Source organism: Aquarana catesbeiana, linkage group LG11 (assembly GCF_042186555.1).
Source record: "Aquarana catesbeiana isolate 2022-GZ linkage group LG11, ASM4218655v1, whole genome shotgun sequence".
NCBI classification, from domain to species: domain Eukaryota; kingdom Metazoa; phylum Chordata; class Amphibia; order Anura; family Ranidae; genus Aquarana; species Aquarana catesbeiana.
In genome coordinates, this window is record NC_133334.1 from 155,238,059 (window position 1) to 155,310,147 (window position 72,089).

Sequence of the window (72,089 nt, forward strand, 5' to 3'; positions counted from 1 at the left end):
ATGGAGAGGCCTGTTCTGAGTGGAACCTGTCCTGTTAAACCGCTGTACGGTCTTGGCCACCATGCTGCAGCTCAGTTTCAGGGTCTTCTTATAGATTGCCACGGACGTAACGCGTACGGGGGCCAGGAGCGCATGACGTCACCCGCGGTCATCAGCCTGTGTTACGATCACACGCCGTTTAGCCGGCACTCGGATCTGAGTGCTGGTCTTTGTAAGTGCATCTTTTTACCCTTTTATTGAATAAATGTATATACAGAGAGCACTATATATGCTATTTTTATTTACATATACAACATCCCCTTGACCCGATGAGTGCTGAATGCTGATTAACAAGGCTACTACCACTTGGATCGGTTTACCCATTGTATGGTGTATATGCTGTGTGACCTGTTTCAGGTCGAATTTTTCAGGTGAGGGGCCATCCATGTGCGGTGAAGGGATCACTATCACTATAGATATATCCCCTGTCGTCTTGAGTGTCCACTGTTGGTCTCATTTCCTCACTTCATCTGTTACATCTGTTATTTCAAGGACATTTATATTTGCGCAGCACTGTTTGCTCTCTTTTTATGTATTTGAGGTGTTGTTGAATTTACCTTAGTGTTTGCTTGCATTTATCCTTTTTGATTTGTCCATTAGTTAGTCAGCGCTGAATATATCCCTATTAGCTTTTTAATCTTCTTATAGCCTAGGCCATCTTTATGTAGAGCAACAATTGTTTTTTTAAGATCCTCAGAGAGTTCTTCGCCATGAGGTGCCATGTTGAACTTCCAGTGACCAGTATGAGAGAGTGAGAGCGATAACACCAAATTTAACACACCTGCTCCCCATTCACATTCCTTGTAACACTAATGATTCACATGACTCAGGGGAGGGAAAATGGCTAATTGGGCCCAATTTAGACATTCTCACTTAGGGGTATACTCACTTTTGTTGCCAGCGGTTTAGACATTAATTTATGTGTGTTGAGTTATTTTGAGGGGACAGCACATTTACACTGTTATACAAGCTGTACACTCACTACTTTACATTGTAGCAAAGTGTAATTTCTTCAGTGTTGTCACATGAAAAGATATCATAAAATATTTACAAACATGTGGGGGGTGTACTCACTTTTGTGAGATACTGTGGATGGCGAATAAAGCACAATATAACACTTTAAATTGGATTGGTTACCTTTACTCAGGTTGGCTCTTTGAATCCAGACAGGAGGAGAGCAGAGGAATGATTCCCTTTGTGTCAGATGTCTCTCTCCTGTCCCCTGACACCACAGGCCCAACTTTAAACACTGTACACAAGTCAACAGGTAATAGCTTAACTTCTTAGATAAACTATCCCACACACCCAATGATGCATATACAGAGCCCTGAATATGTGTGTGCGGAGCCATATGACACTAGTAGCTGCAGTCCTTTTTGAAGCAAAGATAAGATTTGGTGTCTTCGGCTAGCCACTTTCGTTGGTGCACTTAGCTCCTGAACAGCAGGTCTAAACAACACAACTGGCCAGATTATAAAGTGAAACAGGCTGGGCCTTCATCATCAAGGTGAGAGGACAATGATGTCTATATACAGTGTCCCAGAAATAGACAGCCTTATCCTTTATTCCTGTAGTATTACAAGTGTCAACAAGATGTCTACCAGCAATGATGTATGTATACATTGTTCATGTAACTGCTTCTGTGTTGCAGTGTCCCTGTTTCCTGCAGATGGGCACAAATGCCCCCTCACCCAATCCTGAGATCAAGGCCCAAACGATCATCCTGGAACAGGCAGGCTTTCCCGGTGACCCGGCCGTTCACCACACACTGGAAAGTGTCAGAAACCATGAATCAGACTGAGACAGAATTACAGTTAAATTACATTTGTTTAATAATAATAATAATAATAATAATAATAATGGTAAACAGAGTAAACATAGTCAAAACATAGCCAGGCAGAGATCATCTGGGCTGGATGGCTTAAGTAGGCAGGACTGACGAGCAAGATATCATCAACAGGAGAATCACTGTGGAGATAAAGGAGCTGGCAATTAGCCGACAGCTGAGCGGCCAGCTTTGAGAAGGAAGGGCTGAGCCCAGCCCTGACAGTACCCCCTCTTCAATGATCCCTCCCCCTCAGAGGACCACCATCCTTGACAGGAAAACGTCTATGGAAATCACGGAGGAGGATGTACGTCCGAGGATGAGACCCAAGAGCCTTCGTCCGGACTGTACCCTTTCCAATGCCAATTCCATGGAACCTAAAGGAGTCAACAATGGACTGTACTTCATACTCCTCATGGTTCTCAACCTGTACAATGTGAGGATAAGGCACTGAGGTGGTAAACCAGCTGCAGACCAAAGGTTTTAATAAGGAGACTTGAAATACATTTGAGATACGCATATTAGAAGGAAGGTCTAATGAGTAAGCCACTGGTTTAATCCTGTGAAGTATACGGAAAGACACAATAAACTGAGGTGCAAACTTCAGAGAGGGAACACAAAGTCGGGGGTTGCAAGATGACAGCCAGACCCTGTCCCAAACCTGGTAGGAAGGCGCAGGCAGGCGTCTGCAGTCAGCATGGAGTCTGTACCTATCATTAGCATGTCGCAAAGCCTCCTGGATTTTTGCCCAAGTGGAACAAAGACCACAGAGATGTTCCTTAAAGCAGGAATACTCTGCAGAAAAAACAAGTCAGGCAACATGGAAGGTTGGAAACCATAGTTCGCCATAAACGGGGACAATCGGGAAGCAGAATTCAAGGCACTATTGTGAGCAAACTCCACCCATGGTAAGAGGTCTGACCAGTTGTTAAGATGGTCAGAAATATAGCAATGTAGGAATTGCTCCAAGGACTGATTGGCACGTTCTGCGGCCCCATTAGACTGCGGGTGATTCGCAGAGGAGAAAGCAAGCTGAATTCCCAACTGTGCACAAAAGGCTCGACAGAACCGGGACACAAACTGACTACCCCTGTCCGAGACAATCACCTTGGGTTGCCCATTTAAGCAAAAGATCTCCCAAGCAAAAATGGAAGCCAGGTTTTTAGACATGGGTAACTACTTAAGTGGAATACAATGGGACATTTTCGAGAACCGGTCAACCATATAGGGATAACTGTGTTGCCCTGGGAGTTGGGTAACTCCACAATGAAATCCATAGACAGGTGGGTCCAGGGCATCTCTCCCTTGGGTGTGGGTTGTAGGAGGCCCACTGGAAGGTGTCATGGAGTCTTACTGTGCACACACGGAAAAGGCAGCTACGAAGACAGTTACATCAGCACGTAGACTAGGCCACCAGAATTGTTGGGAAATGGCCCAAAAGAGTTGATTCTTCCCAGGGTGGACAGCAGCCTTGGGAGAATGGTAAGTCTGGAGCACGGCAGTACGGAGACTCTCTGGGACAAAGCAGAGGTCACAAGGTTTCTCAGGAGGACCATGGACCTGAGCAGCAAGAATTTTGTCACCCAAAGGAGAAGCGAGACTGGTGCGAATCGTAGCGAGAATACGATCAGGAGGAATCACAGGAACTGGAACCAACTCCATCTTGGAAGTGGAGGAAAATTGTTGTGACAAAGCGTCAGCCCTTGCATTCTTAAGAATGAGACAATGTAATTAAAACTAGACAAGAAAAGAGCCCATCGCACCCCTCTGGGAGAGAGGTGGGTAGCCTCAGACAAGAATGTGAGATTATTATAGTCAGTAAGAATGAGAACCGGCACAGTGGTATCTTCGAGGAGATGACTCCATTCTTTCAGGGCTAAAATGTTTGCTAACAGCTCTCTGTCACCAATCTCGTAATTGCAGTCCGCAGTTGACAATTTCTTGGAAAAGTAGCCACAAGGATGCATAGCGCTCTCAGAGGTAGGACGTTGAGACAGAAGGGCGCCCACTCCAGTCTCGGAAGCATCAACCTCAAGGATAAAAGGTAACGTAGGATCAGGATGTGCCAACACAGGAGCAGAAACAAAGGCAGCCCTGTGAGACTCTCAAAGGCGTTAATGGACTCCGGAGACCAACTCTGTGGGTTATCATCCTTTCTCGTCATATCAGTCAGGGGCTTGACAAGAGACAAGAAGTTATGAATAAACTTCTGATAATAGTTGGCAAAGCCAAGAAAACGATGCAGAGGATGTAAACCCATGGGTCGGGGCCACTGTAGGACTGCTGAATGTTTCTCTGGGTCTATTGAAAAACCAGCAATGGAAATGACATAACCCAGGAACTTAACCTGTTCACGATGGAATTCACACTTCTCCAATTTACAATAGAGATTGTTTTTTCTTAGTTTCTGAAGCACACAACAGAGATCTGTGTGGTGGCTCTCCAGGAACTTGGAAAATATGAGGATATCGTCGAGATAAACCACCACACATAACTGCAACTAATCTCAGAGGACATCGTTAATAAATATCTGGGAAACTGCCGGGGCATTTCAAAGGCCAAAAGGCATTATGAGGTACTCATAATGGTCTGTTCTGGTTACTTTGAGGTGGTCAAATAACTCCGTAATCAATGGAATGGGATAAGCATTCTTAATCGTGAAATTATTGAGACCCCTATAATCAATATAAGGTCTCAGTTCACCACTCTTCTTCTTCACAAAGAAGAAACCAGCACCAGCAGGAGATGAGGTTTTGCAGATGAAACCTCGAGAAAGTGCGTCTGCAACATACTCTTCCATGGCCCTATCCTCCAAGACGGACAAAGGGTAAACCCGGCCACGAGAGGGTATGGCACCAGGTTGAAGGTCAATTGCGCAATCATACGTCGGGTTTTGAGGCAACCTACAAGCTTGACCTTTGTCATCGCTAAAATCGCAGTGCTCCTCCGGCAGGGAGGAGAGTGAAGAGGTGCACAGGACCTTGGCTACCTTCTGGAAGCATGTCTTATTGCATTATGGTGACCAGGAGAGAACCTCAGCATGGAACCAATCAAAAGAGGGGTTGTGCCTCTGTAACCAAGGATAACCAATAACCAGCGGAGACTTAGGTGAGGAAATAACTTGGAATTGGATTATCTCATGGTGAAGAGCCCCTACAGCCATGGACAACAGAACAGTCTCAAGAGTCACATGGGCAGGCTGTAGAGGTCTCCCATCAAGAGCCTCAATGGCAAGTGGAGTGTCAGGCAGCTGCAGCGGAATTGAGTGCTTTAAAACAAAGGCAGCACCAATGAACAGGCCTGCAGCCCAAGAGTCAATTAGAGCCTGTATCTCAATGGACGACTCAGCCCAAGAAATTGTAACCAAAACCAGGGGCTTATCCTTCTGGATAACTGGGGAAGAAACAATGCCCCCCAAGGTCTGTCCGTGACAGGACCTCAAGGTTCGGGCATTCCCTGGATGGGTAGGACAAGACTACAGAAAGTGACCTGCCTGGCCACAATAAAGGAACAATCTCTCCCTTCTCCTAAGGGTTCTCTTATCCGCAGAGAGAGGCGTGAAGCCTGAGTGCATGGGTTCATCTTCACAGACAGAATCGGTACCAGGAGGCATGGGATTTGAGGGAGGCAAGGGTGGGACTGCAAAGTTCAGAGACAAATGTACAGGAGGCTTCCACAAGCGCTCCTTAAAAGGAAGTCTTTCTCTGAGACTGGAGTCAATGAGGATGGCAAACGTGATCAACTTTTCCAGCTCAGTGGGTATATCTCGGGCTGCTATCTCATCCTTGGTGGTATCTGAGAGACCATGAGAAAAACCAGCCATAAGGGCCTCATTGTTTCAAGCAACCTCTGCTGCCAGAGGACAGAATTCAATGAAGTAATTGGCAACAGTTCTCCTACTCTGATGGACATGAGGCACTTGGCAGCAGAAGTGGAGTGTGCAGGAACGTCAAATACCCTTTTAAAGAAGCCACAAACTCTGGGTAACTCAAGATGACAGGTTTTTGTGTCTCCCATAGAGGGTTTGCCCAGGCCAAGGCTCTCTCAGAAAGCAAAGATATCACAAAACCTACTTTGCTTCTGTCCGTAAGAAACGCTTGGGGCACAATCTCAAAGTATATCTCAACCTGGTTGAGAAACCCTCTACATTGGACTTGATCACCCACATAATTCTTGGGGAAGCAGAGCGGACTTAACTCTTATATTGGTAATACTTGAGGTCAGCAGCCACAGAGGGAGAGTCCAGGTGAGCTGTGCGACTCAGGAGCGTTTGTAACACCATGGTAAACTGATCCATGTGGTGATCCTGCTCATCCAATCTGGAAAAAATATTACCAACAAGTGGATTGACTGCATCTTCTGAATTCATGGCCTTCGCCTACTGTCAGAAACCATGAATCAGACTGAGACAGAAGTACAGTTAAATCATACTTGTTTAATAATAATAATAAAAAGGTAAACAGAGTAAACTTTGTCAAAACATAGCCAGAGTTCAGGAACCGGAATGGATAGTCAGACAAGCCAAAATGTCAGGGAGCCAGAGAACAACGTAGTAGAACAGCAAGCTGGATTTGGAGCCAGAAGTAATGTCAGCCAAGCAAGTCTTTAACAGGAACACAGGAGAGCATCTCTAGAGATGTGACCAAGGCGAAGGCAGAGATCATTTGGGCTGAACAGCTTAAGTAGGCAGGACTGACGAACAGGATATCATCAACAGGTGAGTCACTGTGGAAATAAAGGAGCTGGCATTTAGCCGACAGCTGAGTGGCCAGCTTTGAGAGGGAAGGGCTGAGCCCAGCCCTGACAAAATGCTTCACCATCGGTGCTCCTCGATTATCACCTTGGATCCCCCCTCTCAGACTGGACGTCCTGACTCGTGGTTGATGCCTGAATCGTGCAGCAAGATCATCTGAAAGTCAGCATCTCTCCTTCAGATCTGATCTCTTTCACTGCCTCCTCGTGACTGACCTTCCCTCGGGACACAAAATGGAGTTCTCAGCTCCTTTTTCTGCAGCGCATCCAGGGCTTTGTAGTTTCTCTCTGTATACAAGTCTATGGGGCCATTTTGTGAGGGAACTGCATGTCCCAGAATCCATTGCAGCTGCTTCCTGCAGTTCAGTACAGTCTCTCCGAATGGCTGATGTAACTGTGCCTTTAATTGTCTTTTTTCTTCCTGCCAATAGGGGCACAAGGGAGGCTACAGAATTAACAGCTTTGTGTGTGTCAGCTCATATTACATTAGACTCAATCAGTGAAAGAGAGGGAAAGAGGGGGGTGAAAAAACCCATGCAGACACTGTCAAGTGCTGCAATCCGCTACACTATTAAGAAGAAAACTGAAAGATCTGAACAAATTAATGGGGTGGGCAACTACATGGCAAATGAGATTCAATGTAGAAAAATGTAAAATAATGCATTTGGGTGGTAAAAATATGAATGCAATCTATACACTGGGGGGGGGACCTCTGGGGGAATCTAGGATGAAAAAGGACCTGGGAGTCCTAGTAGATGATAGGCTCAGCAATGGCATGCAATGTCAAGCTGCTGCTAACAAAGCAAACAGAATATTGGCATGCATTAAAAAGGGGATCAACTCCAGAGATAAAATGATAATTCTCCCGATCTACAAGACTCTGGACCGGCCGCAACTAGAGTATGCTGTCCAGTTCTGGGCACCGGTTCTCAGGAAGGATGTACTGGAAATGGAGAGAGTACAAAGAAGGGCAACAAAGCTAATAAAGGGTCTGGAGGATATTAGTTATGAGGAAAGGTTGTGAGCACTGAACTTATTCTCTCTGGAGAAAAGACGCTTGAGAGGGGATATGATTTCAATATACAAATACCATACTGGTGACCCCACAATAGGGATAAAACTTTTTCGCAGAAGGGAGTTTAACAAGACTCGCGGCCACTCATTAAAATTAGAAGAAAAGAGGTTTAACCTTAAATTACGTAGAGGGTTCTTTACTGTAAGAGCAGCAAGGATGTGGAATTCCCTTCCACAGGCGGTGGTCTCAGCGGGAAGCATCGATAGTTTCAAGAAACTACTGGATAAGCACCTGAACGACCGCAACATACAGGGATATACAATGTAATACTGACATATAATCACACACATGGGTTGGACTTGATGGACTTGTGTCTTTTTTCAACCTCACCTACTATGTAAATGGACTCTAATTGGACTAACTATATGATCACACCTCAATTACAGCCTAGAACACACCTAAATCTTATGCATATTCATGATTATAAATTGTTTAACTTGATGCTTGTAAGACAGAGATACTTCCTCTTTCACTTGGCTCACATGAGCTGGGTTTCTGTGTGTTGTATCTTTCCACTGCAGTGTATGAAATAAATGCACTTTTCTTTCATCAATTTGGACCCACTACCTGTCGTAACACTGGAAACGTTGGAAATACTTACCATTATGCTCTCCCAGTTTGAAATATTCTGCAAGCCTTGGAACCTGCTTGTCCCAATGTGTATGCTCTGAACCTGTTGAGCTGCTTTTGAAGTTGATATGGATATTTAATATGTGTTTCTAGCATACTTACATCATTGTATCTAGCTTTACTCATACCTTAATTTGTATAATGCAACTGTTGGTTAAATAAAGGAATTACAAAAAAAAATGTGCTGCTAGAAAATATGGGTCATTAAACCTTTAAGAATTAGAGGGACCAAATCTATGTCCAGTGAAAATAAAGCCATTACCACAGAAATTAGGATTTTTAATCCTACCACTTGTGTTATTAAATGAAAGATCGTTGGCCAAAAGAAAGATAGATGAGGACATGACCACGATATATGATATTATGTGCCTAAGGCTCCACAATTTCTCCAACAGGTAGAGGATGTATGTGGTAAAAATTTGGTAATACGATATGACAATGTAGTAGGAATGTTTGGGTTAGTTGCCATAGTTTACACATCTAGTTGCTGCATATGTGTGGTGCAATGCCTTTTGCCACCTCTCAGACGTGTTCTCATGCTATAATATAGGAGGATTTGGTAAATTCCGTTTTTATTGTTAAGTTTATTATAAAATAGTGAGATTAACTTTATGTTGGTTTTGGACAATTTTTAAAGCTGGGCTTTGCGCCAAGGTAGGGATATGGTAGGGGAAGGATTACTATGTAGGAAACATGAGATTTGCAAATATTTATAATGATCAAGGGTAGAGATACCATATTCTACTTGTAGAGTCCTGAAGATATTTTTTTGTAATACCAACGTTTTTTATTGTTTTTTTATGAGGACAAGAAATACATACATAACAATGTTGCATAGATCATCTAACAGTCTCTCATACATATTTCCAAAGTGTTGAAAACAAATACAACAATTTTGGCCATCATCCTATATGGGAGTTAGTGAGCGACTAAATCCTTCTTTTATTAACAAATTGGCCATCATAGCGAACCTCACACAATGTAATAGTGCAACATAGAACCAAATTAAAATACCTACAACTAAAGTAATAACACCAGGTTATCTGGTGCTAACATACAGTAGTGCCGGAATGTTGTTGTCCAGATGTTTAAGCACCCACTAAACCATAACTGGGCCAAGACTCCCACTTCCTATTGAATACAGGCAAAGTATCCATAATGGTATGGTGCACCCTTTCCATGAGATGAATGGCCTCCATTAATCTTAAGACCTGTTCCCATGGAACCTTAGGGGTGCACCTGTGCAACGCAATTGCCCAATGCATTGCGCTGAATAGGGTGTGGGACAATTTTTGGTTGGGAGGGGGGACCTCTGGCAGTTCCGCAAATAATAAGCACATCTGATATGTCAGGGTCAGTTGCATGCTCGTAATTAGGGAAATTTTAGCAGATACTCTTTGCCATACAGACTTAATTGCCCTACAGCGCCAGAAAATATGTAGGTGTGTACCCCTATCTGGACAACCTCTGAAACACATCTCTGGGACCAAGGGGAAAAAAATATGTAATTTAGATGGTGTATAAGGCTGAGCTGAACACCCCCCAGTTCAGGTCGCACCAGAACATGCAAATAGGCAAAAAATTTGGACAAACATGTGAACACCGTTAAAGTCTATGGGACACAAACACGAAAAATCAAAAGTGCTCATTTTAAAGGCTTATATGCAAGTTATTGTCATAAAAAGTGTTTAGGGACCTGAGTTCTGCCCCAGGGGACATGTATCAATGCAAAAAAAAACGTTTTAAAAATTGAAGTTTTTTTGGGAGCACTGATTTTAATAATGCTTAAAGTGAAACAATAAAAAAGAAATATTCCTTTAAATATTGTGCCTGGGGAGAGTCTATAGTATGACTGTAAAGTGGTGCAGTTTTCCCGTGTTTACAACAGTACCACAGCAAAATGACATTTCTAAAGGAAAAAAGTGATTGCGGCTGTAATGAATTGTTGGGTCTTGGCAATATAGATAAATCTCATTAAAAAAACCAGCATAGGTTCCACCTCCAGTTCATTACCAGGCCCTTTGGGTCTGGTATGAATATTAAGGGGAACCCCAAACCAAAAATTTAAAATAAATTGCGTGGGGGTCCCCTAAAAATCCATACCAGGCCCTTCAGGTCTCGTATTGAAATTAAGGGGAACAGTTCACCAAAATAAAAAAAATGGTGTAGGGTCCCCCCCAAAATCAATACCAGATGCTTATCCAAGCATGCAACCTGGCAGGCTGCAGGAAAAGAGGGGGGCCAAAAAAGCGACCTATGTGAATTGGTAACGGGTACATTGTACACCTACCATTTCATTAAAAAAGTGTCAAAAATAGTAAAAAAGACAAGAGACACTTTGGGACAAGTCCTTTATTAAAAGATTAAAAAATAAAAATGTCCCATGATGTAAATCCATCTCATGCCACCCGATGAGCCAAAAAAAAAAAAGCGGCAACAGCTCCACCTCCATGGGCGGCTCCCACTGAGTGATGCTTCTTCTCAGTGTCACCTGTTATATGACTGAGGGCGGGGCCACTCGGTGATGTAAACGGGCGACCCTGCCTTCCTCTGACATCACATGGTGTCAGGGTCTGGTATGCATTTTGGGGGGACCCCTACGCCATTTTTAAAAAAAAAATTGGCGCAGGTTTCACCTTAAAATCCATTCCAGATCTGAAGGGCCAGGTATGGATTTTGGGGGAACCCCCATGCAATTTTTTTTAATTTTTAGTTTGGGGTTCCACTTAATATTCATACCAGACCCAAAAGGCCTGGTAATGGGCTGAGGGGGGGAACCCATGGCATTTTTTTCAATGAGTTTTATTTATATTGCCGAGACCCGACAAATCATTTTAGCCGCGATCAGTTTTAAATTACCTTTTTTGCTTTAGAAATGTCATTTTGCTGTGGTATTGTTTTAAACACGGGAAAACTGCACCACTTTACAGGCATACTACAGACACCACTCAGGCATGATATTTAAAGGAATATTTAATTTGTATTGTTTCACTTTAATCATTATTAACCACTTGACAACTGTGCACTTAAACCCCCCTCGTGACCAGACCAATTTTCAGCTTTCAGCGCTCTCACACTTTGAATGACAATTACTCAGTCATGTAATACTGTACCCAAATTAATTTTTTGTCCTTTTTTTCATACAAATAGAGCTTTCTTTTGGTGGTATTTGATCACCTCTGGGTTTTTCATTTTTTGCGCTATAAATGAAAAAAGACCGAAAATTTGGAAAAAAAAACGCATTTTTCTTTATTTCTGTGATAAAATTTTGCAAATTAGTAATTTTTCTTCATAAATTTTGGCCACAATTTATAATGCTACATATCTTTGGTAAAAATAACCCAAATTAGTGGATATTATTTGGTCCGTGTGAAAGTTAGAGAGTCTACAAGTTATGGTGCAAATCATAAAAAATTGATCACATCTGATGCACTGACGGCCTATCTCATTTCTTGCGACCCGAACAAGTCAGGAAAGTACAAATACCCCCCCAAATGACCCCTTTTTTGAAAGTAGACATTCCAAGGTATTTAGTAAGATGCATGGTGAGCTTTTTGATGTTGTCATTTTTTCACACAATTCTTTGCAAAATGAAGATTTTTTTTTTCCTCCCCACAAAATTGTCATTGTAATAGGTTATTTCTCTCACATGGCATGTGTATACCACAAATAACACCCCAAAATACATTCTGCTACTCCTCCTGAGTATTACGATACCACATGTGTGGGACTTTTTCACAGCCTGGCCACATAGAGAGGCCCAACAGGCAGGGAGCGCCATCACGTGTTCTAGCAGCATAAATTACACATCTAATTTGTTGAGTACCTATTACACTTTTGAAGGCCCTGGAGAACCAGGACAATGACATGTGACACTGACGTGGCACTGATGACAAATGGCACTGATATGTGGCACTGATGTGGCACTGATGACAGATGGCACTGATACGTGGCACTGACACTGATGTGGCACTGATGACAGATGGCACTAATACATGGCACTGATGACAGATGGCACTAATATGTGGCACTGATGACAGATGGCACTAATACGTGGCACTGACAGATGGCACTAATACGTGGCACTGATGACACATGACACTGATGACAGATGGCACTAATATGTGGCACTGATGACACGTGGCGCTGATGACAGATGGCACTGATGACAGATGGCACTAATATGTGGCACTGATGACACGTGGCACTGATGAAAGATGGCACTAATACGTGGCACTGATGACAGATGGCACTAATACGTGGCACTGATGACAGATGGCACTAATACGTGGCACTGATGACACTAATGACAGATGGCACTGATACGTGGCACTGATGACACTGATGACAGATGGCACTGATACGTGGCACTGATGACACGTGACACTGATGACAGATGGCACGTGACACTGACAGGTGGCACTGATGACAGATGGCACTATGTGGCACTAATGACAGATGGCACTTATACGTGGCACTGGGGACAGATGGCACTGGGGACAGATGGCAGGGACATGACAGCAGGGACAGATGGCAGGGACATGACAGCAGGGACAGATGGCAGGGGCAGATGACAGGACAGATGGCAGGGACAGATGGCAGGGACAGATGGCAGGACAGATGGCAGGGACAGATAGCAGGACAGATGGCAGGGACAGATGGCAGGACAGATGGCAGTGGGGACACTTTTTTTCGTTTTTTTTTATTTCTTTTCACTTACCGCCGCAGTGGTTCGCTCTCCCTCCTCACACGCTGTCTCTGTGTGAGAAGGAAGAGCCGGTGATGAGAGATGATCTCATATGTTTACATATGAGATCGTCTCCCATTGGCACCGCCGATCGCGCTGAAAACGGCCGCTATGATTGGTCGTTTTCAGCGATCTGTGACTGGCTGTGTCCAAGGGACACGGCCAGCACAAAACTTCCCCGATGCGCGCCCATGGGAGCGCGCAACATGGAAGTAAACAGGAGGACATCAGGGACGCCCTCCTGGCAATTGGAGTCCGCGCTGTAGCCGTCTTTCGGCTATAGCGTGGACGCCTAGTGGTTAAAATCACTGCTCCTGAAAAAAAACACCATTTTAAAACCTTTTTTTGCATTGATACATGTCCCCTGGGGCAGGATCCGGGTCCCCAAACACTTTTTTATGGCAATAAATTGCATACAAGCCTTTAGAATGAGCACTTTTTGTTTTTCATGTTAATGTCCCATAGACTTTAACGGTGTTCCGCGGCTTTCAAATTTGCCGCGAACACCCCATAATGTTCGCTGTTCGGAGAACAGGTGGACACCCGATGTTCGACTTGAACTTACGTTCGAGTCGAACATCGGGCTCATCCCTAATGGTTTTTAGTACCATCTGGTAGGAAGCTTAACTACCGTCTCCTTAATTGCAATAGACTTAGTGCATCTATGTTGTGATCATATCACTCCAATCCTCAGGGAAAATTTCTTGGCCTGTCTCCTCCTCCCAACCCAACATTGCTGATGATTTAGCAGGAAGATCCCTCTCATTAAGGTATAAATAGATTATAGAGATTGTACCCTTATCTCTGGAAGAGGACATGCACATACTCTCAAATGTGGAACCCATGCCAGCTGTCTTCATGGAGAAGTGAGTGAAGAAGAAGTGTCTAATCTGTAGATATTTATAGAATTCTTTTCTGGGGAGGGCATAATTTTGTTGAAGGGAGGAGAAAGAGCAAAATGGAGGTTCTCCAGTTAGAGAGTCCAAGGTGACTATGTCATTCTCAGCCCAGTCTCAGGGGGGAAGTAAAAGCTGGAGGGAAAATAGGGTCCCCTAAAAAGGATGCCAGTCTGGGTTTAGGTGGTATCAGTGAAAATTTTGTTTTATACAAGACCATATATGGAGCGATTTACCTACCACTACCTATGGCTTGATAGAGGTTCTTTCAAAGGGAAGCCATGGGATATTGGATGGCGAGGCATGCCACTGCGCCAGTTGAACCAATCTGGCTGAAGGATGATATACCCATAAGTTTGATAACCCTAGTCCGCCCAGGGCCTGTGGTCTAAACACCAACTGTCTATGCAGGCGAGAGGACCCTAGAATAAAAAAAAAGTTGTTTTGGGAGTACCAACATCGTCACTGCCTGGATCTTGCCCAAAAAGGAGATGTGGTACGGAGTCCATGTATGCAGTAGCTGCCTGATGCAGGAGAACACTTGTGGGTAATTAAAGTGGTACATCTTGCGGAGGGATGGGGCTAGTTTTATACCCAAGTATGAAAGTGTTTCACCACTCCAGACAAATTTTTTTAGTTTGAATGCCTGAAATCGAGCTTGGGGAGAAATTAATCGGGAGTGCAGAACATTTAGAGGGATTGACCCCTAGATCCGACAAGTCTTGAAATGTATGTAGTGTAGAAACCAAGTTAGGTAAAGAGACCAAAGGGATCTGATAAAATAATAGAACGTCATCTGCGTACATGCTCAGCTTGAACTCCTGGTCACCCCTCACATAGCCTCTAGTGTTTGGGTCTAGGCAGATAGAACGAGCCAGGGGTTCAATGGCCAATGCAAATAGGAGAGGGGACATTCCTGCCTCATTCTACGCCCAAGAGTAAAGTAGTCCGAATTGCAGCCCGGAAACTTTATACGCATGCGTGGGCTGTTGTACAAAGCTCTGAAGCCATGCACAAAAGCTCCCTGAAATCCAAATTTCTTAAGGATAATTTCCACATAAGACTATAATACACTGTCAAAAGCCTTATGGATGTCAAGACTCAATAATAATACTTTCTGGGAAAAGAGGTCTGCATCCTGTATGATGTTAGAGGCCAAACAGATATTATCAATAGTCTGTCTGGTAGTGATGAATCCCGTTTGATCTGGGAAAATCAATAAAGTAATGATGGAGGAAAGCCTATCAGCCAAAAGGCATCCCAAATATTTAAGTCATTGTTGATTACCGAGATAGGGCGATAATTTTGTGGGAGAGAGAGAAGTTCATGTTAGGTTCTTGGAGGGCATATCCAAAAAATTATGCCACGCCAATAAAGTAGCCACTATGGTAGGAGAAACAGGAGTAGGCTTAGATAAAATAAAGCAGCTGGCTATTAAGTAGTTATATAGGTTATTTCCCAGTACTTGGTAGCTTTCTAGTTCTATTCAAAGAGTATGGGGAGCTAAGGGAAACCATGCTGTCTAATGCAAGATAAGCAGAATTGAATTTAGAAGCTAAATTCAGCAAAATAATAGTCTTTGATTAAGACACGCCCAACACCTCCAGTTTTCCTTTATTTAACCAATTTGCTAAACGCACACCTAGTCCTTTTACCTTGCCATAGGTAGAGGTCCAGTAATGATTGTGCAGACAAGAAAAAATAGTTGGGTACAGGAATGGGCAGTGTTCTAAATAAATAAACTAACTGGGGTAACAGTATTGTTTTAAAGGTTGGTAATGCAGTTGTAAAGTAGTTGATCCCATTTTGTTTCCACACATAGGGAAATTTAGACATCAGTTTCCTTTTTAAAGATAAAAGAACCCCTAGGTGTCATTGACTTTATAATATGAAACTTGATTAAACAACTTCAGGGCCAAATGTACCAAAGCCAGGGAATTCTTCACATCAATCAACATCAAAATATTGTCGTCAGCAAACAGACTAATGGTATATGTTCTATCCTGTACTAGAAATCCAGAAATTAGGGGTTGGGTACGAATCTTGCCATTGCTTTCATTGATAATATGAATGGTTCATTAGATATAAAAAAAGATATAAATCCGTACCTGCTTAAGGTACTATTTCATTGAAAATGACACCCCAGACACATCCCCCCAGACACAATGGGAGGCTCACAAATGCGTCATACGAGGTAAAATGATATCCCTAGCAGCATCAATCAAGAAGGCGAAGAAAGCTACATTATCCAATTTATTTGCAAAACTGAAGAAACTTGAAACACTACATAAACATACTCTAGCTCAACAAACTCACTCCGAACTAATGGAGATACGTACACTTATTAAGGAAGAGCTGCACCATAATCTCAAAGAAAAGATTCATCTTCTCTCACAAACTCTTTTACGAGTTTGGGAACAAGAGTGGCCACCTACTCGCACAGGCCTTACGCAAGGAAAAAGCCAATAACACAATCCATCAGTTACACTCTGCTAAGGGAAAACCCCTCACACATAATGAGGATATAGCAAAGGAATTCGAAACATATTATGCTTCCCTCTACGACCTACGTACTTCTGCGCCAGACTCGACCCCAGCACCCCAAAGAACTCTAAACATTGACTCATTCCTAGAACAATATTCCCCAGGGAAAATACCCCAAGAATCAGTAGCATCCCTTGACTTACCAATCTCTCCCATGGAATGGGAACAGGCAGTTAAACAGCTTAAACCCGGAAAGAGCCCGGGTCCAGACGGTCTTCCCGCGGTATACTACAAGACATTCTCAAGCACTCTCCAAACCCCCTTTCTTAAGACTCACTCTCCCCATCAAACCCACTCACAAAGGGGATGTTGGAGGCCCACATTGCGGTCATCCCCAAAGAGGGCAAAGACCCTTCTCAAACAGGAAATTACAGACCAATTTCACTATTAAATGTGGACATAAAAATATTCTCCAAGATACTAGCCAACAGATTGCTACTACCTCCTACCTTCCATAGTGTCCCAAGATCAAGTAGGCTTTGTCCCTGGACGTGAAGCCAGGGACAACACCATCAAAGCTATTAACCTACACCATCTGATATCCCAAACAAAACAAGGTGGCTTCTACCTGTCATTAGACGCGAAGAAGGCATTTGACGGAGTGTCCTGGGACTACATGTCGGCAGTTCTACAATCCATAGGATTGGGACAGAATATGATTGGGCTGATCCTATCGTTATACGGCAATCCCTCAGCTAAAGTGAGGGTCAACGACACTCTGTCAGACGCCTTCCCTATCCACAACGGAACAAGACAGGGTTGCCCCCTGTCACCTATTCTCTTTGTACTTACCCTTGAACCCTTCCTCCGCAAACTTACACTTAACCCAGACATAAAGGGAATCAGGTCTCCAGAGAAGGAATACAAATACACTGCCTATGCAGATGATATATTGTTGTTCCTCACACAAAAACTAACCACTTTACCAATACTATTATCCAAATTCAAGCACTTCCAGACCCTATCCAACTTAAAGATCAACTTCACTAAATCTTTCGCCCTAAATATATCATTACCCCAAAGTCAAGTAGACCAATGCAAGGAAAATTTCCCTTTTCACTGGAAACATGATTCGATCACATACCTAGGAACTCAAATCGCCTCCAAAATCTCAGATTTATACACCAAAAATGTCCTCCCCCTCCTAAATAAACTAACTTCGGATCTCAAATTCTGGAACAAACCGACTTTCTCATGGTTTGGTAGAGCGGCCATACTTAAGATGAACGCTCTGCCAAGGATTCTATATCTCTTACAGACACTCCCGATACAGATCCCTCCTTCCTTCTTCAAAACCTACAGACAGATATGTTCCAGCTTCCCATGGGGAAAACACAGACATAGGATCGGTCACAACCAACTCACCCGCTTGAAAAATCTAGGAGGCATAGGCCTTCCAAACATTCTTCATTACCACACAGCCACTCATCTGGCAAGGATAGTGGACTGGAATGTCCATACCCAACAGAAAGACTGGGTCTCGTTAGAAGCCTCCTTCACGAAATTAACCCTGAGTTCACTCCCTTGGATTCCCCAAACCGTCTCCCCCCAGAAATTCGCTCACACCCAACGATAGGACCCACCATACAATGCTTTCATCAAGCATGTAAGAAATTGTCCATATCCTCCACCCCCAGTCCATTGACTCCAATAAAGCTAAACCCCGACTTCCCTCCAGGAATGCACCACCAATACCTGTCGGACAATTGGCCGCAGGAACAAATCAGAATCCACCAATTTTATCACCAAGGCAACTTACTCAGGGCAGCTCAAATTGCCGCCCGCTTAGAAAAGACACCTATCCCTCCGTGGGAATACATAATGATAGCCCATTACCTCAAAATCCTAGACAAAAGCGGTCAATGCTCCAGACCGCTCAATCCTTTTGAATCACTATGTACCAGGACAACACCTCAATCACATCTTATCTCCTACATACACAACCTTCTCTTCGCTGATCTTAAAGCAAATGAAAGTCGGTCCTGCAGAAAATGGGAGGCAGACTTATCTATCCAAATCACGGAAGACAGATGGGAACAAATATTTCTGAACATACATAAGGGTTCATTCAATGTCACCACCCAGGAAAATGGGTTCAAAATTCAGGCTAGATGGTACCATACCCCAGTATTGTTACATAAATTTAAAGCTGCCATCCCTGAAACGTGCTGGAGATGTCATCAAGAAAGAGGTACCCTTCTTCACATTTGGAGGTCTTGCACCCCACTGTAAACCTTTTGGTCAGAGGTCCACCGCATAATCATGCAAGTTACCACTTACAGACTAGACTTCACACCTGCCCAATTTCTTCTTCACCTCTCATTTTTGTCACACACTACCTATCACAAATCGCTAATGATGCACATGATTAATGCAGCAAAACAATGTATCCCCATACATTGGAATTCAAAACAAATACCCACCCTCAAAGAATGGTTCGCCAGAATAAACAGAGTAGCAGAAATGGAACAGCTCATACATATTTCACGGGACACGCCGACAAAATTTAGTCATAAGTGGGCCTGTTGGATACATTACCAAACTTTACCTGAATATAAGGACACGCTAAACCCGCCCACCTAAAGTAGATCTAAATCTGATGACCCAACTGACATAAAACCCAAATTTCTCACCATTGGTTCCTCCTTCCTGCATTTGGGTTTTATCCCCATGAGTAACACAAAATCCCTTTGAAACATTACAGCCAAATACCATCTACCAAGGGAAGTCAGAGACCCCCCATTCTCCCCCCCTTTCCCCCCCATCCTTTCTCCCTTCCTTTCCCCCCCAAGCTCCCCCACCTCCCCACTGTCCCTCCCCTCCTCTCCTCCTCCATTCCCTACGCCCTTCATATAGATACCCACGTAGGCAAACAGTGTTCCCACTTCACATACTTATTAAATACCCAACTAGCAGAACGAATGCTAGGCAAACACGAAGGTACTCAAAGCGCTCACTAACCAGAACCACAGAGAGACCCAGTGAGAAATATAAATCTCCTCCGATAGAGGTATTACTTGATTCTCACTCTTCAAGACTCGTATATCGACACTTTCCTTGCAAACAGACTACATTTCCTTTAGAGAGTCAGTTATCGGAAGATTAAAGCCCGATTAATGAAATAAGTTGGGTAGATAACCCTTGTACAATTAACCTAATATGGAAGTGATTATCAATACTAGGATATTCTGTTATTGTTGATCTTATGACTTTGTCATTTACAATGTTTAATGCTTAATGAATGATTGCTGTTCAGACTTCATACTCATCAATAACATACTTTGGAAAAAAAAAAAAGATATAAAAAAGGGAGTGGGGAGCACACTAGATGTTTACACTTGTGCAGGGAGTTTGGTGTATAAAGCCATAATGGCTGAGTAAATCAGACCAGCAAACCCAAAGGCGGAAAAAACTTGGGCCAAATGATTTCAATGGATTCTGTCAAATGCCTTCTCTGCATCTAAAGTCAGAGAAAGATAATGTGTTTCCTTTACATCATCTACTGTCTGACGACCCTTCGTAAACCTAGATTGAGCTGGATGAATATAGAAAGGTAAGATACCCACCAGTCGGAGAATTTATTTAGCATAGAGTTTTAAATCATTATTAAGAAGTGATGAGCCAAAAATGTTGGAGTGTAACTGGATCCTTCTGTCGCTTGGGCAAAATTATAATTAACACTTTAAACATCTCAGGGGGGAAGAGGAAGCCTCTGCATTGTAAATGTGTTCTAAATGTGGGGTTAGGAGGTGTTTAAATGCTTTAAAGTATTCTCCAGTAAATCCATCTGGGCCTGGAGATTTGTTATTAGGTAAGGAGTCTATAACATATCTATTTATTTCTAAATAACTGTTATTTTCAGGAGCTGTAAATGGTGAATTTAAAAATTGTAAATTGTCTTGCATTAATTGGGGGAGCTTTCGTTTTTGTAAAAAATCGCTAATCAATTCAAGTGTAGATTGGAAAGTATTGGGATCTGTATTAAGGTTGTATAGTTTACTGTAATAGTGGCTAAATAAGTCCGCTATATCTTGTGGGTGATATTTATATCCTTAGTAGCCAGAGAGATTATAAAGGGGATCTTAGCTTTATGATTTCGTCCCCTCAGACACTGAGCTAGAACTTTACCAGCTCTATTACCACTCATATAATAGGTAATTTTTAGCCTTTTAGATGCTTTCTTAACATTTATGAGCAAAGGTGTATGGAAATTATATTGTAAGCATATTAACATCTGAGAAAGCATATGGGTGGAGTCCCTTGTTTGTGTGCTGATGCTCAACTGTTAGCATCCTGATACAATAGGGGAGAGCTTCCGCACATTTACTGGGTCTTCTGGAGAAGCTGCATGCTATTAAGCTCAAGCTCAGCTGTACACATTCAGGTTCTGACAATGGAGAATGGGGAATTTATGTTCCCTGGGTGTGTCCAGAACCCAGGGAATTGTGGAAAATTGAGTTAAAGGGGCCTGCATCTGAGTATGATGAGTAAATGAGCACTCCTTTACAGTTGTATAGTAAGGTCTGTACACAGAATTGACCAACACCAGCTAGTATGATACAAAACCATAGGAAAAATAAAATAACGTAGATAATGATATAAGCATAGATAATGATATAAAAAATTATGTCATGACACATACAGAATATTCAGCATATTATTGCCTAGTCACAGCAGTAACATGTCAATACATATGAATATGAGTATAAATAATAGACAGTGAATGCAAGTATATGTTTTCTCTATTTGGATTTAAACCTGTTTGCTTGCAATGTCATTTTGAATAAAACATAATCAGTTCTTGATAAGTCATGAAAGAAATGTAAACGAAAAATATTAAATTTCTGCACCCAGTCTCTTTCTGATGCTTTGTTTTTTTTACTGTATTTATATCTTTATTTTTTTTTTTTAACAAATATATTTGTAACTCTTCAGCAGTCCCAAATTGAATCTGCTGCCAGGATTTAGTGTTTATTTTCTGGGAATTTCAGTGACCTATTCAAGCATATATATCTCCAGGAAATAATCCAGAATGTGTTTTTCAAGCATAATATGCATTAGCAATGTCATCCACTTACTTTCAACAGTAATGATTTTTGCAATTAGTCTGCAGACTGTTTTCATTTGTTGATATTTTAAGCTTTTTTGTTCCTGTGCCCGGGTTGTATAATCGCTATTCATAATTACCCAAACACATCTTTCTAAAGACATTAAGGCCCAAGTTAAATAAATTATAGTCCTCTAGTTGTATATTATTACTAGTTGAAAATGCTGAACTTAGTTTATAAAGTATAACTCAAAGTTGACTTTTTGTCTATGTATTTTTCTGTTTTATATATATATATATATATATATATATATATATATATATATATAGTGATTATTTTTTTTCTTGTATAAATTATCAGTTAAAAAGGTCATTTGGGAAGAGAGATTGTTCTTAGATACACAGGAGCTCTATCTGATTTAGTAATAGCTGGTATAACCTTTAAAACTTTATTTAATTCCAGCCAAATGTACTGTAATGCCCCGTACACACGATCGGACATTGATCGGACATTCCGACAACAAAATCCATGGATTTTTTCTGACGGATGTTGGCTCAAAGTTGTTTTGCGTACACACGGTCGCACAAAGTTGTCGGAATTTCCGATCGCCAAGAACCCGGTAAAGTACACCACGTATGACGAGACTAGAAAAGGCCAGTTCAGAACCAAGCGCGGCACCCTTTGGGCTCCTTTTGCTAATCTCGTGTTAGTAAAAGTTTGGTGAGAGATGATTCGCGCTTTTTCAGACTCGTGGTTTTCAGATCATTTTCTGCTGTTCAGTTTGTGCTTGTGGGTTTGTATCTGCTCTTCAGTGCGTGCAGTCAGTTCGTATTGTACTATTCAGTGCGATCTTGTCCGCTTGTTACTGTTTTTCAGGTCGCTCTTCACAGGCCTTGCTGTTCTTCAGTGCGTTCTGTTACTTCGTTCTGAGCAGCCGATCGTTTTCTAGCCATGTTGTGTATACGTACTCCTCGTAGAGTTCGTGCTGTGCGGGGGCTTGGTGTTTGGGTCCTTACCTTGACACAAGTCCAGTCCATGAACAGGGTGGGGAGGAGTTCATGGACCAAGAATTGGTTGCTTCAGCATGACCAGTTCTGTCATATGCCTTTGCTCCGTGAGATCCGTGAAAATAATCCTGATGATTTCAGGAACTTTCTCCGGATGACGGACCCCGTATTTCACCATTTATTGGCTTTGCTGACCCTTTATATTAGCAGGCAGGATACCTGCATGAGGCAAGCCATCACTCCAGAGCAGAGGCTCGTCGCCACCCTGCGGTACTTGGCGACAGGGAGAAGCCTGCAGGACTTGAAGTTCTCGACAGGCATCTCCCCCCCAGGCTCTGGGGATCATTATCCCAGAGACCTGTTCTGCCATCATCCAGGTCCTGCAGAAGGAGTATATTAAGGTAAGATTTTTATCTTTCAATATCACATGTTATTGTATGGAATGTTTGCTAATGTATTGTATTTCTTTCCTCATTCCCTAATTACCATGATTGTAATATGCTGTGAATGTCCCCTTTGTCCTCATGCATGCTGGATTTTTATGTAATTATTTTTGTTGTCCTTCATACATATTTGCCTACACTTACCTCCCCAGCATGCTCTCCTGGCCCTATATTCACCTCATGTATTCACTTAACAATGTATTTTAGCAGCTCCATAGTAGTGCTTTACCCCAAACACCCCCTAAAATGTTTTTAAATGTGATTTGTGCTCTAAATTCAGGCAGAGTGCCAGAGGCTTTTTTGGGGGGGTCCCCAAATCATTTTTAACCCTCCCTCCCCCCAACTGCTAAGTCAGCTGATAACAATTCTCTATCCTCAATCATCTATCTACTGACTTTGCCAAACCCATACACACTATACGCACCTCTTATGTGGTCAGATTTATGGATGAATTCTCCAAAGCATGTAGTGCAAAGGCCTGCCTGATTACTTTCAAATGGTACTGTTTCAAGTTTATGTATACTATTATTATCTTGATAGGTAATAGCCGAATGTCCAAATGTGCTCAAATGTGTACAGTGTGTATTTATATCTTTTTATTATGACACTTCTTACCTGTCCAGTGGGCTGCCAATAGTGTAATTAAGGAGGGGCTGTTCAAAGTAATACCCATTATTTAGGCATTCATCTCTCAATGAAGTGGAGAGGGTTACCTGTCCAAGAGTCCCCCCCCCCCTATAATGTTAGAAATGGCCCATGGGGGGGGGAAATCTGATAGGTGTACTTTGGTATTTAAAAACTCCCTCAAATAAATGTTATCTTGATGTTGGCCAAGAATGTTTGTGTCTAATCAGCTTTCCCTGTTTATGTGCAAAATGACTAAATTTTTTTTTTGCTTGACTCCACAGTTTCCTTCCACGCCACAGGAATGGCAGACTGTGGCATCCCACTTTGCCCAGCGGTGAGACTTTCCTAACTGCGGAGGGGCAATTGATGGGAAACACATCCACATTGTCCCACCACCCAACTCGGGATCGTACTATTATAATTATAAGGGGTTCAATAGTATTGTGATGTTGGCGGTGGTGTTGGCTACTTATGAGTTCCTGTATGTGGACATGGGGAAGAATGGACGGATGTCCGATGGTGGAGTCATCACCCAGACGGAGTTCTACAGGCGTCTCGAGAATGGCAGCTTGGACGTGCCACCTCCAGAAGACAATGTGGAAGGACTCCCATTCGTCTTCGTTGCGGATGAAGCGTTTGCGCTGGGGGACCATCTTATGCGGCCATCCCCGATGAGGACCCTCACCCCGGACCAGAGGGTTTTTAATTACCGGTGGAGAAAACGTTTGGAATCATGGCCAGCAGGTTCCCGCCTATTTCTTACACCCATACATATGGCGGAGTATAAACTGAATCATATAATCCTGGCGTGCTGTGTTCTACACAACTTTTTACAGCAACATTCTGCCCACTATGCTGGTTCAGTTGGTCCTGAGGCTGGAATTCAAAATGAAACAACCCTGATGGCGCTTGAAAGTGGCCGTCCTGGCTTGCCACCCCTGAGTGCCCATGATGTCCGGCTAAGATACCTTGAACTCTTTGCGGGTAGGGGGGCTATCAATATGCCAGACAATGTCTCAAACCTTTTTCAAATAAAAAAAAAAATAACTACTGAAATCTATGGTGACATTTACTGCTTGTGTTTGTTTTAGCTGACCCTGACAGAAATGTGATGAGTCCTGAAAATGACATGATTGTGTAACCTTACAAAGCACTGTTGGGTGTGATTTACTAAAGGCAAAGACACTTTGCACTACAAGTGCACTTGAAACTGCACTTGTAGTGCAAAGTGGATTTGCCCTTAGGAAATAACACCCATTGTCACAGAAAACACCAATTAGAGCACCACAAAAGTGTTGGAGCGTTGAAACAATAATCCACACATTCTTGATTAACAATCTTTTTAATACCAGCACAATCACATGTGCATTTCGAAAAGGTTTTTTAAAACAAACCAACATGTTTGTTGTATAACAATTTTTGGGGTCACATTATAAAAAGTAGAAATGTCCATTGAAGATAAAACAGGCATGTTTAAAACCAACAAGAAAGACACAAATCTTGAACTTACAAAGTTCACATTTGGTAGAACTTGAAGGCAATATCAGACATGAGTATTTACAAACTGTGCTTGATATTGCGTTCAGATGGGGTGAAGTCACCCCAGGAAAAGCCAAATTTTGAAGATGCACACAAATTTACGACAACATGTGCTACCTGCCATCACGGGGGATCAAGGGACATGTTTTGGGGGTGCAACCCCTTCCTCACAGCTACTTTATTATTGAGGAAGGGGTTGCACCCCCAAAATGCCTACATTGATCTCCCGTGATGGCAGATAGCACATGTTGACACACTGTGTGCATCTTCAAAATTTGGCTTTTCTCAAATTTGTCAAAAAATGTCAAAAATTTTTAGCACACAAAAAACCAAAAGAATTTGGAGTGGTTTTAAACTCTCCCTAAAACATCAATGATGTTCTTCATTTTTTGTTGAACATCATTGATGTTTTTCTGGATGTTTTCCAAGTCCCTATTACACCCCATGATCTCCCCGATCAGGATCTGTGCACTTTCCGAGGTGAAAGGATCTGGAGCCACAAAATCACGATCACCTAAAAAAGATAGAAACCAAAAAACTCCATGTATTATAACTATGCCGACATCCATCTCTTACCTGAGCCTGTGGTTGCAGACACTCACCTGTTGTGGTGCTAATTTCCATCACGTCTTCCTCCTCCTGCTCTGCTTGGCTTGGGTGGATTTCCCCTTCTTCCAGAGGTGGGGGGTCTATGGTCTCCTCGGATGAGGGGTGTCCTCTGAATCTTTTCTCCCCTATGTAAAAAAAAATAGGTATACTTTGCACACAGATATTTGATGGCAGAACTATAAATATGAAACATTGCTTGGAAGTGGGGTACAATTGTCTATTTTGGAAGAGTTCCAAGATGTAGAATTTTTATTGTCCTTTGTCAAGCTTCAATACTTTACCTGTTTTGTACAAGCTTAACAGATGGAGACACCCCTATAGTATACACTGGAGCACCTGTGTGGGCCCCCTAATAAAAAGGGTGTTCTTGTGTCCCACACTAGTGCTCCAGTGTCCAGATGTGAAAACTGCTGCTGAGTGTCCTCTCCTTACACAGAATCTAGTTTGCATTTCATTCTTGTAACAAACCCATCTACAAAACCAAATTAGTTTCAGACAAGTAGGCCCTAAAAATGCATATGGGCAAAACAATGGTGTTTTCTAGGCTAAACGAACAATGTTTTATACGAACAAATAATGTGCCTATGAACATGAAAGTTGCCTTTTGAAACTGGATAACAGTTAAGAAAAGCACATGGAGCAGCACGAACGTAATAAACATAAAGAATAGGAACACAGGACAACTACTTACTTTTTTGCAGCACTCTCCAGATGTTTCGGTACTGCTCAGGCTCTCTTAATTTCAGGTCTGACCACCGCTTCCTGAGCTGATATTTCGATCGTCGTACCCCGAAATTCCGGTGCAGACTCTTGACCACTTTCGCCATGATCTTGGCCTTTCTGACATTGGGGTTGGGGTAAGGTCCATACTTCCCGTTATAGTCGGCCCTCTTCAGGATGTCCACCATCTCCAACATCTCCCCAAAGGACATATTCGAAGCCTTAAATCTTCTCCTTCTGGATCGTGACATTTCAGGCTCCGGGCCTTCCTCCCCCTCCTCCCCGTTGCTGTAATTAGCACGCACCTGTTGTGTCTCCGCCATGTGCTCTTCCCCCACTGCGCTGAATGAGAAGGGGTGGGAATAGACTAGAAAGAAGGTCAGGGGCGGGCGGAGTTACACGCATTTGCAGTGTATATAAAGCGTAACACGCATGCGTAGTATGTACGATCTGTGAGCGGAGGAAGGAGTATCGGAGGCGCCGATCGTGGTAACGAAGGTAAGAGCAAAACTTGGGCCTATACTGCTTCTAGATTGAGGCCTATATTGTAACAAGATTAGGAGAGTTTTGCTTGACATTTGGGTTTGTCTTCTGTTGTGTCTTGCAGATAAAATGGATGGCTTCAATGACCACAACTTCCTCCCCCTGTTCATAGACAAGTACAGGGAGCTGCCCTGTCTGTGGCAGGTGAAACATCCACATTATAATCATAAACAAAAGAGGCAGACAGAGCTGGAGAAACTGCTGGAGTTGGTGAAGCCTGTGGTCCCCACGGCAAACATCCCCTATTTAAAAGCCAAAATTGGTGGCCTGAGGAGCACTTATCTAAGGGAGCGCAAGAAGGTCACGGATTCCCAGAGATCCGGAGCTGCAGCAGATGACATTTATGTCCCCAGGCTGTGGTACTATGACAGACTTTGTTTTCTGTCAGACCAGACTGAAGTCAGGGAATCCCTCTCAACCCTTCCTTCCACTCTTCCTTCCACCCTATCTTCCACCCCAGCTGAGGCTTCCGATGTCCAACCTGGGACTTCCAGCCAGGAAGAAGTGGAGGAGCCCAGATGAAGTCAGGTATAGCATTGTTCTACAGATTTCTAGTCAATAAATAAATGATGTTTACTAGATGTTATTAGTGATCACTAATTGCTGATTTAATACAGTTTTTTTTTATCTTTATTTTTACAGTTATATCAATAGACAGTAGTGGGCAAAAATAATTGGGACAAGAATGAAAAATGCTGGGCTCAGAAGGATAGTCTGTTATATTTGTTAACATTCAATTTGCAACAGTCATGAGATGAAAATTGTGTGTGATTGATGAATAAAAAACTAAAACTATGTCCCTTTTTCATACACAGGAAGACCTCAGCCAGGACGAGGCTCTGGAATGTGGCACACAGGAGGAGGCTGTGGAATGTGGCAGCCAGGAGGAGGCAGGGGTTAGTGGCAGCCAGGAGGAGGCGGGGCTAAGTGGCAGCCAGGAGAAGCCTGGGCCCAGTAGGAGCCTGACCGAATCGTAGGTTCCTCCCCTCCGCCTTCCAAACAAAAGACCCAGGAAGGGGAGTCACGTGCAGGATTCAGCGCTCAGGCTCATTCAGGAGGCTTCTGCATCCCTCAGAGCCACCCCCACTCCTGAAGAGGCCTTTGCCTGCATGGCTGCCACTAAACTGAAGGACATGCAGGAGGGTCAACACCAGCTGTGTGAGAAGCTTCTTTATAAACTAAGGGGGTGAGTGGCGAAATCATACTCAATACCCACGTGATTGAGTTGGACCATCCTCCTCCTCCTCCTGCCACAACTACACCACCACAGCCACAGGGTGGAAGGAAGTGTGGAAAGAAGACCACAGAGTGATGGCCCTGGGTTCAGTCTGGTCTGGCAAAAGATGCAGTCTCTTGAATGACCACAGCCAGGGGACATACATGTCATCTGCTGCTTTCATGATCTCTTGGACTTCTGGACCAGACTGCACTCCCTTAGATATGGACTCCTCAGGCCACCAATTTTGCAGTCAAATCATTGATGTGTGCCCTGGGGGCCAAAGGCTTCACCAATTTCTGCTGTTTCTCCAGCGTTGCCTCCCTCTTTGGTTCTGAGCCCTTAATAAAGGAATTTTTGTTTTAATTATAATTGCCTATGTGTGTTTTCCTTCAAAAAGGACAGTTTGTTTGTGAGGAGGCAGGGACATTTCAAAAATACAATGTGGAATTAACAAGGGACACCAACACCAAACAATCTCCTTGAGATTAAATAATACAAGATATCAATGGTGTTGTGGTAACTTGACACACAAAACACACAAAAATATTATGGAGTAAAACCCCAAAAAACAAAAACAAAAAAAAGCCTTGAAAAAAATACAAACGCTAAATAAAAAAAAATTCAGCCTTGAAAAAAATAAAAAACAAAACTAAAAAAAAATCAGCCTTGAAAAAAATACAAAACAAAAATAAAACAACAAAACAGAAATTTGGTCAGATGTGACAAAACAAAATATATTGAGGGAATCACGATAAATAATAAAGAAAGGAGTTTGTGATTAATCTGTGTGAATACGAGCAGCAAAACTACTTCATTCTTCTCACATTATAAAGAAGAAGAGAGTGCGCTGTATTAAACAATTTAAAACATTGCAGCATGACGAAAGTGCTGTATCCATTCCGAACGCTAATTTTACCAGAGTCCTGTAAAAAGCTGCGCTAAAATTATTAAAAGTTCATATAAATGACATCAAGGGGATTTCTCCAAGTCCTTATTTCAAAGTGAAAACACCACCACCGTGCACTTCTAAGCAGTAGTGACAATCCACCCTAGTAGTAGAGCCTGCTTACCAGATGGCAAGCATAAAAGGGCAAGTGGCTTTAGCCTAGCCAAGGCCTTTTAGCTTGCTGACGCTCCCGGTGTTCCTATGGGGGGTAAATCTCCAGGCTCCCTTAGGTTATCCTCATGTCGCCATTCAACATGAAAAACCCGGATGACTGGTGGGATGTCTGTGTTCCAGATCTGGAACACAGACATCCCACCAGTCATCCGGGTTTTTCGTTCATAGGAACACCGGGAGCATCAGCAAGCTAAAAGGCCTTGGCTAGGCTAAAGCCACTTTGAAATAAGGACTTGGAGAAATCCCCTTGATGTCATTTATATGAACTTTTAATAATTTTAGTGCAGCTTTTTACAGAACTCTAGATTTTGGTGTGATCGCACTATATGCTGCTGCTTATATGTTTTTGTGTTAGCGCGGTTCTTTACATGCTAATTTTACCAGACTGAGCTGTTCTGTCTCGGAATTTCTTCTGAGCATGCGTGGCACTTTGTGCGTCAGAATTGGCCACACACAGTCGGAATTGACACGATCGGATTTTGTTGTCGGAAAATTTTTTAGCCTGCTCTCAAACTTTGTGTGTCGGAAAATCCGATGGAAAATGTCCGATGGAGCCCACACATGGTCGGAATTTCCGACAACACGCTCCGATCGCACATTTTCCGTCGGAAAATCCAACCGTGTGTACGGGGCATTAGTCTTCAGTTATTTGGGATTGATATTGTTATATTAATATATCACTACTGTGCATTTCATTGTGAATTATAGATCATAATGTTTGTGCATTTATTCTACTAATGTTGCTGTCAAAATTGTTAATACAGTTTCCCTGCCGGTTTTGGTATGACTGATAAATTATAACTTCTTTATTTTTAAGCTGATATGCTCAGGTTAAGAACCACTATATTTTTTGAACTGAATGTAGGGTTATGTGTGTCGCTCAGGCTGTGAGGGGTCCTAGTCCTGTACCCAGCGCTATGAGTGCTAGCCTGGGGAAGGAGCTTATCTCGACCCCAGACATCATGTAACAAGAGATGTATCCCATGGGTCGCACATCAAAGCAAACCTGTTGTAGTAAAGGGTGTGGCAATTTCAGCCTGGGCTCCAGCTAGGCCATGCCCCTAGAATGTTTTGCTCCACCCCTTAGAGCTTAATCATGGGGATGGAGACTCCAAGCAGAGGGGGGGTGATTAAATGTATCATCAGCTACCGTACATTTCAGAAAATGAGTGTCAGGTGTGTATAAGTCTGTTCACGGAAATTAAAACCAGTTAGGCTTCATGTGCAAGAAGAGCACACACACGATCCACAAAAATCCACAGTGACCAACTCTTATCAAAAATGTCTCAACAAGATATGTATATAAATCCATTATTCAACCTAGGATGCAAAATGAACCCTATTTAAAATTAATTAAATCTTTATTATTATCCTGAAACAACCAAAATGGGAGGTGTGGCTGGAATCCAAGATGGATGCGTGATTCTGCGGCTCCGCACACCAGACCATACTAAGTGGCTCCCAGCAGCTCTTCTCGGCATTTGGATCTCTTCTCCTTTCCTGTGGCTGCAGTGACATGTCTCCCAAGCGTAGGACAGACAGGCACCCGCAAAAGCTCATGCCTTCCTTCTTTTAGCTGGCAGACCAACGCAGTCAAGATGGCGACGGGACAGCGGCTTCAGCAGCAAGGTCCCTCTCTCTCACTCACTGTCAGGCACAGAAGCAGCTGCTGCCAAGGGATTAATGGACACACAGCAGGCTGACACCCATTCCTCTGCTTCTTCTCCAGGCAGTCCCACCATCGGCAGCCAGGCAAAAGCAAGGATGAGGCTGGATACTTCTACCACCACACTCTCTGAAGTGAGCCATCTTAATTCCTCTCCAGAATCACTAGAGGCACAACCTGATGCCATAGCACTGTTCCCCACAAATATTCAACCGCTGATAGATACCATCCTTAAGGACATGTTAATGTCTCTGCGGAGCTTCCTGCAATCAGACATGCTCACCCTCATGCAAATGTTCAATCAGGAAGTTATTACATTAGGGGCCAGGGTGAAACAAAAATAGGGGACTTTGTATCCACTGTAAATGAGCTCATAGATGCACATGAAGAGCATAATGAGGATCATGCGTGGGTCAAAGATAAACCGGTGGACCTGGAAGATAGGTCCCATCGTAACAATATTAAAATCTGGGAAATCCCTGAAGATATGCAGGCTCTAGAGCTCTCTGCCTATGCCTGCAAATTGATTAAAACCTAAAACCTTAAAAACATGGAGCTGATCATTAACCAAATCCACAGGCTCCCTAAACCACAGCACCTACCCAACTCCATTGCTAGAGAGGTCATCCACTTTTATTATGTCAAAAACCAATTGTTGCAAAAGGCAAGAATCTTGGGGATGCTCCCAGACCTGTATGCTACCTCCAACTATTCGCAGACTTACCACAACACACTCTTCAACGCCACAAACTTTTGAACACCATTACAAAAGCCTTGTGAAACCATAGGATCCAGGACCAATTGGCTAATTCTGCAAAATTCCTGATCATGCACAACAGCTCCAAACACACCATATCCTCTCTCCAAGAAGGCTTGCATCTACTGCGTACTTGGAACATCCTTCCCAAACCCCTGATCCTATGCCCTCACCACAAGGAGGCATTGTCGTTCTTGAGTAATTTGTACCTACTTGCTGCAGATTTATTATGTCACATTTTTTGTGATTGCACACTTCATGTTACTGTTCAATTTGCTTCTTTTCTTCATGTGAAATTTTTTCAATAAAACTGTATTGGTATTAATCACTTGCCGACCAGCCACGGCAGTTGTACTGCGGCAGAATGGCAGGGCTGGGCAAAACAACATTATGTAACGTTGCTTTGCCCTGTAGCCACTAGGGGGCGTGTGCTTGTGTCCCCCACTCGCCCCCCAAGCCGATGCGAGTGCCTGGCAGTCTCGATCACCGCCGGGCTCCCATGATTGCCGCTGAGACACGGAAAACCTGGAACTGTGTGTTACAAATACAAGTTTCCGGTTCTCTGAGGGGAGAAGTGACAGATTGTCTGTTCATACAGAGTATGAACAGCGATCTGTTATCTTCCTTGCACAGTCCCCATCCCCTTTCAGTTAGAACACACACTAGGACACAGTTAAAGTGGATGTAAACCCAATGTCATCCTTTCTAAACTACTGCCATAGTGGTTATCTATAAGGATATAAATGCCTCCTGCATTTATCTTTACCTGTCAAATGTCTCCCCTCTGTCTGTTATGAGACCCAAAAAACTGCAGATTCTGTGGGTGGGTCTGTTGTCTGGAGCTCGGTGGGTGGAGTCGTGATATCAGTAGACTCCCCGCCCACCTCTACACGCCCCTTGTCAATATGCATTTTCTCCTGTGTATTTCTAACTGAACTTCTGCTATGATCTCTAACATCCAGTGAAAAGACAGGAAAGTAACCACATGACTTCAGCATGCCAAATCATGCTGAGGTGTGGAACAGCCAATCCTTGCAGAGCTGCTGAAGAAAGGAGTGGGGGAGGGAATTAAATAATCATGCATGTGTCTTAGGCTGTCACTCACAGCAAGGGGGAGTATTTGACAAAGTTTTTGTCAGTTTGTCAAGATTTCTCTCACTGAACAATAAAAGGGGAATGCTCAGAGATGGATTAACTCTGTGTGGCAAGGCTGGGCTCAAATGATAGGAAATCTTATACTCTACAGTATGATAGCAAAAAAAAAAAAAAAAAATTCGGGTTTACATCCACTTTAACTCTTTCACTGCCCCCTAGTGTTAACCCCTTCACTGCCAGTGACATTTTTACAGTAATCAATGCATTTTTAATCGCACTGATCGCTGTATTAATGCCAATGGTCCCTAAAATGTGTCAAAATTGTCCGACTTGTCCGCCATAATGTTGATAAAAATCGCAGATCGCCGCCATTACTAGTAAAAAAAAAAATAATAATAAAAATGCTATAAATCTATCCCCTATTTTGTAAACGCTATAACTTTTGCGCAAACCAATCATTATATGCTTATTGTGATTTTTTTAACAAAAATATGTAGAAGAATACATATCGGCCTAAACTGAGGAAAAAAATAGTTTTTTTATATATTTTTGGGGGATATTTATTATAGCAAAAAGTAAAAAATATTGCGCTTTTTTTCAAAATTGATGCTCTTTTTTTGTTTATAGCGCAAAAAATAGAGAGGCGATCAAATACCACCAAAAGAAAGCTCTATTTGTGGGGAAAAAAGGACATCAATTTTGTTTGGGTGCAACGTCGCATGACCGCGCAATTGTCAGTTAAAGTGACGCAGTGCTGAATCGCAAAAAGTGCTCTGGTCAGGAAGGGGGTAGAATCTTCCGGGGCTGAAGCAGTTAAAAACAACCAAAGTGATAAAAAATGTTAGATAAGCCTGTTTATATGCTAGGAATCTGAGTAGGACTGGCTTTTTAATCAATCCCATCACCAAAACGTACAATCTCTTAAAGTCCAGATTGTTGAAAGGGTAGATTGTCCTGTCCGCGGTGCAGTGGCGGCACGTCCATAGGGGGGCGCCCGGGCGCCCCCCCCCCCCCCCTCCAGGCAGCAAAAAAAAAAAAAAAAGTCAAAAAAAAAAAATTTTATTACCGGCCCTTTAAAAAAAAAAAGGAAAAAAAAGGTCCTTAAGTGCACTGTGTTCGGACGCTGGACACAGTGCGACGCCGGACACAGTGCACTTATAGGAAGTGCCACGTCTATGCAATTACGAGATTGCAGACGTGGCGCTGCATTTGCGGGCGTTTAGCCCGCCTTGTGGTGTTTTCTGGAGCGCCGAGTAGCTTCCGCCATAGTAATAGATACTACAGGCGCCGGGCGGAAGCTACACGGCACTTCAGATTTGATTGACATCTGCCCTGAGTCAGATGTCACTTCCTGATTCTCTCTCATTGCGCCCGAGAGAGGAAACAGGAAGAATGCTGCTGCATGTGTGAGGAGGACACCGCAGGAGACCCAAGGTGAGTACCGCTGGGACTCTGATGGGGACACCTGCTGTGGGGGGACTCTGATGGGGACACCTGCTGTGGGGGGGCTCTTATAGGGACACCTGCTGTGGGGGGGCTCTGATGGGGGACACCTGCTATGGGGGGCTCTGATGGGCGACTCCTGTTTTGGGGGGACTCTGATGGGGACACCTGCTGTGGGGGGGCACTGATGGGGGACACCTGCTGTAAGGGGCTCTGATGGGCGACTCCTGTTTTGGGGGGACTCTGATGGGGACACCTGCTGTGGGGGGACTCTGATTGAGACACCTGCTTTGGTGGACACCTGCTGTGGGGGGCTCTGATGGGGGACACCTGCTGTGGGGGGCTTTGATAGGGAGCACCTGCTGTGGGGGGCTCTGGTGGGGGCTCTGATAGGGGACTCTGATGAGGACACCTGCTGTGGGGGAGCTATGATGGGGGACACATGCTGTGGGGGGTTCTGATGGGGGACACCTGCTGTGGGGGAGCTCTGATGGGGACACCTGCTGTGGGGGGGCTCTGATGGGGACACATGCTGTGGGGGGCTTTGATAGGGGACACCTGCTGTGGGGGGCTCTGGTGGGTGCTCTGATAGGGGACTCTGATGGGGACACCTGCTGTGGGGGGCTCTGGTGGGGGGCTCTGATAGGGGACTCTGATGGGGACACATGCTGTGGGGGGTTCTGATGGGGGACACCTGCTGTTGGGGAGCTCTGATGGGGACACCTGCTGTGGGGGGGCTCTGATGGGGACACATGCTGTGGGGGGTTCTGATGGGGGACACCTGCTGTGGGGGGACTCTGATGGGGGACACCTGCTGTGGGGGGCTCTGATGGGGGACACCTGCTGTAGGGGGCTCTGATGGGGGACACCTGCTGTGGGGGGCTCTGATGGGGGACACCTGCTGTGGGGGGCTTTGATAGGGGACACCTGCTGTGGGGGGCTCTGGTGGGAGACTCTGATGGGGGACACCTGCTGTGGGGGGACTTTGATGGGGACACCTGCTGTGGGGGGACTCTGATGGGGACACCTGCTGTGGGGGGACTCTGATGGAGACACCCTGCTGTGGGGGACACCTGCTGTGGGGGGCTCTAAAGGGGACACCTGCTGTTGGGGGCTCTGATGGGGGACACCTGCTGTTGGGGGCTCTGATGGGGGACACCTGCTGTGGGGGGAACACTGATGGCAACTCTGATGTAAGGGGACAGAGGCTGTATTTGGGGGGGACAGAGGCTGTATTTGGGGGGGACAGAGGCTGTATTTGGGGGGACAGAGGCTGCATTTTGGGGGGGGGCAGAGGCTGCATTTTGGGGGGGGACAGAGGCTGCATTTGGGGGGGACAGAGGCTGCATTTTGGGGGGGGGCAGAGGCTGCATTTGGGGGGGACAGAGCCTGCATTTAATGGGAACAGAGGCTGCATTTAATGGGAACAGAGGCTGCATTTAATGGGACACAGGCATGCTGCATGTAATGGGACACAGGCAGGCTGCATTTGGGGGGGCAGAGGCTGCATTTAGGGGGGACAGAGGCTGCATTTGGGGAGACAGAGGCTGCATTTGGGGAGACAGAGGCTGCATTTGGGGGGACAGAGGCTGCATTTGATGTGACACAGGCTGCATGTAAGGACGGACTGCTGGGGACACCTGATGGCATCTGGTGGCAGGCGACGTGGCTAGTGACACACTCGGGGCTCCCACTGATTCTGCATTATGGTGAGTTGAATGATTTCATTTTATATTACAATGTAATAATAGTAATAATGCGCTTCAATCATCCTGACACCATAACAACCATGGTGCCGGGATGACTGAAGCGCTAACACCAGGTGTTTGGAGTATCTTTATCTGCTGATTGTTAAACTTTGTAGAATACACATTTCTATTGTTGTGTAGGATCTAGGCCTGCTGTCCCTCTCTCCCTCTCCCTCCATCCCTCGTTCATCTCAGACGCTAACCACACCACCTTAGAGCCACGCCCACTATTTTGCTGAAACCACGCCCATTTTCACCAAGTGGGAGGGGTCAAAAAGGAAGGGCGGGGTCTGGCGCCCCCCCATCCTAAAACTTCACCAGCCGCCACTGCCGCGGTGGTGATCATTTCTCCCACCTTTGTGTAGGGGGGAGGTATACTCGATTTTTTAAAATGGATACTCGCATCCCCAGGGTTTTAAATTTTTTAGTTCAATAGTTTTTAATTGATTGTCTTTTCAGAAAAATAACATAGGAAACAGTATCCGTCATATAACAAAATGAAGTAAAGGGATACAGCAGTCGAATACAGATGTCATAATCAGAATTACATGTATGCTTCGCTCAATAAGCATATTCTATTACCTGTTTAGAGAGAGGTGAAGGTTGTCGTCTCTCCCTGCAAGCACCCTGCATTGGGAACACACTGTGTCTTGTAGAGGAGACCCCCCTCCAACCTCTAATGAGTTTCTCAAATGACAGGATACAAAGAGGAAAGGGGGAGAACAGGATAATATCAGCCGTTGTAAAAGTACAGGAATACAATATGGTGATGAACATGTGTCATAGGTTGAACGTTTTCCATTTAGTTCATGGTTGACACTTGTAAGTGAATTGTTTTAGTTTGTCAGAGTGGATTGCTGTGATTTGTTCGTGGGCGTAGTGTAGGTTGGTTAAATCTATCACATCCCGTATGGTGGGAGGGTCCGGGTTTTTCCATCGTTTGGTGATGTTAAGTTTGGCAGCTAAGAGGATATGTGTCATTATGTGTTGTAGATGGTAAGGAAGCGTTTTGATTTCTAGGGATAGAAGTGCGAGGCTAGTAGAGGGAGTGATGTGGAGTTGAGCAATGTGGGATAGGAGTCTGAATGTGGATGTCCAGAACGTTGTCAATTTAGGGCACCCCCAGAAGGTATGGAGGAGGTCGCTTTTTTGGCCACAGTTTCTCCAGCATACAGCAGTTGTGGTGTGATGGAATCGAGAGATTTTGTTAGGGGTTAGATACCACCTGAGTAGTAGTTTGATAGTAAGTTCCCATAGGGTGGAACAACTGGTGGCTTTAAATGTGGTATTACAGGCTGTGGTCCATTGTACGTCGATGTAGGCACATTTTAAGTCATCTTCCCATTTGAGCAAAGGAGCAGTTTTAGTAAAGGAGCGGTTTTGTTGCAGAATGTTATAAAAGAGTGAGATCCCTTTAGTGTGCAGCGTACTAGTGGTGTAGTATGTCCAAGCTGAGGAGGGGATTTTGTATGGCCAGAGAGGGAATGTTGATATGCAGTGTTTCGTACGAGTGTATTTGTAAAGATCCAAGTTTAGGAGATGAAATTCATGTTGAATTGTAGGAAAGGGTTTGATGTTGTCTGTGTTAAAGAGGTCATTAATATAGTTCAACTCTCTTGATTGCCATGTTTTAAAGATATTGAGTCCATGATGTGGTGCAGCGCCGAGATAGGGATTTTTAGGGTAGTGGAATGAGGGTGGGATTGGGCTGATTGGATTAGTATTTTCCAAGCTTTAATCGATGGTAGGAGGAATATGTGTAAGTATTCTAGTTCCCAGTACTGTACTGGTAAGCCAGGGGTAAAGGGAATGACCTGGTATATAGGACGCTTCTATTGTTCCCCAGATTGTGGTAGGAGAAGGTAGGAGCCATTCCTTAAGTTGTGTGAGTAAAGAGTTAAATACAGAAAAATAAGTTGGGACTTTAAATGAGGTTAAAGGGGGCGTTCAAATCCCCTCCTCCATCCCGGTTCAATATATATAAAGAAAAAACAAAAAAGGGAGAACAAAGGGCGGGACTTTAAATGAGGCTCAAGGGAGCAGATACAAGAATTAAACACAAAACTAATTTTAATAGATTGAAAATAATCACATATTTAAATAATATCATTGCACATAGCTAATAAGAACTTTGTATTTCATCAAAAGTAAACATTCCAAACATGGACTTGTTTGCAAATACATGATAAGTTAAATATCTAAAAAGGTACAATGATATAGGGTATGTGACACACAGAGGTGTCCATTAAGAAGGATAACAAAGGAAAAACGCAGATAAAGATGGAACGTCCATACATGTTTGTTGGTTAGGTACACCTATGGTAGTTGTAATCTCTACGCTTTTCAGGACCTTATAGCCACTCATCAGGAGGAAAAAAACCGCAAGGGTTACCTAGGGATATGAGAAACAGCCATACTTTAAAAGATCGAAGAAAATTTTTCCTATTTTTCCTTTTCCCCCTTTTTCAGGCTAAGTATCTTGCATCCAGGGGCGTAACTACCACCATAGCAACCCATGCGGGCGCTATGGGGCCCGCAGCCGAGTGGGGCCCAGTGAGGATAAGAGCACCGCTGGCACAGTCTCCCAGCCAGGGGAAAAGAGAGGAAAGGAAGAGGCGAGCTGTCCGTATCAGCAGAGAGCTGAATTGCCCAATGTAAGAGCTTTCATTAGAACTTCCAGTGTTCCCGGGGCTCATGTCACATAGCTCCACCTTTTGGCCCGGTGCCTTTGATAGACAGAATGCCGATCCAATGTGGGACATGTGACATCATCAAAGGCGTCAGGCCAAGAGGTGGGGCTATGTGACGATGAGCCCCGGGAAGACAGGAAATTCAAATGAAATCTATTACAGCGAGCAATCCCGCTCTCTGCTGATCCAGGTGGCTTGCCTCTTCCTCTGCACAGGTGGGGCTGTATGGGGCACAGGCAGACCAGGCTGTATGGGGCACAGGTCACGCTGTATGGGGCACAGGTCACGCTGTATTTGGCACAGGTTACGCTGCATTGGGCACAGGTCACAATGTATGTGGCACAGGTCACGCTGCATTGACACTAGGGCAGCTGTGGGGGGGGGCTGTTTGCAGGGGGGCCCCATACAACATTTTGCTATGGGGCCCTGCTATTTCTAGTTACGCCCCTGCTTGCATCAGTTTTTTCTTCACTAATTTGACTTATCACTCACTCAATTTTTCACAGGTTCCCCCCCCAATTTTGGGGATTACCATCCATTTTGCACTCCCTTCTTTCTTTCACCATCCACCACCATCACTTCCATCTGTGACCCACCAGGGGTTTGGCCTTGGGCCGGTTATGTGTCGCCCAGATGAGCCCCCTCAGCTCTGGGGCGTGGTATCCTTGGTCGGCCTGACCCGCGGGGCCGCACCGCCTGTCAGGAAATGTTCTATCTGCTGGTAATATCTGTTATTTGGCATGCAGTACTGAGGTCCACCAGCAGGTGTCTCCTGGCAGTTTGGAACTGTCAGGAGAGTTTTTCCCTGTTAATGTTATGTCATCTTTGGGCCGCAGTACTGGCGTCCACCAGCGGATGGATCCTGGCAGTATGGAGCAGGCATTCCCCTCTGCAGACAGGTGTCACCTGACGTTAATTAGCAGAGCTGCAGTATAAATACCCGGCAATTGCACACTTATGTTGCCCTGGTATTGTCCTTGAGCCCTGATCTGCATCCTGTTACCCTGATCCTGTACCTGAAGCCTAATTCCTGGAACCTGTTGATCCTGTTTCCTGTCCGCTACCTGTACCCTGAACCCTGGACTCTGGACTCTGAGCCTTGTACCTTGTACCTGACCCGTCCCCCCTGTCATCCATCCATCCTCTCTTGTCCTGTTTATCTCCCTTCCCAGCTACTGATTCCGTGTTTATGACCCTGGCCTGGCTTGACTACGATTCTGGTACTCCCTCTTGCTACATATGCTGGCTGGTTTTATATCACTGATTGTTTGGTTGTTCACTTGTATTTGTGGTGTGTTCACATATGCATTTTCCTTAAATAAACTTACTTTCACCTATTTATGTCTGGTTCACTCTGTTGCAGTCACACAATTCTGGTCACATCTGGTTTATGACAGAATACCAGGACCATCCCTGACCAGAAGTGGCTGCACAGAGGAACCATTTTGATTCAGTTGGTTGCAAACATGAATGCCGATGAGGTTATTTATTTTTCTCTGCTGGCATCTGAAAGTGGTGATTATTGCTGCCAGGCTTCGAAAGGATGGTCTAGTGACCAGTTGTTTGACTATACATTTGGCTCACTCCCTGGTCGATCAGGGTTATATATTGTTTGGGGAGGTGCAGCCTTTGATCAAGATCTGTACTGAGCTGGCCCTGCCCTGTATTCCAGAGGGCCGTGATGATTTCACTCCTCCTTTTGATTTGAATCAGGTTGTATCCCTAGTGTGGCTTTTTGAAGATGATCCAGCCGATTTTTGTGAGCACTACTCAGCCTGTTCCCCACAGGTGATTGCTGAGTGCATTGTGTCTGCTCAGTCTTTTGTTAGACAGGGAGAGTTAAAGGCACAGTTTGTACAACCTATACTTTCAGCATGGTCTGACATGGTACAATCAGCTTCAGCCAAACAAACCACCTCTGCCACCAAACACCAGCCTACCCAAATGAATGTTTCCCCATCACCCATGTCAACCGCAGTTGCAGCTCAGTATACGCTGCTGCCAACCAAATACTCATATCCAGGCTCTGCTCCCTGTACCTACCCTGCATTCAACCCACCTGCCTCTTCCCTGCTGCCTGCAAACCCACAGGAACTTCCTCCAGCTACTGTTACCTCTTCTCTGCCATATCCCAATCCTCCTCTCCAGTCTGCTGCACCCCTCACCTACAGAGCTTCAGTGGCTAAGCCAAAGAAAAAACGAAAGTTTTTTCCAACCAAGACGATCCTGCCAGTAACCCAACCTTCCTCCGCACCAGCTAATCCAACCCAGTCTGACATCCCAGTGTCTGCCTTCCAGCCTGATGTCTTTGTGCCTGCCTTCCAGCCTGATGTCTCTGTGCCTGCCTTCCAGCCTGATGTCTCTGTGCCTGCCTTCCAGCCTGATGTCTCTGTGCCTGCCTTCCAGCCTGATGTCTCTGTGCCTGCCTTCCAGCCTGATGTACCTGCCTTCCAGTCAGATGTGTCTGCCTTCCAGCCTGATGTGTCGGTGCCTGCCTTCCAGCCTGATGTATCGGTGCCTGCCTTCCAGCCTGACGTCTCGGTGCCTGCCTTCCAGCCTGACGTCTCGGTGCCTGCCTTCCAGCCTGACGTCTCGGTGCCTGCCTTCCAGCCTGACGTCTCGGTGCCTGCCTCCCAGCCTGACGTCTCGGTGCCTGCCTCCCAGCCTGATGTCTCGGTGCCTGCCTCCCAGCTTGACGTCTCGGTGCCTGCCTCCCAGCCTGACGTCTCGGTGCCTGCCTTCCAGCCTGAGGTCTCGGTGCCTGCCTCCCAGCCTGAGGTCTCGGTGCCTGCCTCCCAGCCTGAGGTCTCGGTGCCTGCCTCCCAGCCTGAGGTCTCGGTGCCTGCCTCCCAGCCTGACGTCTCGGTGCCTGCCTCCCAGCCTGACGTCTCGGTGCCTGCCTCCCAGCCTGACGTCTCGGTGCCTGCCTCCCAGCCTGATGTCTCGGTGCCAGTGTTTCAGCCGGAAGTGCCAGTGCCTGCTCTCCAGCTTGATGAGCCCGCTCTCCAGCCTGATGTGCCCACTCTCCAGCCTGATGAGCCCGCTGCCGAGCTTGAAGTGTCCATGCCCGCTGCCGAGCTTGAAGTGCCCATGCCCGCTGCCGAGCTTGAAGTGCCCATGCCCGCTGCCCAGCTTGAAGTGCCCACGCCTGCTGCCAAGCTTGAAGTGCCCACACCTGCTGCCGAGCTTGAAGTGCCCACGCCTGCTGCCAAGCTTGAGGTGCCCACGCCTGCTGCCGAGCTTGAGGTGCCCACGCCTGCTGCCGAGCTTGAGGTGCCCACGCCTGCTGCCGAGCCTGAAGTGCCACCGTCTGCTGCCGAGCCTGAGGTGCCACCGGCTGCTGCTGAGCCTGAGGTGCCACCGTCTGTTGCCGAGCCTGAGGTGCCACCGTCTGCTGCCAAGCCTGAGGTGCCACCGTCTGCTGCCGAGCCTGAGGTGCCACCATCTGCTGCCCAGCCTGAGGTGCCACCGTCTGCTGCCCAGCCTGAGGTGCCACCGTCTGCTACTCAGCCTGAGGTGCCAGTGTCTGCTACTCAGCCTGTTGTACCAATGCCTTTGTCCGCTGTCCAATCTGAAGGTCCAGTACCTGCTGCCTGGTCTGATGTCTCGGTACCCACTGTCCAGTCCGATGAGCCTGCTGCCCAGCTCGAGGACCCAGAGCCCGCTTTCTGCCCTGAGGTACCTGATGCCCAGCCTGAAGTGCCTGTGGCCCAGCCTGACGTACCCCCATTTGTTATTCTGCTTGATGCCATAGACTATGGACAATTACAACCAGTTGGAGCGTCCGGAGGCCGCTCCTTTGAGGGGGGGTACTGTCAGGAAATGTTCCATCCGCTGGTAATATCTGTTATTTGGCATGCAGTGCTGAGGTCCACCAGCAGGTGTCTCCTGGCAGTTTGGAACTGTCAGGAGAGCTTTTCCCTGTTAATGTTATGTCATCTTTGGGCCGCAGTACTGGCGTCCACCAGCGGATGGATCTTGGCAGTATGGAGCAGGTATTCCCCTCTGCAGACAGGTGTCACCTGATGTTAATTAGCAGAGCTGCAGTATAAATACCCGGCAATTGCACACTTATGTTGCCCTGGTATTGTCCTTGAGCCCTGATCTGCATCCTGTTACCCTGATCCTGTACCTGAACCCTGATTCCTGGAACCTGTTGATCCTGTTTCCTGTCTGTTACCTGAACCCTGAACCCTGAACCCTGGACTCTGGACTCTGAGCCTTGTGCCTTGTACCTGACCCGTCCCTCCTGTCATCCATCCATCCTCTCTTGTCCTGTTTATCTCCCTTCCCAGCTACTGATTCCGTGTTTATGACCCCGGCCTGGCTTGACTACGATTCTGGTACTCCCTCTTGCTACATATGCTGGTTGGTTTTATATCACTGATTGTTTGGTTGTTCACTTGTATTTGTGGTGTGTTCACATATGCATTTTCCTTAAATAAACTTACTTTCACCTAATTATGTCTGGTTCACTCTGTCGCAGTCACACAGTTCTGGTCACATCTGGTTTATGACACCGCCATTGCGCAGATATATATGTAAGTTGGTGGGTTAAGTGTACATATGTTGGGGACATATCCTACGTTTGCCCACCCCTTTTTTCTTCGACCTTTTAAAGTATGGCTGTTTCTCATATCTCTAAGTAACCCTTGCGATTTGGAGTTTGGTAATTTATGAATAACTTGTAAAATTTCTTGAATAGTGAAGGGTTCATTGAGGGTAGAGAGCTGTTGCTGGGATAGGGATGGGAGTTTGACGTGATATTGAGAAGGCTTGGATGTCTTCTTGGGAAGGTTGATGGGTGTCGTGGTCATCTTGGATGTTGTATAGACTACTATAGTATAAGCTAAATGCATCAGCAATACCTTGGGGTTTGAGGACTTTTTCATTGGTAATCGGGTGATAGAGGATCTGAGTTCCTGACGTAGGGAGAAGATTTTATTTTGGAGAGGTAATGAAGGGTTTGTTTTATTAAGGGATTTCTGAGGGTGCTAGATCAGCTGTCAGCTCATCTAAGCGCTGCGTCCTCATTCTCTTTGCTAAGGAGCCTAATTGGATAAAGGTACCTCTGATAACTGCCTTGTGTGCATTCCACACTGTCGCTGGGTCAGCCACCGAGTCAGCATTAAGTGATAAAAAGTCTTCTAGCTTTTTTAGGAGTGTAGAGGCGTGCATGGGATCTTGTAAGAGGAAGTTATTGGCTCGACATAGGTATGTGTTAGGATGGGAAGATTTACTTGACAGGGTGATGCTAATAGGGGCGTGGTCTGACCAAATGATAGTGTGGATTGTGGAGGCTGATATTTTTTGCAATAACCATTTATCTGTTACAAAAAGATCTATTTGTGAGTAGGTGTTGTGATGCAGGGAGAGATATGTGTAATCTCGTTCATCAGCATGACAACATCTCCACACGTCGTACAAGTCGTTTGTAGCCATATATTTACTCAAGGGTAATTCATGTCTCCTAGGGCCTGAGGTTGCGTCCATTTTATTGTCTGGTACTAGATTGAAATTGAAGATGGCTCCGTTGGAGGTTCTTAGCCTTCTCAATGACCCATCGTAAAAATGGCCTTTGGCGATCGTTAGGAGCATATAGGGATACCAGCGTGTATTGAGTATTGTCAATAGAACATATTAAGATGATAAGTCAACCTTCTTGGTCTGCAATGCATTTATGCAGTTGGAATGCGACAGAGTCTTGAATAGCTATGAGCACTCCTCTTTCTTTCTTCATGTAGGAAGATTTGAATATGTGGGGAAATTTTTTTTTGGGTGCAAGAAGGTGATGCCGCTAGGTCAAAGTGAGTCTCTTCGTTTTCAAACGTTTTTTATTGTAGAAAAGTATAACATCTGGGTGTACAGGCACTGTAGTGACATGAAACATAATGGCTAAAATGCCCATAACAGAGAGATGATATATCACACACAGTGCGAACAATATTTCTCATAATCGTACAAAATGAGCCCATAAAACAAAGGTAGTAAAATAAAAAGGAAATGAAATGACAAATAAAGAAAAAACAAGGAAATAAGAAACATACCGTTGTGACAAATGTGCATTTCTATTGAGATTGCTGTCCGGGAGTAAGAAACGATGTATCTAATTTTGTGAGAATCAGATATGCTGTAGAGGCCCAAGAGTGACCCCCTCACAAGTTTCAACAGATAGGATTAAGATTTGCGTTAATGGGGGTCAGCCGTGGGCTCTGAGGGGTCCTCCAGACTGTTGCTAAGCAGATGAGCTGTCCAGATGCTCCATTTTCGATCAAATATATGTATGGAATCCATGAGAGTATGATGTATTCTTTCCATAGACCTGATGGACTCCATACGGGAAATCACCTGTGACCAGGATACTCGGGGGCGCTTCCAGTTCAATGCTATTGCCCACTGAACTGCACTGAAGAGAGTATGGATTAATTTTTGTAGGGGGAGGGGAACACCTGGAAGCTCCGCAAACAGCAGACACATTTGACAAGTCAGTGTAAGCGATATTCCGGAGAGAAGCCTTATGAGGGATGTAGTTTTGTGCCAAACTGTGTCTAAGGCCTTACAACTCCAGAACGTATGTAACAACGTACCCCTGTCCTGGCATCCTCTAAAACATGTGCCAGAGACCAGGGGATATATTCTATGAAGGCGTTCTGGAGTGTAGTACCATCCGGTGTGAAGCTTGAGTACCGTTTCCTTAATCGACACAGAACGTGTGCATTTATGCATGTTGTTGATCATGTCCTGCCAATCTCCGTCAGGAACCTCCTGGGCCATCTCAACCTCCCAAGCTACCATTGCCAAGAATTTTTGAGGGGAGTTATGATCATTAAGGTATTTATAAAGTACGGAGATGGTCCCCCTATCCCTCGCCTCCTCTCCACATAAAAGTTCAAATGGGGTTTTCGACACCTCCACCACGCCCTTCATATGAGTCGAGTAGAAGTGTCGAATTTGCAGGTATTGGTGAAACCCAGATCTGCCCATATCATAAGTCCGCTGCAGGTGAGTGTAGGAACAAAAGGAGGCGTTCTGCAGCAGGGATGCGAGACTCACCAAGCCTAGTGCAATCCATTTATGGTATGGCAAACTGGAGGAGAAGGCTGGGGGAAATGAGGGCTCTCCCAAAAAAGAGGATAAAAGGGGGACGTCTGAGTGCAACTTGAATTTCTTGCGATAGAGAGACCATAGATAAAGAGATTGGCCTACAATATTATTTAATGGGGTGATATCCCTGGGGGAGACTGAGCGGGACCACAGAATACCGGGGAGGTAGTATGGAGTTACCGAGATCTGTTCAAATTGTAGCCATGGCACAGGGGGAGGGATGATGTGCCACTGCGCCATTTGGATAAGCCGTGATGCCAGAAAATATTTCCATAGATCCGGGCATCCCAAGCCTCCCCTCCTCTGGGCTCTATACATCAGTACTTTTCCCAATCGTGGTTTTTTATTTTGCCATATAAACCTAAGCAGGTCCATCTGAACCTTCTGAAGAACTGATCGGGAAACATATAGGGGTAGGGATCTAAAGAGGAATAGTAGCTTGGGGAGGATGTTCATTTTCACTGCCTGGATTCTCCCCAGAAATGATATGTGATAGGAGGACCATTGATTTAAAAGGCGTTTGACATTGGAAAAAGCTGGAGGATAATTCCATGAAAATAACTGTTTCAGAGAGGGGGCTAATTTAACACCTAGATATTGTAGGGAGGTATGGTTCCATGAGAATTTAAATTTATCTGTGAGGGTGGTCAGTAGATGTTGCGGGAGGTGAATTGGTAGAGCCGAACATTTAGAGGGGTTGACGCTTAGGCCCGATAATTTATAGAAAGAGTCAAGGGAGGACATGAGGTTAGGGAGGGAGAGCAGGGGGTCTGAAATGAATAATAGTACGTCGTCCGCGTAGAGGCTAAGTTTAAATTCCTGATCACCCTTTCTGTAGCCCTTGATGTTTGGGTCACTAGCAATGTTTCTAGACAGGGGCTCCATAGCCAATGCAAACAGAAGTGGGGATAAAGGACATCCCTGTCTAGTGCCACACTTCAGAGAGAAATAGTCTGAGTAGCATCCTGGAAGCTTAATTCGAGTTTTTGGGTTATGGTAAAGGGCTTTGAAGCCATGTATAAATGCCCCACTAAATCCAAACTTAGATAGGACTGTATCTAAATACGTCCAGAGAACGCTATCAATTGCTTTGTTTATATCTAAACTCAAAAACAATAATGAGTTTGAGTTCATATGGGCGTCCTGCAGGATATTAGTGGCTAATCGTATATTATCTGTGATCTGCCTCGATGGGATAAATCCGGTTTGATCGTGCGATATCAAGGTTATTATAACTTTGGCCAGTCTGTCGGCCAGGATCCTCCCAAAAATTTTAAGGTCATTATTTATAACTGAAATAGGGCGAAAGTTTTGGGGGAGGGTATGATCTTTGCCGGGTTTAGGAATAAGGGACATGTTGGCTAGTAGCATTTCTTCAGGGAAAGATTGTCCTTTGAGTATTTGATTATACATATTAGTAAGTGTGGGGAGAAGGGATTCAGCAAATTTTTTATAATAAACGGGAGAGAAGCCATCGGGGCCTGGGGCTTTGGAGGGTTTAAGAGAGGAGATGATGGAGGCAATTTCCTCTGATGAGCAGGGGGCATTGAGGATATCCAATTGTTCCTCCGAAAGTCGAGGAAGCGAGAAGGCATCCAGCCAGGACTGCATGGAGGGAGGTTGTGAAGGGTCTGGGCCAGAAAAAAGTTTTTGATAGAAGGTGGAGAAGATCTGTAGAACGTGTTTTGGATGAGAGGTTAGGTTTCCAAGGCTATCCTTTAATTTATAAAGGTGGGTCGGTTGGGTGGTCTGTTTAAGCTTTCGTGCAAACATCGTAGAAGCCGAGTTACTGTATAGGAGAAAGCGAGCTTTAGACCATCTAAGAGATTTCTCGATGTGACCTGACAATATATCATCAAGGGCTCTCCTTTTTTCGGTGATTTGGAGGAGCAACTCCTGTGTAGGGGATTGAGTGTGTCTATGGTATAGTTGTTCTAATTCTAAGGTGAGTTTAAGGGTGTCCTGTTGTTTTTGACGTTTTAAGGTTGTGGAAAGCTCTGTCAGGTGGCCCCTCATTACAGCCTTATGGGCTGCCCACAGCGAGATCGGAGAAATGTTCTCTACATTATTAAGCCTAAAGTATTCTTTAAGACGTTCCATCAACTGATCCATAATCACAGGATCTGTGAGTAATGCGTCATTAAGGCGCCAGGACCTGGCTATATGTGGGAGGCCTAAACATGAGATATGGGTTGATACCAGGCGATGGTCCGACCAGGGGCAAACATGTATGTTGGCTGTAGTAGAATTTACTGTCAGAGAGGGGGTGCCAAAAATATAATCTAGGCGGGAATAACTGTCGTGAGGGTGTGAATAGAACGTATATTCCCTAGAGCCGACATTGTGGGCTCTCCAGATATCTATGAGTTGGGAGGATTTCAAGGAATGTTGAAGGGATTTGGGAAAGGCCTTAGATGTCGGGCATGTTCGGCTTCTATCAAGTCCTGAGTGGGCTACTAAATTAAAGTCCCCACCGATTAACATATGGGGGGAATGGAACCTATCTAGGGTCTGAAAGAATTCCTTAAAGAATGTAGCCTGTGAGGCGTTTGGGGCATACACTGAAGCCATAGTTAGAAGTTTATTTTGGATGGTGCCCTGAACTATGACGAAACGACTGTTGGGATCTTTATAAATCTTTTGAGCTTGAAACATCACTGAGTTTTTGATAAAAATGGCCGCCCCTCTAGACCTGGACCCACTCGTGGTAAAATAGCTTTGATTAAAAGATTTGTCAAAGTATGATGGGTGATTATCTCTAGAGAAATGAGTCTCCTGGAGAAAGATAACATCTGCGCCAAGAGTTTTGTACATTTTGAATGCTTTTCTTCTTTTTTGAGGGGTATTAAACCCTTTAACATTATGGGAAATTATTTTAATACCCATGGCAGTCAATAATGAATCTGCCAGGATCAGTAAGAGGTCCAGGCCGAGAGGGAGCCGCCAAACAGCAACCCGGCCTCCTCAGAGGCATGACATAGCTATGACGCACATCCTTATGGGACTGCGTGTATCTATACTCCGAGTTAGTAGCACATAAATCACATAGAATAAACCTATTGGTGTGAAGAACACTTAAAAAAAAACAAGAACATAAGGTCATAAACATAGAATAAAAACAACAAAAAAAGAACAGGAAACCTGAGTACTAGGCCAAAAAATGGCCAAACATAGCTCCGGGGGGTCATGGGGGAAAACATTCCATTGACCCAAAAAAAAATGTCCTTTCGGACCAAAGGGTCCGACACTCTAAGTGATAGTGTTCGTGTCATCCGTGCAGACATAAATTTGTCTGAGGAATTTACCTGTAGAGGATCAACCAGCTCTGACATCACTAACCAGACGGGGAGCCAGTCAGTACTCATTAAGAAAGAGTGTAGGGACAATCATGCAGATGCAACCGGGAGTCCGTAATGAGCCGGGAGAGTCCAATTTTCTGTAGGCATGATGGGAGATATTCAAATCTCGATACATTGGAGGGAGAAAAACAAAGAGAAAAACAAGGGTAGGGGAAAAGATAAACACAAAAAAATAAGGGAGAAAAAAGAGAGAAGAGTGTCTTGTCGTCAATCACGGTGTTGATCTCGGCGGTCTCTTCTAGTTGGAGGGGTTGCCCAAATTGCTGAGTGACGTGGAGTGGAGGGTAGTCTGGGCAGGGAAGCCGCGTCCAGGAGGCCCAGTTTCACCAATAATTCTTTTCCTTCTATTAGCGTGGTTACAGTGTAAGTTGTGCCATTGTGGGGCACCTGCAGCTTGAAGGGGAAGCCCCATCGGTAGCGAATACTGGCATTTTGAAGAACAGCAGTGACTTCCTTCATCCTCCTGCGTTTATCCAGGGTGGTAGGGGAGATATCCGGGGAGATTTGAATCGGGGTGCCTTCCAGACGAATATTAGGGGTGTTCCGTGAAGCTCTAAGTATTTCCTCCTTGATCAGGAAGTCCTTAAGGCAGAGCACTATGTCCCTTGGTGGTTTCTCTGGGGGAGGGGGAGGGCGTAGGGCCCTATGAATTCTATCACAGGAGAAAGCCGACAGTGGGGAGTCTGGTAAAAGAGATTGGAATATCTTCTGAACCGTGGGTAGTAAATCGGTGACCGATTCGGGCACTCCGCGCACCCTTAGATTGTTGCGACGGTTCCTGTTATCAAGGTCCTCAATGTGGGCTTGAAGCTGCAGGACCGTTTCAGATAGTGACTCATGCTCCTTCCTTAGGTCAGAATATACCAAGGTGAGCTCATCATGTTTTGTTTCTAGTAAGTCGGTTCTGCTACCCAAGGCCGCAATCTCCAGGGACAGCGTGTTAGTAGATTTGAGGAGCTCTGATTGAAATTTCTGGGCAATCTTGTCATACATTAAGGTTAAGCTCTCATCCAGATCAGCCTTAGTAAGTTGAAACGTGTACTCACTATCTCCCTGGGAGTGCGGTGGTGAGGGAGCTGCTGCAGGAGAATGTGCCTGTGACTGTGTCCTCCGGGCGCCATCTTGGGCCTGCATGCTTCTCTCCTTCTCTCTCAACAAATAAGTCGTTAAGGATCTTTGGGCCGGTTTTTCACGGCGATTTCTGGTGCCCGTCATGCGCTGAGTGTTCCGCCGGGGGTGCGGGGATAAGTTGGGTGGGTAACGTGCGTTGATAGCCCCGGGGAAGTGCCGTTAGTCTCCGCGGCTCACGGAGCTCTCAGCCCTTGCTTCCTCCTCGGTTCGCGCCGCACATGCGCCCCCAAAGTGAGTCTCTTGTATGCAAAGGACATCACATTTAACCGATATGGCTGTTTTCCACATTGAAGCTCATTTGGCCGGGTGGTTGAGGCCCTTTGCGTTGAGCGAGAGTACAGTGAAAGTCATGATCTGAAGTTGGCGGGTTGTGTATAGCTGAGGAAGGACTTACGGTTGTAGAGTTTGCGGAAGGCAGGTGTCTAGGCGGTGGAGAGATGATTGCGGGGCTATCCGTGTTGGAGGAGATCCAGAAGAGGTGCAGAGGGGGTGGTCAGGTGGCAAACCGTGGTATGGAGGATGAAGACGGCGTTGACTTAGGTTCCAGGGGAGTAGTAGTATGTAGTGCTGATATGTGCTGGAAGCTGTATCCTGATGCGCTTGTTGTCCTGTAAGGAAAAATGGAGAAACAAAACAAAACAAAACAAATGTGGAAAAAGGAAAGAAGTGGTCGGCATTGGAAAACTCTGGGAGTCGGTGACTAAACTGGGGGGGAAGTTCAGAAACTGTGTAGAGCATTCGGCTGAACCGGAGATTAAGTTGACTTGTAGCGTGGTAGACAGTCATTTTTAGTTGGTCTTGAGATTTCCCTGATGGTGTTGCCCATAGCGAGGTGGTTTGGTGGAGGTGGAGGCACCTGGGTCATCCATAGGGAGCTCTGGAATGATTCCCCATGAGTGTAGGAGTTTCATGCCACTGGCGATGTTGGAGACAGTGTGGACTGCGCCATTTTGGGTAATCAGTAAAGTGGATGGGTGGCGCTATTTGCAGGTCAGCTTTTGGTTGTTGAGGGCTTTGGTAACTGTTTTTAACTGCCTTCTCATTTGGAGGGTATGTTGTGATAAATCCGCATAGATTTGGATGCCATTGTATGGCGCGGCTAGGATGGTGATTGCTCTGGATTTTGAGAGAATTAGCTCTTTGGCTTGATAAAAATGAATTCTCATAAGGATGTCTCTGGGGATCGAGTTCTCTAGGTGTCGTGGCTTAGGGATCTTGTGTATGCGGTCTATGGTAAGCTCAGTTGGTGTCAGTTCGGGTATTAGAGCGGAGAAAAGGCTGGTTGCGTAAGCCTGGAGCTCAGTGGGTGGAATGAATTCAGGGACCCCGTGACATTTTATATTATTGCATCCTGAGCGATCTTCGAGATCCGTCCTTGGTGCTGGCTGCAGGAAGAATGCTGTAAGCTTCTTAGGGCACCGATCGTCCTTCCGTTTGTGGGACATTGTCGGCGGGGAGTCCGCTGAATGGTGTGGGGAGTTTGTGTGTCGGCAATCGCGGGATTCCCGTTGTTGAGCTGGTGTTCTCCGCACGGCCGTGGAGAGCTCTCAGCTTAAGCTGCCATCACGAGTGCTCGCAAGCCACGCCCCCCCAGGGTTTTAAATTTTGAGTGGGACCCATTATTATGAATTGTCCCACTAATTTCTTTCCCTCTTTCTCTTTTTTGTGGAACTCAGGGAGGGTATCATTATTATGACTCACACATCCCTGCTTCTGGATTTATTATTAAACTGAATTTACTATTAAACTTATTTACTGAATTTACTCATTAATTTGATCTGACCTTTAGTATTACTACAATACCTCAATTTGTAAGTGTGTTGTTGGGGATATCCATCATTTATTTTTAGATACCACATCATTTCATATTATTTTTATTTTTTAGTAAAGTTGCAAGTGTACCCGCACTATGGCTGTATATAATGTGTACTTACTAAATGCGTTAGTGCATAAACCAAACAAGTGATACAAATAAAGAAAAATATACATGACTGGAGCTGCTGCTATAATGAAAGGTCAACTGACCTCAAGAACTGTCAAAAAAAATAAACTTAGCACTGCTTCCACATACACAGTAACATTTGCTAAATTATATACATCTATATATAAAGTGCAAGTGGATTCAACTTAATAAATAAAAAGTCCATCGGTGTAAACAAAGTGCAAACATTGGTGAATCCTTCCTGTGGGTATCCAAGGTGCCACTGCGTGTTCCCCGCCTGTATTCCCTACTCACCAACAGTATTATTCATAAGAGCATGGTATCTCTTCTGTGGCAAGTGAATGGGTAAGGCCCCCTACTTCTCCTCCAATTACAAAATTCTCAGCATTGATGTAATATTGAATCCAATAAAGAGATTGATTTCCATAGCATAATACTGTATAATGTATTAAAAGGTTTAAAAGCAATTACACTTACAAAGTTTTAAAGATTTCAAGCATGTGTATAGATTCAGATTACCTCCACGGTGTGTGCTCCAGTTACCGGATGTGACGTCACTAGCTCATCCCCGCTTGATGCGTTTTGTCCCTCCCACTTCTGAAGACGCCCATTGGGACATCCTGCTTCTTTGGGGTTGTGCCACACCCTCACTTTTCTCTTCTGCTCTATCCAGCACCCAAGACATGTCAGTGACCTCTTCATCATCATCCCCTTGATCCCAATCAACATTGGAGCCAACTTGGCAATATGGTGTGGCTGGAGGAACAAGACTGCCAATTTGTTGTTTATCAGTGTTCTCCCCTCTCTGCAGGCTCATGTTACTCCCTTCCTCAACCTCAGAACCAACATCAGAATTAAGTAATGCCTGTGCATTATCAAGGAGCAAGTGGCTGATGCTGTGTTCAAATAACTTAGCTGACTCCTCCATGCATGATGCTGGGGCTATGGCAGGAGTAGATGTGGACAAGAAGGCAGAATAAGCTGCTCTGACAGCTGCAGTGGACTTTGTACTAGTCTCTGCTTGGGTGATGAAGGTTGAGGAGGATGAGGATGGTTTAGTAAGCCAGTCCACCACCTCCTCTGCATGCTGTGTCTGGGTAGCCTGGGCAACATCACTAAACAGAGAAAATGGTGCCCTGCCTCAGTGATGGACCATGTCCACCTTTGCCTGTGGACACATACGCTGCTGACCCCCTCACAGTGACATGGGAATGTCTGCCCCTCCTTTTTTGCCTCACAAACATGATGGGGGGGCTTATTACTGAAATGTAATAGAGAAGGGGAAATGTGTAATTGGATGCACTTTAATCAATGGAAAGTGGTGTTTGGTGCACTTTAACTTGAGGACTGTCGCTGACAGAGACGTCAGCACTATAAAAAAAATAAAAAAGGGGGAATAACTGTGCAGTCACAAAAACTGTGGCTCACAATTTTAAAAACAAGGGCAGACACAGGACAAAAAAAAAGACATAACATTCAGCAACCAAAAAAAAAGTGGGGTATACAACACTGTATACAGCACTAAATTTATGTTATGTTATGTAATGCAGTGTAAAACATTGCACTGCACAGACACACTCCACTGACACACTAAAATATACTGCAGTAAAACTACACTGATGCACTTCAATATACTGCAGTAAAACTACACTGATGAACTTCAATATACTGCAGTAAAACTGCATTGACGCACTTCAATATAATGCAGTAAAACTGCACTGATGCACTACAATATCCTGCAGTAAAACTGCACTGGCACACTTCAATATACTGCAGTAAATCTGCACTGATGCACTACAATATACTGCAGTAAAACTACACTGATGCACTTCAATATACTGCAGTAAAACTGCACTGACACACTAAAATATACTGCAGTAAAACTGCACAGACGCACTACACTGACACTACAGTAAAACTGCATTAATGCACTACACTGACACTGCACTATAACTATTTTCACACTATACTGACACTTTACACTCACAATAGAATCAGAATAGCACACTATACCACACTAACTCTCTAGTAGCAATGAACAGAGCCCTGTTCTATCTATCGCCATTCCAATATCACACTGCAAATGGCTCCTCTGGGAAGAAACTTTGTATAGTGTGGGGTGGGTCTATGAGCAATGAGCCATGATTGGACTAAGTCATCATGACTTTCTCCAATCATGGCTCTGACAGTGCTCTGTGCCCTGATTGGACAAAGCCTTTGTTGCTTCAGCCACTCAGGGCTTACAATTCACTGTGTGGCACGCAGTGCATTATGGGGCATTCTGTGGGCTGAACAAGCGGTCAAAATGCTCTACTAATTCGGATGTTTGCTAAAATGTTCGGGCCGTACTTATGCTCTGCACGAACCATTCACCAAACACTACTCACCAGGCTTCTCTGGAGCCCATATTTACCCCAATCCACATTCTGGGGACAATTACCTCCCATGAAACACCTTGTATGCCATTTTTACCCAAACTAGTACAATATATACTCACGTATAGATGTTTTGAATTTGAAAATTACGTTCTACATGTTCTTTGAAAACATACAATATTAAACTTGTTTCATTTTAGCAATGTTGCCCCTCCATATTGACTAGCACACACTGCAGTTAGTTGCTCTCTGGATTACGGAGAAATTAAATTTGTGTGTTCATACAGTACCTAACCTTCCTTTTCACTAATCCAGCTGGATTACAAGTGTAGTGGAATCCCTCTTTATCTTTCTTGTTCAGCTGTGATTGTGGGGCCCTTCCAGAATTCCCTGGGGTAACACAATCCCAGGACTCCTGTACACACCCAAGGGATGAAAGAAATGTTGTTTATTACCCTCAGGTGCTCAGAAAGACCATATCAGACAACAGTGACTAGGCATGTTTGCTATCACCGGCCAAGGGTCCTCCTTCATTGTTCTCAATGTGTGGTTCCCATGGATGAGATTGCAAGAGCACATGGCTTTGTCTTAAATTCCAGACTTGATTTTGGGCACTATGCTATTTGGCCCTGGAGTACTGCCTTTCCAGAAGGGTAGTTCTTTATCTTCAACTGACTCCTTGTAAACCCATCCTTAGGACTTCTTTTGCCATCAGACATCTAGACCTGAGACTCCTTCTGCTTCCCCTCTGTGGAGCCTATCTGGAGATCCCAGTGGTCGACAACCTGGGCTTCAAGCTACAGTCAGCCTACTTGTGGGAGAGGAAAACAGGGGGAAAAAAACTGCGCTAAATAGTGAATTAATAAGTGAAAAATGTGTGATGTGAATCAATTATATAACATAGTGAAACAGCAGCGATTCTAACAATATGACACCCATATGGCACTGAAAAATAAAAAACAAAAAGAATTGCGCTAGACATGTGCAGGATGAAAAAATTCGTTTAGTTTAGTTTCGTTTCGATTCGTTATTTAACTTAATTCGTTTAGTTAAATTCGTTGCATTCATTACATTCGTTTTCGGAATTCGTTTCGTTTCGTATTCGAATTCGAAAAAATTCGACCGCATTCGAAAAAATTCGACCGTATTCGAAAAAACTATCAAATTCGAAAAAACTCTAACACATTCGAAAAAACTGTCAAATTCGAAAAAAATCTACCACATTCGAAAAAAACTATCAAATTCGAAAAAATTTGACCGTATTCGAAAAAAACTATCAAATTCGAAAAAATTCTAACACATTCGAAAAAAACTGTCAAATTCGAAAAAATTCTACCACATTCGAAAAAAACTATCAAATTCGAAAAAATTCTACCACATTCGAAAAAAACTATCAAATTCAAAAAAAATGTTACTACATTTGAAAAAAATATTAAATTCGAAAAAATTCTACCACATTCGAAAAAAACTGTCAAATTCGAAAAATTTCTACCACATTCGAAAAAAACTATAAAATTCGAAAAAAACAATAACTGAATTTGAAAAAGTAAACTATATATAACCATTTTGCGAAATTTGAAATTCGTATAAAATGAAATTGAATTCCAATAGAAAAAATTAGGATAGAATAGAAAGTATAAAAGAATAGCATAGAAAAACAATAGATCAGAATAGAAAAAAATATAATATATTGTATTTTAAGCTTTTCTATTTGAATTCGAATTCATTCTGTACCAAATTCCAATATTGGAAGATGGTTAAATATATATATTATATTTTTTTTCTATTCTGTTCCATTGTTTTTCTATGCTATTCTTTTCTATTCTATTCTAAACTTTTCTATTCGAATTTGAATTAATTCTATGCGAAATTCGAATTTCGGAAGATGGCTTCTAAAATTAGAATTTCGTATAGAATGAATTTGAATTTGAATAGAAAAGATTAGAATAGAAATAGAATAGACTAGAAAAACAATAGAACAGAAGAGAATAAAATATAATATATATATTTTTTTCTATTCTGTTTCATTGTTTTTCTATGCTATTCTTTTTTATTCTATTCTAAACATTTCTATTCGAATTTGAATTCATTCTATACGAAATTCGAATTTCGGAAGATGGCTTCTGAAATTCGAATTTCGTATAGAATGAATTTGAATTTGAATAGAAAAGAATAGACTAGAAAAACAATAGAACAGAACAGAATAAAATATAATATATATATTATATCTTATTCTATTCTGTTCTATTGTTTTTCTAGTCTATTCTTTCTACTCTATTTTAATCTTTTCTATTCAAATTAATTTTAAACGAAATTTGAATTTTGGATGGTTTTATATATATATATATATATATATATATATATATATAAAAAATATTTTTTCTATTCTGTTCTATTGTTTTTCTATTATTTTCTATTATATTCTGATCTTTTCTATTTGAATTCAAATTCATTCTATACAAAATTCGAATTTCAGAAAATAGTTATATAGAAATAGAATGAAATCAAATTCTAATAGAAAAGAATAGAATAGAAAAACAATAGAACAGAATAGAAAGAAATATGTTATATATATATAAAAATAAATAAAACCATCTTCCGAAATTGGAATTTGGTACAGAATGAATTTGAATAGAAAAGATTAGAATAGAATATTTTATATTTTTTTCTATTCTGTTCTATTGTTTTTCTATGCTATTCTTTTATATTATTTTCTGTTCTATTCTAATCTTTTCTATTTGAATTCATTCTGTACCAAATTCCAATTTCGGAAGATGTGTGTGTGTATATATATATATATATATATATATATATATATATATATATATATATATATATATTTTTTTTTTTTCTATTCTGTTCTATTGTTTTTCTGTTCTAGTCTTTTCTATTAGAATTCGATTTCATTCTATTTCATTCTGTTTCTGTATAACCATTTTCGGAAATTCAAATTTCGTATAGAATGATTTCGCATTCAAATAGAAAAGATTAGAATAAAATAGAAAAGAATAGAAAAGAATAGAAAAACAATAGACCAGCATAGAAAAAAAATAAAAATAAAAAAAATATATATAAATATATATACCGTATTTATCGGCATATAACACGCACTTTTTTCCCCTAAAATCAGGGGAAAATCATGGGTGCGTGTTATACGCCGATCCCTTGCGATCCTGAGCTGACAGATCTTCAAAATCGCCGACCGCGATTTGAAAATGGCGCCGAAATACACAGAGCCCCTCGGCTCTTCTCGGCCACTTTCGGCTTCACTCGAGTGCCGCCCGAACCTAGACGAGTGTACTCGGCTAGGTTCGGATAGCTCCGCTCACAGTCACGCCCATCCCGGGCGGGACTACGAGTGGAGCCGAAAGTGAACGAGAGCCGCCGAGAAGAGCCGAGGACTGGCTCTGTGTATTTTGGCACCGGCGGCACCATTTTCAAATCGCGGTCGGCGATTTTGAAGCTCAGGATCGCAGGGGATCACAGGATTTTCAAACTGCGAGCTGCAAGGCTGCACTGGGGCAAGGCTGCACTGGGGCAAGGCTGCACTGGGATAAGGCTGCAATGGACACCGGGAAGGCTGCACTGACAAGGCTGCACTGGGGCAAGGCTGCACTGGGGCAAGGCTGCACTGAGAAGGCTGCAATGATGGGCATTTAAATGTAAGTTTTTTTCCCTTAAACTTCCCTCCTAAAAGTTTGTTTTTCCTTAAAATTCCCTCCTAAACTTGGGGTGCGTGTTATACGCCGATAAATACGGTAATTTTTTTGTATTATTCTCTTCTATTGTTTTTTTATGCTTTTCTTTTCTATTATTTTATATTCTATAATAGTCTTTTCAATTCAAATTCATTCTATACGAAATTCGAATTTCGGAACATGGCTTCTGAAGTTTGAATTTCTTATAGAATGAATTTGAATTAGAACAGAAAATAATAGAAAAGAATAGACTAGAAAAACAATAGAACAGAATAGAAGAAAATATAATATATATATATATATTATATATTATATTTTCTTCTATTCTGTTCTATTGTTTTTCTAGTCTATTCTTTTCTATTATTTTCTATTCTATTCTAATCTTTTATATTCAAATTTAATTTTGGTCTATATGAAATTCGAATTTTGGAAGATGTTTTATATATATATATATATATATATATATATATATATATATATATATATATATATATATATATATATATATATATATATATATATAAAATTTTCTATTCTGTTTCATTGTTTTTCTATTATTTTCTATTCTAATCTTTTCTATTCAAATTCGAATTCATTCTATACGAAATTCCACTTTCAGAAGCCATCTTCCGAAATTCAAATTTCGTATAGAATGAATTCAAATTCGAATAGAAAAGTTTAGAATAGAATAGAAAAGAATAGCATAGAAAAACAATGAAACAGAATAGAAAATTATATATATATATATATATATATATATATATTATATATATATATAAAACATCTTCCAAAATTCGAATTTCATATAGACCGAAATCAAATTTGAATGTAAAAGATTAGAATAGAATAGAAAATAATAGAAAAGAATAGACTAGAAAAACAATAGAACAGAATAGAAGAAAATATAATATATATATTATATTTTCTTCTATTCTGTTCTATTGTTTTTATAGTCTATACTTTTCTATTATTTTCTGTTCTAATCTTTTCTATTCAAATTCGAATTCATTCTATACGAAATTCAAACTTCAGAAGCCATGTTCCGAAATTCGAATTTCGTATAGAATGAATTTGAATTTGAATTGAAAATACTATTATAGAATATAAAATAATAGAAAAGAAAAGCATAAAAAAAATATATATATATATATATATATATATATATATATATAATATACATATTCTATTGCTTTATTATTTTATATTCTACCTTATTGTTTTTTTTAGAAAAACGTTTTCTATTTTTTTTTAATTTGATTATGTTTTCGAATTCGATTCGAATATGTTTTCGAATTCGATTCGAATTCGTTCGTTTTTTTTCGAATTCGTTTAAATTCTTTACTTTTGTCATTCGGAAATTCGGATGCATCCGAATTTCCGAATAATGAAAAATTCGTCCGAATTTCGATTCGGAACGAAACGAAATGCACATGCCTAAATTGCGCTAATGCGTTACAAAAAATGCATAAAACTGTGAAAATAGTGTCAAATCTAAATGAGCAAACTTGTAAATGAACTCAAGAATACGGAGGTATCAAAAATTGACCACCCATGCAATCCTAAAAGTCCAAAGCTGAGTGAACTAAATGAAAATCTTAAATGGTGGCAACTAAACCACATATAAAAAAAGAAAAATCCAGGTGAATATCAAATATTCCTCCGTGAGAAAGCAGTCCACCAAAAAGAATGGAAGGGGTCACTCCTTACCGGAAAGCCACTATCCCCCACTACAGAGGATCATAGCTCGCAAACACAGCTGAAACTGGCAACTGGAACTCGCATCGGTATCCACTACGGGGTCATCAAATCATCAGCGGTTATGGACCAGCTTGTGGAAGAAGCGTACCATAAAACGAAGATGGAACTCACATAGTGTAAAACCATTAGGGACTTTATTAAAAACTCATAAAAAACACACTTACAATGTCATCCAGAAAAGAAAGCCTTAAGTCCGGTCCGTTGGGCGTGTGGACTCGGACAAACCCGTCCTACTGGAGATCGAGCACAGATTGGAGGTGACGTCAGCACGTCGTCCTGCTCCGGGCGGAGCAGGACGACGCGCTGACGTCACCTCCAATCTGTGCTCGATCTCCAGTAGGACGGGTTTGTCCAAGTCCACACGGCCAACGGACCGGACTTAAGGCTTTCTTTTCTGGATGACATTGTAATGCCCCGTACACACGGTCGGACTTTGTTCGGACATTCCGACGAATGTTGGCCTTAAACTTGTATTGCGTACACACGGTCGCACAAAGTTGTCGGAATTTCCGATCGCCAACAACGCAGTGACGTCAACCACATACGACGAGACTAGAAAAGGCCAGTTCAGAACCAAGCGCGGCACCCTTTGGGCTCCTTTTGCTAATCTCGTGTTAGTAAAAGTTTGGTGAGAGACGATTCGCGCTTTTTCAGACTCATGGCTTTCAGAACGTTTTCAGCGGTTCAGTTTGTGCTTGTGGGTTTGTATCTGCTCTTCAGTGCGTGCAAGCAAGCTACGCGTGACTTGTCATTGTGTTCTTGTTCGTTTGTTACTGTTTGTCAGTTCACTCTTCACAGGCCTTGCTATTCTTCAGTGCGTTCTGTTACTTCGTTCTGAGCAGCCGACCGTTTTCTAGCCATGTTGCGTATATGTACTCCTCGTAGAGTTCGTGCTGTGCGGGGGCTTGGTGTTGGGGTCCTGACCTTGACACAAGTCCAGTCCATGAACAGGGTGGGGAGGAGTTCATGGACCAAGAATTGGTTGCTTCAGTGTGACCAGTTCTCTCATATGCCTTTGCTCCGTGAGATCCGTGAGAATAATCCTGATGATTTCAGGAACTTTCTCAGGATGACGGACCCCGTGGTTCACCGTTTGTTGGCTTCGCTGACCCCTTATATTAGCAGGCAGGATACCTGCATGAGGCAAGCCACGACTCCGGAGCAGAGGCTCGTCGCTACCCTGGGTACTTGGCGACGGGGAGAAGCCTGCAGGACCTCAATTTCTCGACGGGCATCTCCCCCCAGACTCTGGGGATCATTATCCCAGAGACCTGTTCTGCCATCATCCAGGTCCTGCAGAAGGAGTATATGAAGGTAAGATTTTTATCCTTAAATATCACATTTTATTGTATTTAATGTTTGCTACTATATTGTATTTCTTTCCTCATTCCCTAATTATCATGATTGTAATATGCTGTGAATGTCCCCTTTGTCCTCATGCATGCTAGATTTTTCTGTAATTAATTTTTTAGTCCTTCATACAGATTGGCCTTCAATAACCTCCCCAGCATGTTCTCCTGGCCCTATATTCACCTCATGTAGTCACTTAACAATGTATTTTATCAGCTCCATAGTAGTACTTTACCCCAAACACCCCCTAAAATGTTTAGAAATGTTATTTTTGATTTAAATTCAGGCAGAGTGCCAGAGGCTTTTTTTGTGGTGTCCCCAAATCATTTTTATTAACCCTCCCTCCCCCCAACTGCTAAGTCAGCTGATCCCAATTCTCTATCTATCCTCAATCATCTATCTGCTGACTTTGCCAAACCCATACACACTATACCCATCTCTTTTGTGCTCAGATTTATGGATGAATTACCCAAAGCATGTAGTGCAAGGGCCTGCCTATATACTTTCAAATGGTACTGTTTTAAGTTTTTGTATACTATTATTATCTTAATAGGTAATAGCAGAATGTCCAAATGTGCTCAAATGTGTACAGTGTGTATTTATATCTTTGAGTTATGACACTTCTTACCTGTCCAGTGGGCTGCCAATAGTGTAACTAAGAAGGGGCTGTTCCAAGTAATACCCTGTATTTAGGCATTCATCTCTCAATGAAGTGGAGAGGGTTACCTGTCCAAGATCCCCCCCCCATAATGTTAGAAATGGCCCATGAGAGGGGGGGGGGGATCTGATAGGTGTACCTTATACTTTGGTGTTGTTAAATTCCCCTTAATAAATGCTATCTGGAGGTTGGCCAAGAATGTTTGTGTCTAATCTGCTTGCCATGTTTATGTGCAAAAATAGTAATTTATTTTTGTTTTCCTCAACAGTTTCCTTCCACGCCACAAGAATGGCAGATTGTGTCCTCCCACTTTGCCCAGTGGTGGGACTTTCCTAACTGCGGAGGGGCAATTGATGGGAAACACGTCCACATCGTCCCACCACCCAACTCGGGGTTGTACTATTTCAACTATAAGGGGTTCAATAGTATTGTGATGTTGGCGGTGGTGTCGGCTAATTACGACTTCTTGTATGTGGACGTGGGGAAGAATGGCCGGATGTCCGATGGTGGAGTCATCGCCCAGACAGAGTTTTACAGGCGTCTCCAGAATGGCAGCTTGGACTTGCCACCTCCAGAGGACAATGTGGAAGGACTCCCATTCGTCTTCGTTGCTGATGAAGCGTTTGCGCTGGGGGACCATCTTATGCGGCCATTCCCTGAGGACCCTCAACCCCCGGAACAGAGGGTTTTAATTACCGGCTGGCCAGAGCCAGAAGAGTGGTGGAGAACACATTTGGAATCCTGGCCAGCCGGTTCCGCCTATTTCTGACACCCATCCATATGGCGGAGTATAAACTTAATCATATAATCCTGGCGTGCTGTATTCTTCATAACTTTTTACGCAAACATTCGGCCAACTATGCTGGCTCAGTTGGGCCTGAGGCCGGAATGATATATGAAACAACACTGACGGCACTTGAAAGTGGCCATCCTGGCTTGCCCTCCCTGAGTGCCCGTGATGTCCGGTTTACGATACCTGGAGTTCTTTGTGGGTAGGGGAGCCATCAATATGCCAGCAAATTTGTGAAGCCTTTATCAAATAAAAAACCAAAAAAAAGAAAATCTTTGTTGACATTTACTGCTTGTGTTTGTTTTAGCTGACCCTGACAGAAATGTGTTGAGTCCAGAAAATGGCGTAATTGTGTAACCTTATACAAAGCACTGTTGGGTGTTATTTACTAAAGGCAAAGACACTTTGCACTACAAGTGCAGTTGAAACTGCACTTGTAGTGCAAAGAGGATTTGCCCTTAGGAAATAACCCCCATTTTCACAGAAAACACCAATTACATCACCACCAAAGTGTTTTAGCGTTGACACAATAATCCACACATTCTTGATTAACAATCTTTTTAATACCTGCACAATCACATGTGCATTTAGAAAAGGTTTTTCAAACAAACCAACATGTTTGTTGTATAACAATTTTTGGGGTAGCATTATAAAAAATAGAAATGTGCATTTAAGATAAAACAGGCATGTGTAAAACCAAGAAGAAAGACACAAATCTTGAACTTACAAAGTTCACATTTGGTAGAATTTGAAGGCAATATCAGACATGAGTATTTAGGAACTGTGTTTGATATTGCGTTCAGATGGGGTGAAGTCACCCCGTGAAAAGCCAAATTTGGAAGATGCACACAAATTTTCCAATGTTAACATGTGCTAGCTGCCATCACGGGGGATCAAGGGACATGTTTTGGGGGAGAAACCCCTTCCTCTCAGCTACTTTATTATTGAGGAAGGGGTTGCACCCCCAAAACGCGTCAATTAATCTCCCGTGATGGCAGATAGCACATGTTGGCACACTGTGTGCATCCTCCAAATTAGGCTTTTCTAAAAAATCGCTAAAACATTTTTAACATTGTAGCACACAAAAAAACAAAGGGATTGGGAGGGGTTTTAAACTCGCCCCAAAACATCAATGATGTTTTTATTTTTTTTGAATAACATCATTGATGATTTTCTTGAGGTTTTCCAATTGTAAATTACACCCCATGATCTCCCCGATCAGGATCTGGGCACTTTCTGATGTGAAAGGATCTGGATCCACAACATCACGATCACCTAAAAAGAGAGAAACCCAAAAAAAAAAGATATCAAAAATATGCCGGCATCCATCTTCTACCTGAGCCTGTGGTCGCAGACACTCACCTGTTGTGGTGACTAGTTCCACCACGTCTTCTTCCTCCTGCTCTTCTTGGGTTGGTGGGATTTCCCCTTCTTCCAGAGGTGGGGGGTCTGTGGTCTCCTCAGATGAGGGGTGTCCTCCGAGTCTTTTCTCCCCTATGTAAAACGAAAATGCTATAATTAGCACACAGAGATTTGATGGCAGAACTATAAATAGGAAACATTGCTTGGAAGTGGGGTACAATTGTCTGTTTTGGCAGAGTTCCAAAATGGAGCATTTTCAGTGTCCTTTGTCAAGCTTCAATACTTTACCTGTTTGGTACAAGCTTCACAGATGTAGCCCCCCCTATAGTATACACTGGAGCACCTGTGTGGCCCTCTAATAAAAATGATGTTCTTGTGTCCCACACTAGTGCTCCAGTGTCCAGATGTGAAAACAGCTGCTGAGTGTCCTCTCCTTACACAGAATCTAGTTTGCATTTCATTCTAGTAACAAAGCCATCTACACAACCAAATTAGTTTCAGACAAGTAGGGCGTAAAAATTGTGGCCAAATGCATATGGCCTAAACAATGGTGTTTTATAGGCCGAAAGAAAAATGTTTGATACGAACGAATAATGTGCCCATGAACATGAAAGTTGCCATTTAAAAATGTACACTTGTCAGAAAAGCACATGGACCAGCACGAACGTAAGAAACATAAAGAATAGGAACACAGGACAACTACTTATTTTTTTGCTGCACTCTCCGGATCTTTCTGTACTGCTCATGTTCTTGTAATTTCAGGTCCGACCACCGTTTCCTGAGCTGATCTTTCAATCGTCGTACCCCGAATTTCCGGTGCAGACTCTTGAACACTTTCGCCATTATCTTGGCCTTTCTGACATTGGGGTTGGGGTAAGGTCCATACTTTCCATCATAGTCAGCCTTCTTCAGGATGTCCACCATCTCCAACATCTCCCCAAAGGACATATTTGAGGCCTTAAATCGTCTCCTTCTGGATCGTGACATTTCAGGCTCCGGGCTTTCCTCCCCCTCCTCCTCGTTGCTATAATTAGCACGCACCTGCTGTGTATCCGCCATGTGCTCTTCCCCCACTGCGCAGAATGAAAAGGGGCGGGGAATAGACTAGAAAGAACGTCAGGGGCGGGCGGAGTTACACGCATGCGCAGTGTGTATAAAGCGTAACACGCGTGCGTATTACGTACGATCTGTGAGCAGAGGAAGGAGCATCAAAAGCGCCGATCGTGATAACGAAGGTAAGATCTAAACTTGGGCCTATACTGCTTCAAAATGGAAGCCTATATTGTAACAAGATTAGGGGAGTTTGGCCTGACTTTAGGGTTTGTCTTGTGTTGTGTCTTGCAGAGAAAATGGATGGCTTCAATGACCACAACTTCCTCCCCCTGTTCATAGACAAATACAGGGAGCTGCCCTGTCTGTGGCATGTGAGACACCCCCATTACAATAATAAACAAAAGAGGCAGGCAGCGCTGGAGAAACTGCTGGAGTTGGTGAAGCCGGTGGTCCCCACAGCAACCATCCCCTATTTAAAAACCAAAATTGGTGGCCTGAAGAGCACTTATCTTAGGGAGCGCAAGAAGGTCACGGATTTCCAGAGGTCCGGAGCTGCAGCAGATGATGTTTATGTCCCCAGGCTGTGGTACTATGAGAGACTGCGATTTCTGTCAGACCACACTGAAGTCAGGGAATCCCTCTCCACTCTTCCTTGCACTCTTCCTTCCACCCCAGCTGAGGCTTCCGATGTCCAACCTGGGCCTTCCAGACAGGAAGAAGTGGAGGGGCCCAGCTGGAGTCAGGTATAGCATTGTTCTACTGATTTCTGGTCAATAAATAAATGATGTTTATTAGATGTTATTATTGATCACTAATTGCTGATTGAAATAAGTGTTTTACATATCAATAGACAGTAGTGGGCACCCAAAATTGGGACAAGAATGAAAAATGCTGGGCTCAGAATGATAGTCTGTTATATTTGTTAACATTCAATTTGCAACAGTCATGAGGTGAAAATTGTGTGTGATTGATGAATAAAAGACTCAAACTATGTCCCTTTTTCATACACAGGAAGACCTCAGCCAGGAGGAGGCTCTGGAATGTGGCAGTCAGGAGGAGGCAGAGATTAGTGGCAGCCAGGAGGAGGCAGGGCTAAGTGTCAGCCAGGAGAAGCCTGGGACCAGTCACAGCCTGACTGAATCGCAGGTTCCTCCCCTCCGCCTTCCATATAAAAGAGCAAGGAAGGTGACTCCCATGCAGGATTCAGTGCTCAGGCTAATTCAGGAGGCTTCGGCGTCCCTCCGAGCCTTACCCACTCCTGAAGAGGCCTTTGCCTGCATGGCTGCCACCAAACTGCAGGGCATGCAGGAGGGTCAACGCCTCCTGTGTGAGCAACTTATTTATAAAGTCCTAACTAAGGGGGTGAGTGGGGAACTAACTCCCAAGACCGACGTGATTGAGTTGGACCATCCTCCTCCTCCTGCTGCCACAACTCCACCACCAGAGCCACCGCGTGGAAGGAAGCATGGAAGGAAGACAAAAGAGTGATGACCTGGGTTTAGTCTGGTCTGACAAAAGCTGCAGTCTCTCGTATGACCACAGCCTGGGGACACAGATGTCATCTGCTGCTTTCCGGATCTCTGGGACTTCTGGACCAGACTGCACTCCCTTAGATAAGGACTCCTCAGGCCACCAATTTTGCTTGGAAATAATTGATGTCTGCCCTGGGGGTCCAAAGCTTCGCCAATTTCTGCAGTTTCAACCGCGTTGCCTCCCTCTTTGTTTAGTTGTGAGCCCTTAATAAAAGTTTTTTTTTGTGAAATTATACTCTCCTGTATGTGTTTTCATCCAAAAAGGACAGTTTGTTGGTGACGATTCAGGTATATTTCTAAAATAAAATGTGAAATTAACAAGGGACAACAACACCAAACAATCTCCTACAGATTAAATAGAACAACATATCAATGGTGTTGTGGTAACTTGACACAAAAAACACACACAAAAATTTTCTGGAGTACAAATAAAAATCAAAAAACAAAAAAATCAGCCTTGAAAAAAATACAAACCAAAAAAAAATAATCTGCCTTAAAACCAAAAAAGAAAAAAAAAAAAACAACACCAAAATAATGTTGTCAGATGTGACAAATCAAAATATATTGAGGGAATCCCGATAAATAGTAAAGAAATAAGTTTGTGAGAAGTCTGTGTGAATATGAGCAGCAAAAATACTTAATTCTTGTCACATTATAAAGAAGAAGAGAGTGCGCTGTATTATACCATTTTTAACATTGCAGCGTGACGAAAGTGCTGTATCCATTGCGAATGCTAATTTTACCAGACCGAGCTGTTCCGTGTCGAAATTTCTTCTGAGCATGCGTGGCACTTTGTGCGTCGGAACAGGCCACACGCGGTCAGAATTGACGCGATCGGATTTTGTTGTCGGAAAATTTTATAGCCTGCTCTCAAACTTTGTGTGTCGGAAAATCTGATGGAAAATGTCCGATGGAGCCCACACACGGTCGGAATGTCCGACAACACGCTCCGATCGGACATTTTCCAACGGAAAATCCGACCGTGTGTACCGGGCATAAGTGTGTTTTTTATGCGTTTTTAATAAAGTCCCTAATGGTTTTACACTATGTGAGTTCCATCTTCGTTTTATGGTACTTCTTCCACGAGCTGGTCCATAACCGCTGATGATTTGATGACCCTGTAGTGGATACCGATGCGAGTTCCAGTTGCCAGTTTCAGCTGTGTTTGCGAGCTATGATCCTCTGTAGTGGGGGATTGTGGCTTTCCGGTAAGGAGTGACCCCTTCCATTCTTGGTGGTGGACTGCTTTCTCACGGAGGAATATTTGATATTCACCTGGATTTTTCTTTTTTATATATGTGGTTTCGTTGCCACCATTTAAGATTGTCATTTAGTTCACTCAGCTTTGGACTTTTAGGATTGCATGGGTGATCAATTTTTGATACCTCCGTATTCTTGAGTTCATTTACAATTTTGCTTACTTGTGGGAGAGGTGTTACTCCCCAAGACACCACAATTATCTGTATTTTTACTAGACTGAACTGTATTCCTCTGTTTACTACTAGTGATTGCTTTTAATACTTGGTTCTCTTAGATACTGTAATTCTGCATTGTGATGCTACCTAGCAGTCTTTATGTTACATATCTCTTTACCAATTTATTGGCATAGTGAATATGTTTTGCATTTATACAGTAAACCTCAAGTTGCACTTTACTGCCTGTCTGATCATTTGGCTGATACCTCTGCATAGCTAAGTACAATGATAGCAAAGTATCTCTGCCAACACCCTCCCATGTACTTGTGCTAAAGGAGGAAATAGGAAGGTGGGTGAAACAAAATAGAGGTGGTGCTGTAATAAGGGAGACATGGTCCACAGAGATAAAACATGCCCTATTGGATGCTGCAGTAAGGCAGTGCATCATGGGCTATCTATTACCTCTGCAGGCTCTGCTCTTTTCCTGGAGTGTCACATTATACTACAGGATGAAGGGCCAAAGGGTGCATCTTTTGAAGTTCTGAAAAGAAAGTGTGCAAAGTCAAGACTGTCACAGAGGTAGCTTGATGAAAGATAAATAGATATAAAGATAAATAAGTAAATGGGTATAATTGGGCAGAATGGACAATAGGAAAGGCTATTTTCATTATGAAAAGTGCAATTCCTCTTGTAAAGGAGAATTTAGTCTTTTAAACAAAAAAAACCTTCAAAAGGACATATCAGAGAAAAAAGACTGCAAATGATCTCCCTGCTGAGCTTAATGCCATTTCAGAACAAATCAGTAACATCAGAAAGGAAACAATAAGTGCTGTGGGGGATTTAGAAGATTGGCACTTCTGTAAGTGTGGGTTTGCATGCAGACTTCACATGAAAAATTCTCAATAGTGGAATGGTGCTCTGGTGGCACAGGCAGCAGGAAAGGTAAATATTCACCATCTTCTTTTACAGACTTTTGTCTAAATACCAGTGCCACTCTGTCTGCTAATTTCAGCTTTAAATTTTTACTTTTAAACAACAATCTTCTGACCTTTTCCCTGTGCTTTGAAAGCTGTCATTACAGACCCAGCAGAATGTACAACTAAAATGATCCTTGATGCCTTGTCATCATGGTGAAAAGTATGTCAATCTCCATATTGTACAATCCACACTGCAGACAGGTTTAATCAAAATAAAACAGCTCTTAAAATATAAGCAAAGTATAGACAGATGAACAAGGCTACATTTTAACAGTGTTTTTTTGCGTCTCTGGATGTAAAAAGATAGGTACTATACTTGAAAAATATTGTTACCCGTTTGATTTTCTTTCATAATATTATTAAAACATGTTAACTTGCTCCTCCTTAATACTACTATGAGGTTGCATACAGTAGATATTTGTAAAGACTATTATGATAAGTAGCTACTGTACTATGTATTTTTTATAAATGGTAGCTTCTTGTGTAAGTAACTCTTCACTCTTCTCTGCAAGACTGTGAAGAATGTTTAAGAGATATCTTATTTAGTTTTTGTGAATATTTGCTGACTCTCACCCAGACTAATGGGCTAAAAGGAAATCAGAATTCAGTAGCATTTGCATGTTTGCATAATATAAGGCAGACCAAACCACTCTTTATTAGGATAAAAAAGCAAAAACAAAATAATTCTTATTCACATAAAAATGGTGTTTCACAAGCTGTTTTTATTTCTGGTCTGTGGCTGTTACAGTTTTATAATCCTGTCACTACCAGTATCAGAAAACAAACATCAAGAGAAAAGTAAAGCAAGTTCTCACAGCATACTAGCAATAGTGATTGATGTTTATTGGCGTTCACAGAATTCATCAGCCAAGATGCTTATGAATAGGCCTAAGTTATTTGTGTATTTGTGTTATTTGTGTACACACCTATTTAGGGCCAGCATAAAAGAAAACCAAAGGGAAGAATTTGCTTCCAGTTACAACATAAAAGGGGTGCCAAATTCAATGCAAAAATGTTTATTTGATAATAATAAATTAATACATTTCTGCTTCCTTTCAAACTAGATTTAAATTGAAGTGGTTATAGTTAAGGTTATATTTTTCACTCTCTGTGTCTCTCACTTGCTATGTTATAGTGAAAGGATTTACAAACATTACTAAGAAAGAAAATATTTTTTTGGACAGAAATTGTTTGTTTGCTCTTCAAAACATTTATAAATAAAACCAAAAAAAGTAAGGCCCCTTTCACCCAGGCAGCAGTTGATCCCAACCATCCAATTAGAGATTACCATTGTAGCCAAAGGAGAAAGTACACATGTTGTGGCCACAATGTTTTGCTTCATGTCTGCAGCAAATTTAACTTAACTTGTCAAACTTGACCTTTAAGATCAATGGGACCACATTCGGTACATGGTTATTCTCTTACATTATGAGGCTTGTGCATAACACTGTAACTGGATTTAAGATTTTTTTTTTGACTATTATACAGACGCCTTTAAAATAAGTTCACTATTTTTAATGAGGTGTATGGAGATTTGCAAACAGCAGGGAACATAATTGTGGGAGGGTTTTCTGTTGGATAAAATTATGGGGAGCACAGTGATGCTTTTGGAGCTGTTTTAGTCTAGTACTTAGTATTGATTAGTACATTTCTTCCAATCCATGTATTCAGTTTTTGGATTGAGGCCTGGATTGTTAAAAGCTATGTCAGTTTCTGTGTTTGCAATCTGTTCCAGTGCCCCACTGGAAATTTTACCCTGTCTTCCTGTAGACTCAACAAAAAATGAGAGATAATTTCTCCTATCCACTTGCTGACCAGGCCTTTTTTGGAGCTTTTTGTTTACAAGTTTAAATTAGTATTTTCTGCTAGAAAATTACTTAGAACTCCCAAACATTATACATTTTTTTTAGCAGAGACCATAAGAATAACCAGAGAATAAAACAATGATTGTTGCAATATTTTATGTCACATTGTATGTTCTCAGCGGTCTTTCAAACTTTATTTTTTTGGAAAAAATGCACCTTAATAAATAAAAAAATAAAAAACACTAAAGTTAGCCCAATTTTTTTTTTTATGTGAAAGATGATGTTACTCAGAGTAAATAGATACCTAACATGTCATGCTTTAAAATTGCATGTGCTTGTGGAATGGCGATAAACTACGGTAGTTAAAAATCTCCATAGGCAACGCTTTAAAATTTTTACAGGTTACCTGTTTAGAGTTACAGAGGAGTAATAATTGCTCTCACATGGTGACTTATGTATGCATTCACTTCTGCGTGTGAGCATGGAGGGATAGGGTGCTTTCATTTTTTTTTTCTTATTTATTTTATCTTTTATTTTTTATTTTTACACCGTCCCTTTATTTATTTTTGATCACTTTTATTCCTATTATAAGGAATGGAAACATCCCTTGTAATAGAAATAATCATGACAGTATGACACCTCTTTATTGAGAGATCTGGAGTCAACCAGACCCCAGATCTCTCATTTACCTCTCATTTTAAAAGCAAAAGAAAAAAATGACATTTTGACTTTAAAAAAAATCATCTCTTTAAGCCCAAGAATCGGATGGTTGCTTCAGTCCTCCAGGGGCACAGAGCCGCATAGAGTCAAGTGGGGGCTATCTTGCCCTCACTCGACTTCCTGGCTAGCCATCAGCCACATCGGATCATTTGCGGGATTACCAATGGCTCCGGTAAGGTCAGAAAAGACCGGGAATCTGCCACTAGGACCACTTTTAACCGATGCCGAATAGCCCACAGAACAAAATGATACCGGGGTTATGGCAGCTAATTGCTGCC